At 38.2% G+C, this 72,089-nt stretch overlaps 4 protein-coding genes, 1 long non-coding RNA gene and 1 pseudogene across 5 annotated transcripts; 1 reads left to right on the top strand and 5 right to left on the bottom strand.

The window, feature by feature from the left end:
- Nucleotides 1–22,782: 22,782 nt before the first annotated feature.
- Nucleotides 22,783–25,196, bottom strand: LOC147486204 (MLP-like protein 31). Its single transcript, XM_086570076.1, has 2 exons — nt 24,798–25,196; nt 22,783–23,254 (listed from the first exon to the last, which is right to left on the bottom strand). Exons 1-2 carry the CDS (start codon nt 24,988–24,990, stop codon nt 22,980–22,982), a joined length of 468 nt encoding a protein of 155 aa, XP_086426202.1. The 5' UTR covers nt 24,991–25,196; the 3' UTR covers nt 22,783–22,979.
- Nucleotides 25,197–27,688: 2,492 nt separating this feature from the next.
- Nucleotides 27,689–28,127, top strand: LOC147486203 (prefoldin subunit 5 pseudogene; annotated as a pseudogene).
- Nucleotides 28,128–28,622: 495 nt separating this feature from the next.
- LOC147486202 (protein FAR1-RELATED SEQUENCE 5-like) lies at nt 28,623–29,692 on the bottom strand. Its single transcript, XM_086573677.1, has 2 exons — nt 28,783–29,692; nt 28,623–28,699 (listed from the first exon to the last, which is right to left on the bottom strand). The coding sequence occupies exons 1-2, from the start codon at nt 29,690–29,692 to the stop codon at nt 28,623–28,625; spliced, it is 987 nt and encodes a 328-aa protein (XP_086429803.1).
- A 94-nt stretch (nt 29,693–29,786) lies between these two features.
- Nucleotides 29,787–30,933, bottom strand: LOC147486201 (protein FAR1-RELATED SEQUENCE 5-like). Its single transcript, XM_086573676.1, has 2 exons — nt 30,532–30,933; nt 29,787–30,443 (listed from the first exon to the last, which is right to left on the bottom strand). Exons 1-2 carry the CDS (start codon nt 30,931–30,933, stop codon nt 29,787–29,789), a joined length of 1,059 nt encoding a protein of 352 aa, XP_086429802.1.
- Nucleotides 30,934–36,167: 5,234 nt separating this feature from the next.
- Nucleotides 36,168–36,861, bottom strand: LOC147486200 (uncharacterized). Its single transcript, XR_015200793.1, has 3 exons — nt 36,760–36,861; nt 36,570–36,652; nt 36,168–36,340 (listed from the first exon to the last, which is right to left on the bottom strand). It is a non-coding gene; the product is annotated as an uncharacterized LOC147486200 (long non-coding RNA).
- Nucleotides 36,862–37,077: 216 nt separating this feature from the next.
- Nucleotides 37,078–38,154, bottom strand: LOC147486199 (uncharacterized). Its single transcript, XM_086573675.1, has 4 exons — nt 37,822–38,154; nt 37,603–37,735; nt 37,407–37,517; nt 37,078–37,307 (listed from the first exon to the last, which is right to left on the bottom strand). The coding sequence occupies exons 1-4, from the start codon at nt 38,152–38,154 to the stop codon at nt 37,078–37,080; spliced, it is 807 nt and encodes a 268-aa protein (XP_086429801.1).
- Between the last annotated feature and the right edge of the window lie 33,935 nt (nt 38,155–72,089).

The raw sequence follows: 72,089 nt of genomic DNA, 5'->3' as shown, positions 1-72,089 counted from the left end.
GCGTGATGTGGCTTACTAAAACAGGTATAAGAAGATACTTCGCATTTCTCATGCTTTGGGCTCTCTTAAGACTAGCGACTAAAACTTCGGGGAATGTCATATGGTAAGTCCACCATTCGCGAGGAAAATGTCACCTGCGATGCTGTTTTGAAATGAAGCGCCATTCCCCAAAATATTCATCGGGATGAATAACATGAGTAGTGCCTACGTTTAGGGAAAGGCTACCAAGGGCAATGCTTTATAAGCCCTGGTCCGTTACTTTCGAAATACGCCTCCCCATAATACTCATGGAAATATGTATAATCATAAAAGGTATGCATTATCGGTCATATATGCCCATGTGTGAGCGAGGATCGGTATTGGTAATCCACGAAACTAAAGCGACCACATTTTATTGAATTGATGTAATAGTGTCATCGAATCTGACGGAGAATTCTTGTTCTCCATCGATTACAATAGAATTTAGCATTAGTGCGTAGAAATAAGCGATAAGGTGTGGTGAATATGAATCGTCATCACTTACCCGTTAGATGGCGCCATCTATACGCGGGATCACATTAGCCGGAACCCAATGTCCATAGGTCACCGGTGCCCACATATCTTGAAAGACTGTTAGGTATGACTATAGGAGATGTCATCTCCACTACTCTTTCAACCAGTTCAAAAATCTTGGAATGATCCTCTAAAAATTTGAATTTTCAGCGTTCCGCGAGTAGGCGAGTCTTCGCCAGAAGATCCCTTCGTGGGTTTTGCAATAACAATGTTTGAAGCGAGTGGGTGCTCCAACAGGGGCATGGAATTACGCACTTTCACGGAGTAAACTTTACGGAAGTGTCACAGGCTCATGTGCTCGGCCCGAAGCGCCAAGCGGCGCTCGTAGAATCTTGAAAGAAGTTTGGAAGGAAAAGAAGGAAAAACTTGGGTGAAAGGTGAGGGATGATGGTGGGGTGTAGTGTGGTTTGTTGAGTGTAGAATGAAGGGGTTTAAATAGGTTACATTAGCTTCTAAAATGAATCGGCAGTTGCCAAATTGTTTAAAGGCAATTTCGGGAAATAGAAAGATTCCAAACCAGCGGAAACAACCCATCTTCTTGATTTTCTAAAATCCTGGTATCTTTTATCTTTGGATTTAGAATAGTAACTTAAACTCTCCTAGATTTCATCTTACCACCAATCATAGATATGCGATGTCGGTAAATTCTCAACCTTTCCTCCAAGACAACTTTACATGATGATGATCATATAGCAATTATGCCGGTATAAATATTACCACCCCCAAACAAATTAGAAGGTGGGATTAATGATAAAAACAAGCGATGCTTTCGAAAATTAACCAATTATATTAAAATAAAATTTAAATCCAAACAACATAAAACAAACACATTAATATTTTAGATTTAACTACTTAATTAAAATCCAACTAATAAAACAAACAAAACCATGGAAATAACTTAGCCGAACCTGGTGATGGTGAACATCTAGTTATGTGATGAAGATGGACCACGAGATGGAGATTGGCGAACCATCGTCGCCCGGTGGCGGCGGCTCATGCTGTCGGTTCGGTTTGAAACAAAGCCCTCCACGAATTGTATCGTTGTAGCATCTCTATTAGAACAATGATGTGCTTCCATCTCGATCGATTCGCATCTTGGGCTTGTTGATGCTGGTGGATAGTCTCCATGTTAGACAAGATATCGTCTGAACCCGCCCGCATTTCAAATCTCACGAAGGTTCGTTTGCTCTTCGAACTACAATCGTCTATCTTGGATATCTTCACAAATACCATAAAAAGCTTAGCGCTTGAGGCGGTTTGCAACACTTGCATTCGTTATAAATTAGAACTACATTTATCTAATGCATAGGTCATCGGACATGTCATATCCTCCACTTTCATCCTCCGGCTTCGACCATTTTTTCTTGGACAGCGACCCGAGTCTCTTGGATGCAATCGTATAGATACTTGCATTAGAATGCAATTTGATCTTAATAGGAGGCGGATCTTTGCGGCGACTTTCCAAGGAGAGCATGATCTTAGTGATAAATCACGGGAAGAAGCGTAAGCTCTTCCCCACTCCTCAAATCACATTAAACATAAAATCGAGGATGCAAAAAATTATACTTATTTGTTTGCAAAAACCGGAAGCGTCACCGGAACATTGCGGTGATATCAAACTTTGTCTTTCCGGGGCGTTCCTACCAATCAGCGAGCTCTGACCCGATTGATTGGTTCACCGAGGGATGGCCGGGATATATGATGAGATGTCGGTTATATTCACCCCGCGAAGACGGTATCCTTCATCAAAGCGGGAACTCCGATTATAAAGATTCACGAATTATGGATTACCGGTTGCTTTCAAAGCGTAATTCCCTATACTTGATTCGATAACAAGCGTCACCGTTACTTCCCTCCGTTCCTGCTTACCTTTATGAAAATCCTATCCCCTCAATTCACCGCTTCTTATAAAACTATTCTACCAAATCATAGTGATAGAACTCCTCGGTCGAAATTACCCGCGATCCGTTCCAATACCTCCTAATCATCTCAGCGTCAAATGGAAATGAAGAACATCGGAAGCAAATCGTGCTCCGTGAAAATTTTAAATCGTAAGCCCATTGAAGTTCGAGACAACTAATGGTTTTGTAGAGTGTGGGGGGAAGCCGGTTGAAAAAAACTACTAAAACAGCGGTGGTGGTGGTGCTTACTTGAATTGGTGGCTGTTTTGGCGGAGTTAGGTTGGTGGTGGTAATGGTTTTGGAAGATTTTAAATTTGGTTTGAATTTCTTGGCGTGGGTGTAGTTAGGTTTCATTTTCTCTCTCTCTCTTTTTTTTTTTTTTTTTTTTTATTTTGGTGTTTAAAGGTTTGTTTTAAACCTTGGTAACGGGTTGAAAGGAAAAGAATTGTGCATTTTGGGAAGGAAGGAGGCGCCGCCGGGCGTGCGTCGGTTTGAGCGAAGCCTAATTTGAATCTGAAAATTTTCGAGGTTTTTCGCCAATTTCAAATTGAATTCTTTGCCGTTCTTGGCCCGATTTTGGCCGAATGAGTTATGGAAATGATCGGTAAGAAATTTTTCAATCAATGATCCATAAAACCTCAATTTCAGCCATGGGTGGCGTATAAGAAGTCGCGAGTGTGGCGTAAAGTTATCTGACGAAGAAGGAAATCTAAGTTTTAGATTCACGTCAACCCATTGAACTACAAGTAATGGGCCTAAGCAACACAAATGGAAGGATTCGAACGAAATCGGATGGAAAGACCGATTGCCCACACATATGTTCTCAAATGCCACCAATGTCAAACATTTGGACACAACCATCCGAGTCCAAAGACGCAGAGTTGATATATATAGCCATCCCATGTCCCTTTCATATGTGGGGCTAGACATCATGGGACCATTTATCCCATTGAAAAGAAATAGGACTCAAATACGCCCTAAGAATACATATTACTTCACCCAAACGGGTAAAGAAGCAATCCCACTAGTCCAAGTCAAGAGGTTCATGTCATCAACTTCATATGGACCAATATCATCACAAGATTTGGTCTCCCCACACCCTTGTGTCATGGACAACGATACTCAATTTGTCGGCTCACAAGTCAAGGCATTTCTACAAAATGGTGAATCATTCAATCATTTTCACACCTAGATATGCATAATACAATGGTCAAGCAGAGGCTACCAACAAAGCAATCAAGGAAAATCTCCAAAAGAAGTTGGAGAGCAAGAAAAGCCAATGGTCGGCAAACCGAGAACATTCTACGGGTTTATCAAGAACAGCTAGAGCCATTACAAATGAATCTCCTTTCACACTTTGCTTCAAAACAGAGGCAGTCATAGCATCATAACTAACAATCACAACCACATGTTCTGACATTGTCGAAACAAGTGATAGAGACACCATATTGGCAAAAGAAGTCGATCTCCTAGAAGAGCCGGGCGGAAGTAGCCGCAATATCCCTAGCTCGGTACCACCAAACAATCCAACGATCTTACACCAAGAAGGTCATTCAAGATCTTTCCAAGATGGGGCCTAGTCCTCAAAAAGACTCTAGCTCCAACCAAGCTCGACCCAACATGGGAAGGCCGCATCGCTGACAAAGTCGCTGGAAATGGTGCTTTTACTGGATCAAAACACAACTCGGTGATACACTTCCCCACCTTAGAATACAGCTCTTTATTTTATAAATTTTTTTTTTTTTCTCCGGATGTATCGACCAATATGAATAAAATTTCATCAACGCTTTGAGCACAAATATCATCTTTTGCATTACATGAGTGCTGGCATCTCACACCCCCAACCCGACCTAGGACATCACGATGTCGTCGGTACATCTAAGACGGAGTCAAGAACGACTTAACTACAGTTACCATGCAGTGGTAAATTATCAAATCAATCCAACCCAAGGTCCCCCAAAAGGACCCTAAATCAACTTAACACCAACGTATGGCCAGGGTTAAGCATGATTAAACTGAAAATTCTATGTAATTATCAAATCAATCCAAACATATGGGACCCCCAAAAGGACCCATAGTCAACTTAAGGCCTTTGAAAAGGGTTAAGCTTGGCTCAACTGTAACTACCAATCAAAGGCTAGTTATCAAACAATCAGAGTTCCCCCAAAAGGAACGACCCAATCAAACGCACAAAAGGCGACCTAGGTAACTGCTACGATCAACTCACCAGGTTGTACAGGGGCATTAGACGATCTACCATAGTACAACAAGTTATCAAGACTACCACTATGTAATACAGGTTGTCATACAACGAATCAAACAACAATGAAAGCAATCACATCCATGAAAAATTCAAAGACAACATCAAAGCAAAACAAGTAAGTAATTTAAATACTTTACTACTTACAAAATTTGGTTAGATACTATAAGCCCCGGGTTATCCCGAAAAACGACCTCAAGCACCCCATCATTCAAAAAAATCAAAGTTATCAATATCGCTTATCGAGATCAACTAAAGCAAGTGAAAAACATAGTTCATCATCATTCAAACAAATCAATAGCAAAGAGAGAAAAAGGTATAGTCGAGGACACGGAAAGATTCTCCACATTCAAAGGCTCCGGGCCACCATCTTCACCAACAGGGCTACCACCGGTGAATCACCACTCACATTCACAACTCCGTGGAGACCTCTTCATTGGGTTAAGGCCCCGGAGTAGCAAAGAAGATTGGATGGTAGATCGTCGCCTACCAGCATATGCAATGATTACTTTCCACAACTAATAGTGCAACCCCACTTTCAACCCACCTCCTTCCCGGGGTTTTATACTTCACGCTCTAACCCCGTGAGGTCGCCCACCGTAACGCATTAAGTATCACCGCTCTCTACAAAGTCGACGGATCGTTATATTCCTTTTGAGCCCTTTCAGCAACAACCCAACTGCGATTCCCTCAGACTCACCAATCCAATTCTGCAGACCTCCACCCGTGAATCATCAAGAGATTTGCAACAAGGCCACCTTACCAAAGAAGATCTCTGACATGCGACCTCAGCCCAGACATTTCAGCTCACTCCACCTCTTGAATAGCGAGCAGTTTGTCATAAGCCTCCTTAGCAGCATCCAACTCCTTCTTGTGTAGGTTAGAGATAAAAGCCATCTCTTTCAGCTTCATATACATAGCCAGGACCTGACAACAAACAAAGTAAATCACAAAGCAGTAAAAGTGGAAGACAATACAGTACCCAGGTCGGAGAGGCACTTACAAAGCATAGGAAGCGATCCATGTCTTTAATGTTCATCCCTGTGTCCTTCCTATCTCTAACTCGATGCCTATCTCCATCCATGATAATGCTCTCTCGGCAACCCTCCAAAGCAACTAAATAGCTCTTGAAATTACAGTCCCCATTCTTCACAAACTTACTCAACCCACTCGCTGGGTCCTCATATGTGACAAGCCTATCCGAACGTCATCAGCACTCTTGTCACGCGGAGCCTAACTCCCCGATCCCTTCAACTTTTTTAGGCAATAGGCTCATTCTCACTAGCCTTCTTCTTGCCCAAGGTATCGGTAACCCCCATATCAATAGCAAGTTCCTTCGGATCCATCCTCTTCAATGGAGCTCGACCAGAAGAACGACCTCCACCAATATTACAGGTCGCTCCTTGATTCATTCGGGACTTCTTCCCCTTTATTCTCAACCACCTCAGAGCCCCTCTTCCTTGAGGCCTCCTGAATCGAGTGGGAGCATCACCGCCACTAACAAAGACTCCCACCACCATAACCGAATGTTCACTATCACCTACTTGGAGCTGCTTTGGATCGCGAGAAGTTCAAAGATCACCCACTTCGTGAGCGTTTGGATGCGTAATCGACTATCGCCAGCCTCCTCCAAATAGCCCTCACCGAAGCAAAACGGCTATCAGTATCCCCTCCAGCCATTTTACCTCCAGAAACAGGTGCCTTCCTTTGGTTCTCCTTCTCTATCTCACCGTCCGAGCTAGAATCAGAGATGTCAAAAACGAGCTTACGAGCCCTCTTCTTTTGTTCCACCTTTTTCTGGTTTATCTTCTCCCCTCCACGGTTCTTAAAGTAGTGAGAAACCTCCCCCAAGATAGCTCATTTTTCCTCCCAACTCAAACAAGCAAACTTCTTTACAACATCAAGTTCAGGACGACCTTGAATGGAAATTTCTGCATGAAAGAACACAAAAACATCAGAACGTACAAACATATCAAGTACAATACTTGCATACGACTTACAAAATAACTACCTACCAACCCACTTTACAGAGCGGGTACTCAACTCACACCCAGGAGGAGTGTAATTACCCACAACCAACAAAGGCCTATGCCCCCAATCCTCATTACTCACCCCCACAATTAAAGACGACTTCCCCTTTACAACCTACAAACTAAAATTTAGTGCAACCAATCTCTTCACAGAGAAATGCTCCAACACATCTCCTAAGCGGATATTATAACCCCCGCCATTCAACAAATTCAACACATGGAAAACCACTCCAACTATTCCCTACTTAACTAACATGGGGATTTGTCATAATAGTTCAAAACCTTAACAAAGAAGACGGAAAACGGCAACCACATCCCGGCCTTCAACTCCCCATAACAAACCACCACCCTCCATCCGAGGGACGAGTCATCGTTATGCAACCTCCGCTTCTCCACCAAAGTCGATATGGCCGTGTCGGCATTCACCCAACCGAACTCCTCCTTCGGATCAAGATAAAGTTTACCTAGGCCCCACCTCCTCCTCACCCCCTCATCTCCACGAAAAGACGATGAAAGCCCCATCTCTACTACTTAACCCTAACTTCAACGCGTCATCTCCACTCAAAGTTCTCTCTCCAATGATCAATTTCAACCTCTCCACTCAAACTATCACCGGTAGCGGATATTACTTAATTCAAAAAAATAAACAAAAGATCAAATTTTGCAAGATCAAAAGACACACTTGATACCAAAAAATGGGAAAAGTTTTTTTTTTTCTTTTTCTCTTTCTTTTTCTTTGCTCTGCTCTTTCCTAGATTGATGAAATGAGAAAAGTGGAACACCTTTAACACATCAAAACCCCTCACCGCTAAAAACCTTGAGAGAACACAAAACGCTTTTAGGTGTTCTAACATAACACAATCATTACCACTGCCCACAAATCGCCGCGTGATTTTGGGCCCACAATCCAAAAAAAACAGTTCCCGCGACTTTTTTCAAAAGCCAATTAAAGCCTACCCGGTTGTCCAACACGTGTTTTAAAAGGAAACTTTATTTTACCCTTCCTTTTTACATCACAATACCCAAACGAAATCAAATAAAGGGGATGTGTAAGTACCCTCCGTTACGCACTAGAGTACACATGTCCATATACCGTGTCGTTCTCAATCACTGCATACCACTCTATCAAAGCGTACCAATGACCACCCTAAGTTGTCCCAAGAATCGCGCTTCTGACCATATATGTAAGCAAATCAACTAGCGCAATCTTGGAGCTCACTCAACGTACCAATCAAAGAAATATTAACTTTATAACATCAGAGTAATGGTGAACCATCAAGATAGCACACAAGGCGGATCTACATTTCATAACGGCCTGGAGCAAATAAGGAAAGTCAGCTCAAACATCTATAAGTAGAGAGAGATGAACTACGTAATGCTTGATTCAAGTTCACCCCAAGAAACTTGATACGTAGGCAACTCTTATCCCAAGAAGAGTGCGGCCATTCTCAATCACACAAATCATCAGGTCGTTGTCCAGTAAACACCAAACATCTATAGTTATGAAATATTGTCCGATACATTTCTACATTTCTTTGCACAATAAAATGGTAGGACAACCTTATAACATGTAAAGAGATAAAGAATGTGCACACTTTAACATCAGTCAACAATTTCGGCATACCTTGGCTTCAATCACCAATCACCTTGTGTGCTTCAACGTGCTACAACATACTTGAACCTAAAGTGAACTTGAATGAACAAAAAGTGATGATAAGAGAAAATAAGAATGAAGGAGAAGAAACAAATTGTTTCTTGAATTAGAACAACATGCTTTCCATTTCAAAAATTCTGGAACAAGATAGAAATTCAACGAAAAATTACTTAACAATATTAGAAATGTTGTTAACACACTCTGAAAATTCAGTTTGGTTAGAGGAACTACAAAGTAATGTTAGAGGGTAGAAATATCGATTTACAATGTGTATACTAACACCGTTATGGGTGCTGCTCGTTCCTTTTATGAGTTTGATTATCGTCGTTTTAAACATGAAATCCCTGCCCCTTTAGGTAAAAAAGAAAAATTGGAGGAAGAAGAAAAAGTAAATGTTTAGAGTTATTGCATGGAATGTGAAGCCATACAATAAAGCCTCGAAAATGGAATGCAAAAAGACGCAGGGCCATGCCCAAAATAATCCTAGCGCATTTAGTATGGATTAGACATTGATCGATAGATAGGGTCATTATTGAGGGGAACTACTGAGAGCTTTAAAGAGAGGGAGCCAAAGTTTTATTTTTATTTTTAAATATTATTTACCCATAAGATTACATATACAAACTGAGAAAGAAGAAGACATAGGAGTTAATACCTGTTGAGAATGTTAAGTCCACTACTGAGAATTGATTTTAATTTATAGACAATGACAATGAGCAAAGGAAGTGATTAACTATGAGCTTCTTCATCTGAAAGAAAGGAAGGAGATGAGTGAAATAGAGGGTATAACACATTAATTTAGAAACTCTAAGGTTGGCCAACGACTTTGAATCTGACAAAAACACATGCTTTGATACATTGTTACAACCCAAAATAATCAAAAATCAAAATAATCCCAAATTACACAATTACAAACTTACGTCATCGCCAAATATAAGTGTTCCTACGAGTCTACATTGCACTTACACAGTACGCTGAAATTACAGAAATTGTAAACCATGCATTATTCCTATCTCTGGAAAAACAAATGATTCATACCTGCCTTGCTTGATTTTCCAGCTTTGCATTTTTTTTTTTGAGCAAGTTGTGCAAGTGTTATTATAGCAACCTGCAAAACCGTAATCGTAATGGAAATTTAAATTCAGGAATTAAATAGCTAGAAGAAAGAAGCTTACATAAACAGAATTCACTGGTTTGAATCAAAGTGATGAATGAGTTAAAGATGCTACACTGCTGACTAAGGAAAGAAAAAGGAAAACCAAAGCAATAGAATGCAAATGAGAGGGAGAACGAATAGTTTAGTCTTAAATTGGTGGGAAGTTCGCGGGCCTTATACTGTTTGAGTTTTTTTCAGCGATATGAGTGTCGACCCTTGATTTATGCACCGTTAGACGAAATCCCAGCCATAGGCTATCAAGACCCATAATCACTACATTTGGTCTTTTTCTTTTCTATTTTGTTTTATTTTTATCAGAAATCCAAAAATTATCAAAATTTGGCTCCTATATATTTTGCAATACTATTGTTCTACCACCTATGATTTGTTTTTGCAACAATAAGAATTCGGCCCCAAATCTTCAATTGAAATTAGCCCTGCTGGGGAGGGAACAAAATCTCGATTACGGATTAACGTCGGAAGATAAACCACGCAAATATATTAAATTTGTGGCATTTTTTTTTTCTTGTCTGTATAGGACGTACACATGACCTAGGAGGTTAGTGGTGACAAAGGGACCGGATGCGGTATAGCGTGGGAAGACAAAGTTGCACAGATCGATCCGGTATCCCAACCGCCTAGAACCGCCGCTAAACGTGGAGAGTGGGAGAGCGGAACCAGAACCGCAAGATAACCGCTGCGGTACGTGGAAGGAGAGGGGATATATAAGAGAGAGAGAGAGAGAGAAAAAGAAGAGAGGAGAAAAAAAAGAAGGAGAGACGAGTAAGATTAGAAGTAGTGATCACAGTCTATACATTTTGGCGCCGTCTGTGGGGAATAGCGAGATAAAATGGCCACCGTAACAAAAAAGGGAGTAGGAAGACCTAGAAAAGAAGTTGTTCGAGAGGTAGTAGAGGAAGACGTGAGTGAAGAAAGAGAGGTGGGTAGAGAGGAAGACATATCTGATGTGGCGGCAGACGCCACCAGACTTATGCAAGAAGAAATAGTCAGGTTAAGAAACGAGAACGATGAGTTGAGAAAGGAAAGAGACACCGCACAAGATGACATGGAACATGGGGATCGCCGGGGCAGTGAGATGGAAGGGGAGAATGAGGTATATCAGTCTAGGGGAGTAGATACGGTAGAGGGCATCACGCTAGAAGTGGTACAGGCCATGATCGAGAAAGATAGAGAAACTAACCGTGCGGTAGAAAAAATGAACCAAAGTGCCGCTCAAAAGGAGGTTACTAACCTCAACAAGAATCCACTGGCGGATTCGATCTGGAATTCAGAGGTACCTAAGAGATTCAGTCAACCAAGATTCGAAAGGTATGATGGGAAAGGCGACCCAACTGATCATTTGCATCATTTTAGACAACAGATGCCATTGTGGCGGTGAAAAATAAGTATGACGGATCATACCGCATGATGTTCCCCGCAAGCCTTGGCAAAGGCGCTTAAGGGTGATTGGTATTACCGCCTATCTTCGCGGAGCATCAATAGGTTTGAAGAACTAGAGCGAGCCTTCGTGGACCATTTCATCCACCAGAAACGGAGGGTAGTGGATATCGCGGCATTGTTTAACATCAAACAGAGGTCAGCGGAGTCGTTAAGGGAGTTTCTGTGCAGATTCAAAGAAGAGACCCTGAGGGTGGAAAATCTGGAGGAGCATACCGCGGTCATTGCATTTCAGCACGGCTTGAAGCAAGGGACTAGGGTGCACGAATCAGTGTCCAAAATCGAAATCACCACTCTGCACGCTCTGTACCCAAAGGTAGAAAAGTATATTCGGTATGAAGATATAATGCAAAGAAATGCGAGGGAACAAAAAAGATCGGGGAAGGCAGTGCAGGCGGTGGATAAGGACGACAGAAGGGATAGGGGTAAGAGAGAAGAGAGAGAAGGGGGATCCAACAGAGGGGAAAGACGTGGACCCGACAGATCGGGAGATCGGAACAGGAGAGATATTCGTGAAAGAAAGCCGTACCATGAGATAGAACAAACACCTCTTAATAGGCCGTTAGAGGAAATCTTGCCACTTATCAAGGGGCTGCAGCATTATGAAGGACCGCGGAATACACCTGGAGAGATTGAGGGAACACCTTTCTGTGCCTATCATCAGATTAGAAACCACGCCACTAACGAATGTTATGCTTTGAAGTGGCTGGTGGAAAGAATGATTGAGAAGGGGATGCTTAGAGAGTATGTCGCGGAGGTTCGTCATGCGGAGAGAGGCTCCCGCTAGGATCTTGGGAACAATAAATGTAATTTACAGTGGAGAGACACTCGGGAGGAACACCCACCGTGACAAGATGAGAAGGACAGCGAGCTTACAACAGGTTAATGAGGTGACAAGCATGACGCGGTTAGTTTCAGGAACCGCGATTGCCGAAGGGAACATAACTTTCACTCCGAAAGACTTGGAATCAGTGATTTCGCCGCATGAAGATGCGTTGGTGATTACCATAGCAATGGGTAATTATCTAGTGAAGCGAAAGTGTTGATAGACTCGCGGAAGTTCAATAGACATGTTGTTTATAGGGGCCATGGAAGAGATGAGTATAGATAGGGATCACTGAGGGTTTCTCGGAACAAATTTGTATGGCTTCAATGGAAGCATGACAAAGCCTATGGGGAAATAACGCTGCCCGAGAATGTTGGGTCCGACGACGGTATTCACCAGTTTATGGTGGTAGATACGGGTCCCAATAATGCCATTCTAGGGAGAAGATGGATTCATGAAATGAAGGCTATTCCGTCGACCTATTATCGTGATCCGCTTCCCCGCCGGGGGTGTAATGAAATAAAGGGGATCGTCGCGCTCGAATATACACCAAGTGACGGTAAAAGTATGGTCCGAGGAATAGGGGGTGAAAAGCCGAAATGATAAGGGGAGAAGCGTAGCAATTACGAAGCGATACTCAATTGAAGGATCGCGAAGTCTCATCGAGGCCAAAACTCGGATGAAATTGAGATTGTGAATCTGGGGGTGGGAGAGGAAGAAAAGTTTACTTCAATTGGGTCGGACTTGCCAAAAGAGTGGAAATTCAAACTGACACAATTGTTAGCAGAGAATGTTGACATATTTGCTTGGGCGATTGAAGATATCACAGGAATAGATCCAGAGTTCGCTTGCCATCACTTACACATGAAGGAGGGTGCGAAGCCTATAAGACAGAAGATGAGAAGCATAAGACCCAAATACACGGAAGGGATTCGCGAAGAAGTTATACGGCTTAGGGATGCGGGTATAATCAGGGACGTAGGATGTACGGAATGGCTGTCCAACGTGGTCACGGTTCCAAAAAAGAACGGCAAGGTTCGAATGTGTGTTGACTTTACAGATGTAAATAAAGAGTGTCCTAAATACTGTTATCCTATGCCGCGGGTGGATGAGTTAGTAGATAGAACAGCTGGTTTCAAGGTATTCTCTTTCATGGATGCTTCCATGGGATATAACCAGGTCACGATGTTTGGCCCAGATCAAGAAAAGACTACATTCGTGGTGGAAGGAGGTACTTATTGTTATACAAGAATGCCTTTTGGGTTGAAGAATGCGGGGGCTATATTTCAGCGGTTGGGGGAAAAAATGTTCGAGGACAAGATTAGAAAGGGCATGGAAATATATATTGATGATATGGTGGAGAAAAGCATGTCGGAAGAGGAACATTTGAAGGGTCTCCGAAACCTTTTCACATACTAGCGGCTGAAGCATAGTCCGAAAACCTAGAGAAATGCATATTCGGGTATCTTCGGGAAGTTCTTGGGTTATATAGTCATGTATCGTGGAATAGAGGCCAATCCCGAAAGCGATCGATCCCTAGTGGAGATGCCGCCCCTCGAATGTAAAAGAAGTGCAACGGTTGGCGGGAAAGAGTTGCGGCATTGAACAGATTTATATCTAAATCATCGGACAAATGCGGACCGTTGTATCGCTTTTGGTTGAAAAAAACGCCGATTTTCCGATGGACCAATCGAGTGTGAGGGAAGCCTTCGTGAGTTGAAGGTTTATTTAGGAAAGCCCCTTTGCTATCACGGCCCGAGAGGAAGGAGAGAGATTGTATCTCTATTTGGGGGTTTTAAGTGAGCGATAAGTTCAGTTCTTGTGCGTATTGTAGAAGATAGAGAAGCCGGGTTTATTTTCGAGTAAAACCATGCTAGCCACGAGACGCCGATACTGATGAGAATTGAGAAGTATGCTTTAAGCGTTGATGTTCTCTGCATTAAAGTTGAAACCCTATTTCGATGCACACTCGGTGGTAGTGATAACAAATCTGCCTCTCAAGCAAGCATTGAAGGCGAGAAAAGTCGAGGAGAATGCTAAAATGGGCGGTGATGCTTAGTTGTTCACGAAAATCAAATATCGTTTAGAACAAATGAAAAGCGCAAAACCATGGCGGAGTTCCTAGCAGAATTTCCAGCCGAGGATCCCACTTGGGGAGAGGGAAATGGTTATGGATCGAGGAAGAATCTGGGTCGATCCCTTGGACCCTTGGGATACGCGCGAATGGTTGGAGAGTATTCGCGATCGGATCGCCTACGCATTAATCGAAATGGGATTGGCGTGGTTTTGGTGACTCGACAACACAAGGCCGGAGTTATCGATGAAACTAGGATTTGGCGGCTTCTAATAATGAGTCGAATATGAAGCGATGATAGCAGTTTGAATATGGCACGATCCGGGAGTAAGCGAAGTTATCGGTGTTCTCGGACTCTAACTTTATTTGTCGGATGAATGGGGGTTTGTGGCGCCATGTCCAAGGATGGCACGATATTTAGAGGTTCTACGACAAAAAAGCTAGTAAGTTCAAAAGGATTCAATTTGCTCATTTGGGCAGCGGTGAAACGGACATGCCGACGCGTTAGCATTTGTTGTTGCCGGGGCTTCCGTGAACGTAGGTCGCTCTATTGAAGTAAAGAGTTTTGAGCGGGCCTAGTACATCGAAACCGAGAGTGTGTGTCTCACCGCTTGAAAAGGAGATAGGATGGATGACGCCCATTAAAACTTTTCTTATGGGAGCGAGATAGAAAATACCAAGGAGAGACGCCCGGATGGAGCGGGTTAGCCAAAGATATGTTTTGTTAAATGGGGATTTGTACAAAAAGAGTTTCAAATGGACCACTCATCGAGATGCATAGGCCACAGCAAGAAAAGAAGTGTTGGCGAAGTACATGAAGGTGATTGTGGAAGTCACTCCGCCGAGGTCGAACCCACGACCCATAGATTGATATCGCAGGATATTTTTGGCCTCATATGAAGAAGGATGCCACGAGTATGCAACAACTTGTGAGAAATGCCAAAGGTTTGCACAAACTAATCCATTCCTTCGCAGAGCCACCGCATAATGTGTTTAGTCCGTGGCGTTCACCATGTGGGCACTCGATATAGTGGGGCCTTTGCCCACGGCCGCAAAGAGAAGATTTATGTTGGCGCCACCGATTATTTCACCAAGCTGGTCGAGGGAGTGGCACTAAAGAAGTCAAAGAAGAGAATGTGAAGAAGTTCCTCCGGGAGAACATAATATGCAGATTCGGGTTTACCCCATACAATCATTGCAGATAATGGAACACAATTTTCGGTGGAAAGGTACGTCCAATTTCTTCAAGCCTACAAAGTGAAACAGAAGTTCTCGACGCCATATAATCCGGAGGGGAATGGCCAAGCCGAGGCATCAAACAAAATCATCATGGACAATTTAAAGAGAAAATTAGAAGACCGAAAAGGAGCGTGGGCTGATGAATTGAATCATGTTTTATGGGCTTATCGTACTACACCGCGGACTTCGACGAATGAATCACCATTCGCAATGGCATATGGAGTAGAGGTTGTCATACCGGTGGAAATGATAGAGAAAACGACAAGAACCAGGGCCGTGGAAATGGGTCTTAATGAAAATATATTAGCCACTGAGTTGGATATAATGGAGGAAAAAAGAGATCGGCTCGATAATGACCGAGGAGTATCATAGAAGGTTCTGGCTGACGGATGGTAAACGAAAGTAAAGCCGCGGGGATTCAAGGTTGGGGACTTGGTGCTGCGGGCGGTTACTCCGCCACTAAAAAGGGAGAATGACGGCAAACTAGGACCCAACCGGAAGGACCGTATGTCGTGACAGCAAAGGGAAATTCGGGCACTTACAAAATAGAGACCCCGGGAGGGGTAACGGTGGAGAAACAATGGAATATAAGAATGCTGAAAAAATTCCATGAGAGGAGCAAGCAAGCTTTCGATGAAACAAGCATATTTTGTGTAATGTATATATGTTATGTGCGAATTCTAAGTCAATGAAACAAAGATTGCATTCCGTGCTCAATAGCATACATAGGGATTAATCAAAGACAGTGGGGGGGCGAGACGATTCGGACTATACGTCCAAACAAAATAGGGACAAAATGAGCTGCCCCTATCAGGCTTCACAGCCGTTCAAAGACAGCGGGGGGGACGAGCCCTTCGCTGGACTATATGTCCTAATCCAACTGGCAAAATGAGTCGCCTATCGGAGCTTCACTGGCCGCTTCAAAGACAAATGGGGACGAGCCGCCCTTCGCAGACTAACGTCCGAATCCAACCGGGGGCAAAATGAGCTGCCCCTATAAGGCTTCACAGCCGTTGGAAGAGAGCGGGGACGAGCCCTTCGCGGACTGTAAGTCCGAATCAAATTGGGGCAGTCCGAATCAAAAGCGGGGGGGGGGACGAACCCCGACTAGGATTTCCGAATCAAACGGGGGGCAACCGACTAGCTTCACTGGAACTGTACAAAGCGAAAGGGGACGAGGCCGCCCTTCCAGCGGACTATACGTCCGAATCAAAATAGGGCCAAAATGAGCTACCCCTATCAGGCTTCACAGTCGTTCAAAGACAGCGGGGGGGACGAGCCCTTCGCGGACTAACGTCCGAATCCAACTGGGGGCAAAATGAGCTGCCCCTATAAGGCTTCACAGCCGTTGGAAGAGAGCGGGGGGGACGAGCCCTTCGTGGACTGTAAATCCGAATCAAACTGGGGGCAACCCTGACTAGCTTCACAGCTGTACAAAGCGAGCGCAGGGGGGACGAGCCCTTCGCGGACTGTAAGTCGTAATCAAACTGGGGGCAACCTGGACTAGCTTCACAGCTATACAAAGCGAGCGCGGGGGGAAAGATCCCTTCGCGGACTCCTTGTCTGAATCGAACTGGGGGCAACCCTAACTTGGGTAAAAACTATACAAATAGATAAGGCAGGAGGAAGAGAGCCCTTCACCAACAGTGCGTCCAAATAACAAGGGACAATCATAGCTAATGTCCAGCTAACGGAGTTTGGAGATGCAAATGAAAAGGGATTAAGTCAAAGTAACATATTGATCAATGGCTCCATGCATAACGAAGTTAAAATACGTTGTAATATAAACGCGACGAATAGTGAATTACATTGCAAAAGGAGCACAAAGGTACTAGCTACAAAAGCCATTATTTTTCACAAACACAAAGATAATCGTTTAACTGTTACAAAACCAAGGCCATCTACAAAGAAAGTAAGCCGACATGTGTTACTACTGAGGATCAGTATTTGGTTCTTCAAGAGAAGTATTTTCATCTTCACTGACTGGGATACTGGCATCTTCGTTCACCTGTACTGGAGAAAGGACCGCGCTGGGGATGGGAGTCGTTACACCAGTGGTAGGCGTCTCAACGGCGTCAGACTGCACACTTGGTTCTACAGGGGTCGACGTCCCTACAACAAGAGGAGGCGGTGGAAGCGTCGGCCGGCAGCTTAAAAGCCGATCAAGTTGTTGTTGCAGTTCGGCGTCGCGATCTTTTTGTAGCAAGCCCCCCGAAATCGATCCACGGCCTCTTGGACGACCTTATCCACAAAGCAGGCTTGAGTGGCAAGCCTCCCGTCTCTCGAGGTCATCCATTTTTAATTGACACCCGCTTCGTAATCGCGGTGTCCGTCCCTCGCTACACCGAGCTCCTTATGAAGCTTGACCGCCTTGATCCGTTCTCGTCCTCTCCTTCTCCAGCTTTTACGCACCTTGCTTTCCAGCCATCGGGGCCGTGTATCTCCCCCGCCCGTCCAAGTTCTCCACGGTCTTTGGTCGGGCACGCGCGACACATAGCCGATGTCTAGACTCAGCTGCAGACACATATGGGGTATAAGAGTAGCACAAAGAATGGAGAGATATCATAGACAATTGGTAAGCCATTACCCACTAGCCCAAGACATACCTTTTCCCATCCAGTGTAAATGGAGGCCCCGCAAAAGCAACAAGCATGCCGGATCTCCATAAGCTTGATCTTGAGGCAGGTGAGAGCTGAAAATTAAGGAGGCGGCAACGGCTGGGTTTTCCAAAGCCGAGTCTCATGTAGTCACATCGCGGTCCCTAGCCTTGAACTTGGGATGCCACACCTCGATAGGCCCAGAGGTTAAAGGACCAGCCGAAGAAGAATCCTGTCTAGGGCGGCGTGAAGATATCACGGACCGCGGAGGTTTATTGCGGCCAGTAGTTGGGGAAGGAACAGCGGCAGAAGTTTTGGCCCTTTTGGTGGGAGGGCTCTTATTTGACACGTCAACAGGAGCATCCTCATCAGAGTCGCTGTCCCAAAGCTTGTACTTGTTCACATCCATGGCGGTGGCAGAAGGGGGAGCGGTATTAGCAGCAAAATCGTCCTCCCACTCAGCCACCCGAGAGTAGGAAGGGGGAAGGGTTTCCGCGGTAGTAGTCTTGTTTTTAGTAGCAGCGCACGCGTTGAGCAACAGCCGCGTGAATGGGAGATTTTTTGGTATAGTTGAAAGACTTGTAAGACGAGCGTTTTCTTTTTGAGGTGGGGATGGTTTGGGCTTTCTTTTCTTTGGGGCGGACGATAGGGGGCCTTGGTATTTGCCAATGTTTTTAGAGAAGGGTCAAGTAACAAAGGAGTGGCTTTTTCCTGATCAATGCCAAGGACTTCACAATCGTGAACTCCCCGAAGTTCGCGGAGGGATTGGAAAATTTCGAGTAAACACCGTTGTATATTTGGGATCGCTAATCTGGTCTCCAACCTACATCACCAAAACAAAGACAAATTAATGACAGTGAGAGATAAATACCGCGACTCTAACGGCTTACTTACCACTTGTTAGGAAATGGAGATGCCTCGGAGAAACTTCCGGAGGGGGTCCGGATAAAAAATTATCGGACACATACAACGGTAATCGATGCCACACCTTGTCGGGTGGTAATATGAAGAAGGAAAGACTTTTTGAGGACGAGTGCGTATGATTGATATCCCACACCCCCCAGTTTAGTGCTTTTCTTTATATAGAAGTGGGCAAGGATATCACGGAGTTGTATTTTGGGGGAGTGAGTCTCATTGTAGTGGTTGGCGGCATACATAACACGCCAGAAGTTACCTATGCCCTGACACGGAGGAATGTTGAAATGGTTACAGACCTCGACGTCAAGGGGAGTTAAAGGGAAACGTAAGCCGGCTGCTATCTGTCCTACAGTAGCTATTAGATAACCAGGGCGCGGCGATACTAAGTGAGGAAAGTGGGTGACGCCAGACACATGTTCGAGAATAATGTCACCAGGAATGCCGTAAGCGGCCTTAACGGCATCTAGATTGGGTCTGCGGTAATAGGACGGCTGTGATGGCAGAGAAGGTGTCCTACCCGAAGTAGATGGAACAGCGGTGGGATCGGTAGAGTTTGAAGCCGGGGATTCAGATCTGTCCGCGGATTGATGGCTAGATCTAGGGGTAGAGGATCCAGATTTACCTGATGTGGTGGCGGAGGATTGGGTGGAGGAGATGACCTCACATTTCGATGAAGTCATAATGGAAACAGTGCAAGGAGGGAAATTCAGAAAAAGATAGATGCGCAATCTAGGAGAGGAAGATAATGAGGAAGCAACCCCCAAAATAAACAATAAATGCACAAATAACGAGAGGAAAGGAAAGGAAAACAATTTAAGACAAACCTGTAGCAAGAGGGCCAAAGCAATGGAGGGCGTAACCAAAACGTGCCGGAGGTTGCGCGAAGAAAGTGACGACAGGAAAAGGGGAAGAGGTTGAAGAAGGTGAAGTTGAAAAGAAAAATGGTGAGGGTTTACTGTTTTGAGGGTTGTGAGAGAGGAGAGAGATTTAAGCGGGATTTGAGGGGGCAGGGACAAAAGGGTAACCGAATCGGTGAGAGAACCAAAGGAATAGGGGACGCCGTGTAATCTCGATTTTTGAAGGGCAAAGATATCAGGCGCCGTCGCCGTATTTCGCCGTATTTCCGGTGGCAAGATCTGAGGGAAGCACGTGGAACACGTCTTTGGGAGAAAGAGATAAAGGGACAGAGGGGAGGGTCGGACAAAAGTATTCAGCCAGAGGGTGTACGGAAAGAGAAAGAGTAGTTCTCGCACCATTGCCCGATCAGCGGACCAACAATAGGGCGAGAGGGGGCATCTGTATAGGACGAACACATGACCTAGGAGGTTAGTGGTGACAAAGGGACCGGATGCGGTATAGCGTGGGAAGACAGGTTGCACAGGATCAGATCCGCGGTATCCCAACCGCTCTAGAACTGCTGCGAAACGTGGAGAGTGGGAGAGCGGAACCAGAACCGTAAGATAACCGCTGCGGTACGTGGAAGGAGAGGGGATATATAAGAGAGAGAGAGAGAAAAAGAAGAGAGGAGAAAAAAAAGAACGAGAGACGAGTAAGATTAGAAGTAGTAATCACAGTCTATACATTGTCCAATGTGGCACTATTGGCTGTGTTTGTTTACTGACAAACCAAGCTGGCAAATTATATAGCTGGTAAATTATATTTTCCCACTTAAACCCCAAATCTTTTTCCCAGACCAAAACATTTGCCACCATCAATCTATCACACTCGTCTCCTTCTCTCACTCGCATCTCTGTGTCTCGACTAGTAATCTCTCACTTCGCTCAATTTCTCACTCAAATAACTCAAATAACAATCTCTTTAATCAATTCAATTCGTTTTGAATCGACCAACAATTTAAAATTTTACATGTTTTGTTGTAAATTTAACATACTCGCATCGCTCTCTCATTTTCTCACTGTTTTTTTTTCTCTCTTTCTCAAATTTGGATTCGTTCTCACTGTAATGTCTCTCTAGCTCTCGCCAGCTCATTGCCATCAGGTATGATTTTGGGTTTGATTTCTTTTTTGGGTGTTTGATTTCGTTTTTGGTTTTGATTTCGTTCTCACTGTAATTGGTATTATTTGGTTTGGTTTGGTTTTGATTTTGTTTTTGATTTTACTGAAAATAGTGTATGTTGAACAAGGCTTGTAGATTTTGTTGAACTATTTCGTTGATGGATATTGTATGGTGACAATAATAACAATGCATCACCAATGGTAAGTAAGTTGTATGCATCATTACATATTCACGGTCCTGCTTCATTCTTTGCCTTCAGATTGTTCTTTAGAGTTGTAAGCACTTGGCCTATATATATTCACTCCAAATCCCCTTTAAGAGCTGAAAACCATTTCAAATATTTGAATTCTACAGTATTATGACCTGCAATATTAGTAAAAGTGCAATGCTAGTGTCATCTCTTAGTATGCAACCCTGCAATAATTATGCATTTGGAATCAGGCTTAGCAACTTTAGGCTCACCAATGAAGCCATCTATGTGTGCACTATATGAACAGTGCAACTATAAGCGTTGTGAATTCATTATAATCACCCAACATTAAACGCTTGAACTATGGATGATGCTGACAGTCCAACATTTTGTATCTTTAATGAAAAACTGTAGTCATTGGCATTTTGCAGCTTAAGCAGGGTTGGGAAGCAAGTAAAGGAATGGAAACAACAGAGATTGCTAAGATGGAAACTTGCCCATCCCTGGAACTCTAGATGAATATTGCAACTGGATGAGGAGCACACACAATTATTTAAGTACGAATACCAAAAGCTGGATCTAATGTTGGAGAAAAAGCAATCTGAATATCAAGAACCATAATATGGACACATCAAGTTGTAGAAGCTGACTGCAGTTTCTAAGAGTTTATTAACTTCGCCTAAATACATCAGGTTTGCACCTTGGATTTGTGGCAGACTCGTTGAAAAAGAAAATTGTTTACGCACGTTAGATGTTTCCAACTTACCATTTTCTTTTGGATTAAACACCAATTTTTATTGCACTACTTTTTCTAGTAGCTTCGAGTCTGTTCCGCACCTAAACACTTCTTATAAGACATGCTGAAAACTATCCTTGCTAGAATTCTTGCTAGCACCAATGCATCCTTTTTTGTTTATATTATGCTAATATCTCAAATTAAACTGTAGAATTTGTGGTGCTGCTGCTGCTGCTGCGTGTGTGTGTGTGTGTTGGACTGGTGGTGTGTGTATTGAGTGGGCCTATTGTTGCTGCTCGGTGTTGTTGGGTGATGTTGATGCTGCTGTGTTGATGTTGCTGTTGTGCTGATGCTGCCTGCTGTGTTGCTTGATATGTGTGTGATAGTGTGACTGTGATTGTGATTGTGATTGTTTGTACCTACTTAACACTTGTAATATTTGTTGACTTGCATGCTGCATTTTTTATTTTTTATTTTTGATTTGTAATTTTTTAATCACGTTAACTTTTCTATGTTCTTAGTAGTATTTGTAACGACATTTGGACCAAGTTTGAGAATAAATACTATGAGTACTATTAATGTTGAGTTGAATTGTCTTTAATTTTATTTATTTTGTATTTTGTATTTTATTTTTTGCTTTTTTTATATTTTATTCAGTTTGAAAACAAAAAAATATATATTTCCTAAAAGTTGAAATATTATTTGCCATGGGAAAAAACCTATGTAAACAAACACTGGTAAAATTGGTAAATCTAATATTTTCCTACTATAAATTTTTGCAAACAAACACGGGCAAATTAAAAAATTTCTACTACAAATTAGCCTGACAAAACTCTAGTAGGAAAACACTGGCAAATCTAATATTTTCCCACTACAGATTTGCCAATAAACAAACACAGCCTATATTATTATTTAGATTATTTTTCCTCAACTAAATGAAATATTATGCTCGCATTGAACATGGCTAAGATGTCCAACTTAAAAAACAAAACTGAAAACAAGGATTTCTAATCATTAAACCGACCAATTAGAACATATCTAAATTTGAACGATTACTTAAAAACACTATATATATATATATATATATATATGAATTATGAATTATGAATTGAAACATTAATTCAAAAAACTAAAGCACTAAATACTTATATTACTGACTGTCGGGAGCAACAACATCAGAGGAAGCATTATTTAATTTTCCCAAAGTCACAAAGTTACAGACCATAATGACTCATAAGTCAAAACAAACAAAATAGTACAATCACATAAGAAATGTAGTGAATACATCATGTGATATATTACTATTGCATACATAATTTTTTACTATTGCATACATAATTTTTTCATCAGACTTCATCATCTTTGACTTCATTTAAGCCTTGGCAATAAGATGAGCCTCCAACTTGTCAATAATTTTAGAAAACAGGTCCATATAATGATGTGGATCGGAAACTCCCTCTTTACCCTTTTCATATTCAATAGTCCATTTCACTAAGCTCCCTTCACCCTTTGGAATAACTTGTATCTTTTCCACAAACCGTGCATAATGATCTGTGTGATCCCCTTCAAAAATGTCAAGAACTATCAACATCTTTTCATCATCGATTACTTCAGTTTTTTCCTTGGCTTCCAAAATCTCAGTAGTCCCTGTAGCAACATCGATAGTAAACCGATCATAAGAAATTTAGTTAGGAAAAAGGAGTATTATGGTCACTACATTTTTTAGTAAATCCTGGTCATGAACCATGATATCTATCTATCATCTATCAATATCTACATTATATGATAGTCAGGTCTTTGGAATACCCTTCTCAGTAGACAATTTAAGATATCTTTATTTACTTAATTTAGAAATACCTCTCTCACTAAATTTAGAATAAGCTTATAAGCCTCACTTTTATTAATATAATTTAAACAAGGTCCTTTTTTTTATTAATAATTTAGAAACACCTCTCTAATGTCACTTAAATTAAATAAATACCCCCATTTCCCACATTGAAATAAAAACAAGTCCTATTTTATTATTGATAATTTAAAAGAACTTCCCTAATATCACTTAAATAACATAATTATCTCCCATTTTGTTTTAAAAAAATAAATAGATGAGTCTCTCCTATATAATTACAATTACCATTTACAATTAGAATCCAAAGAAACCATGCTAACTATCGATCTCGAGGGACATGTTTCAAGACTTCAAAAAACCGATGCATAGCATGATTTGCATATTTGTTTATATTTTAATATTAAAACTCTCACAATGGGTATTTTTCGAGATCTCTTAAAATTTTACGTCATCAATTCTTATTAAAACGGGAATTTTTCTCCTATTGAAAAGATAAATTCTAACACTTTTAATTAAAACGTGAATTCTTCTCTTATTATAATGGGAATTCCTCCCCTATTGAAAAAAAAAAATATCTAGCACTTCTAATTAAAACGGGAATTCCTTTCTTATTAAAAGAGATAATCATACTTCTAAATTAAAACGGGATCCCTCCACCAATTATTTAATTAAAACAATTTGTTAAGAAATGAAAATGAGTTTTTAAGACTTAATTAAAACAATTTATTAAGAAATTACAACAGGTTAGTGACGAAAACAGAAATCACAATTTGTTAGAAAATTTATATATATATATATATATTATGATTATTAAACAAGTTTTTAAAAGAGTGGTACATATGCACAGGCCTATTTTATAATATATATTATATATGATTGGGCTGAAATTTTTCAGTACGAGTAGACAATGTCCAACTTGAGGGCAGTGAAGTTTTCCATTTTGTATTTTTGTCAATACAAAATAGCAATGTCCTTATTCAGGAAGGATACTCTCAAAGACTCACACTCAACCAAATTACTGCATGTTCGGGGTGCATGAAGTCCCGAACTAATTGGTTGCGACATTGATCCATCACCTCAGATTTATGAGTTCTCCAAAAAACCGACCCGAGATGTTCTGGCCAATAAGAACGCGTGACATCTGACGTTAGTGACTAGTGAGGCTAATTTATGTGTAGCAACTTGAAGCTAACCATGCACTGTTCACGTCGAAAATTCGTGGAAGGTGGGCTAATAAAGTAACCTGACCTCGCGGGTCTAGATACATGGTCTTGATCATCGAATTAAATCAAGTAAAACTAACATTTCTATTTAGTTAATAACATTAATTGGACTTATATTTACCTGGGATAACATACTTCCATAGCCTAACAGTACCTACACTCTCACCATCTCCTTCAACAATATCAGCACCCGGGACTAACTCAGGGCAGACAGTGGGAAGGTGATGAAATGTGTACTTAATCATTTCGTAGAACTTATGTGGACTGCACCTGACTTCCTTTACGATCTCAAGCTTACTGGTTTCAGTAGCCATTTCTCTAAAGAGAGTAAACTTTATATATGATCAGAACAACTAAACCTGCAATAATAATCTCTTCGTGGTGGTTTGCGTATACTTTTAATTGAAGTTCATGCCTACTATATATAGAGCTCATGGCGCAACTGTACTCTACTGTCAAGATTCAAGTGTAATCTCTCTGTCTCTGAATAAAACAAGAACAAATTTTTTGGATGCCCCAAACATTGTTATTATTATGATTATTATACATTTATTATTGGACAAGTGGATAACATTATTGGAGAGAAGTAAGATATCAATACATTATCAATATCTATCTAACTATTTTAAAGCGCCCCACTTACTGTTTGTTTTTTTCAGTTTTTTTGTCATACGTATGTAACATTATTGGAGAGAAGTAAGATCTCAATACATCATCAATATCTATCTAACTACTTTAACAAAAATTCTTTACCAACACACAAAATGAACCGAAACTTGTAAACACAATGACGTGGCACTCATCAGGCAGGGGGTGCGTGTGTATTTCTCAAAGAAGTACTGCAAATCAAGGTCTCTCTTGCTTTTGCCGTCGTTGTGTTCACAAAATTTAGGTTCAAAGGTGTGTTCTTTTTCTTTGTAAAACACCTGTCTTAAAAGCCCCACTTCTTGTTTTTTTTTTTTTTTTTTTCAGTTTTTTTGTCATAGGTATGTTTTTCGTTTTTCCGATTTTATTCTCCCCAAACACTATTATTACAACCCAATATATTTCTGAAAATAAATCCGAAATTTCTGATGAAATTGTCAAAATTTCGGATGATATAGGTTGTGGTATGAGTTGTATTGTTGTAATAATAGTGTGAAAATTTGTCCGGAATTTCCAATAAAATTGTCGAAATTTCAGATGGCATGGGTTGTAATAATAGTGTTTGGCGAGAGTAAAATCAGAAAAACGAAAAAACTACGTATGAACAAAAATTGAAAAAAAACCGTACGTGGAGGCGCACTCTTTAAAGTAGTTAGATAGATACATTGATGATGTATTGATATCTTACTTCTCTCAAATAATGTTATCCACTTGTCCAAAAATAAATGTTATCCACTTGTCCAAATAATCTTACTTCTCTCAAATAATGTTATCCACTTCTCTCAAATAATCATAATAATAACAATGTTATCTAACTCTCAACAAAAAAAAAAATGATTTATGGGGCCTCCAAATAATTTGTTCTTGTTTTATATATATATATATATATATATATATATATATATATATATATATACAGAAATGCTCTAGTCAGGACTTCCCGTATTGAACAAAATCCGGACTAATAATATTCACGTGACTAATGACCAATCCTTTCTTTATTCTCTCTCATCTCTTTCTCAATTTATTTTCTCACTTGGACTCCACACTCTCTCTCTCCATTTTTACTTTACGTCTTCTCTCCTCTCACTCTCTCTCCACATTACTGATTTTATTCTCCCCACCGACCCCACACACTCTCTCTCCATATTTAGTTCTCACTTTATCTCTCTCTCCTTTATTTGATTTTTACTATTAATGAATACTTAATCCATGCCCTCTCTCTAATCTCTCTCTTCACTTTTAACTTTTTGCTGCCACTTCCGAGTGCACACACAGTCTCTCACCACATGCTATCAAAATTCTTGTCTGATTCAGAAATTGATCAGAAACATTCTTAACACAAAATCATGTTTAGACTTCTGGCTGTCAACTTCCACTTTATCAAACTTCTGTTTTTTGCAAAACAATTTCAACGTGAAAGCAAATTTCTTTAACTTTTTTTACATCTTCTCCCACTCCATCAAATGTTTTCAGTAGAATTACATCTTTAGGATCCTCTAGACAATGATATTTAAGCTCCTGGATTAATTCCTAGATTTCTGTTAAAGCTTAAACACCTTTCTCGGGCATTCATAATCCCGGACATTCACTTGGTGGTTGCCGACTGTCTCAAGGAAATGAGATGCTTGGAGCACTTGACGATTCTTACACTCAGCATTGTTGACTTTGAAGACCATCTTGATACCATAATGTCTTTGCAGGAGCGAAACTTAAAAGATTTACAATTAACTTATACAGTTCTACCGGTGATTTCATTTGAGAAAGTCCAATATTTTTTCTAGACCAACTAATGTGTAAGTAAATCGTACACTATTGGTTTTGCATTCCTCATTTACCTATAGTCCCCGCTATTAGAACATTGTGATGAGTCCGGTTGAGCATTCATCAATTTTTATCTTTGCTTTAAAGTCTATAAATTGGCTCAACAAGCACTAAACGGTTTTCTTTGTAACACTTCCCACACTTTTCGTGGTGTTTCTCCCCGATTCGGCTCATAAGTATAATAAGTTTTATAATGTGGTTGGATGATTGTTGTCGCTCAGACAAGTACTCGGAGAGATGGTAAACACCATTTAGTTCAATTAAAGGAAAAAACCTGACTGATCAATATAGCCACATGGAATAATACTAATCACATGGAATAAAACCTGACTGATCACTCGGAGATTGTGGTTTTTTAGGAAGGCCAGTCATCAGACTCTGTCACCAACAATGGAAATCCTCCTAGAAAGGTAAAATCATACTGGTCCCAATTTGACTATTCTACTCTGTTTTGTTCTGTACAAGTGCATCTTTTGATTTTTTTTTCCAAGAAAAATGGTAGTGATCACCTCATTTCCAAGAGAGAGAGAGAGAGAGAGCAGAATGGAGAAAATGAGTGTGGAGCAATTGAAAGCTGTGAAAGAACAAATAGATCAAGAAGTTGTTTTTCTTCAAGACAGCTTAAACAACGTATGGTCTGCTAGTACTCATCTCAAAATCGCATCTAATGCTCTTCACGATCTCTCTCTTCGTCCTCAAGGAAAGGAAAGCAAATGTTAGTTCCACTCACAGCATCTCTTTATGTACCTGGAACTCTTGATAGTGCTGATAAAGTTGTCGTTGATATCGGCACTGGTTACTTCGTCGAGAAAACCATGGCTGAAGGCAAAGAATATTGTGAACGCAAAATGAACTTAATGAAGTCTAATTATGACCAACTTATTGAGGTTGCATCCAAGAAAAAGAACATAGCTGATGAAGCAGGAGCCTTCTTGCAGGCAAAGTTGAGGCAGGCAGCTGCAACAACATAGTGAGAAGTGGGTGAGAAAGGATTTTCTAACTTTCAAGTAAATGTTTGCTAGCTGGGTGAGTAGGATCAAGCTAGAATGCTAAAAAGCAACTGTTTAGAGTGACTTAGATACCATGTGGTGCCGAGTTTCAAGTACCGACCAAACGTATTTGTGCCAAGAACTCTGATTTTAGCTTTACACGTGGTGTGGAACTTTTTGTGACACCAATTTGTGGTGTCAGAAACTTATGTCAGAAACAGTGGAACCAGAGAAACAGTAAACTTCACTTGGTTAGAAACTTAGAATCAAATTCTTTAGCAAACTTGTACCGAGAACTAGCTGAAAGTTATTATAAGTTATAAGTTTAAGAATTCATTAGCTTAAAACAATAAAATAGAAACACCTCAATTCATATACTAAAGAACAATGCTAATTCTAGCTACGACCCCATTTAATTTATTGAAGAAAAAAAACTACTAACTCCATTTCACAAATGGATAGCGCCACCAGTTCACTATATGGTCCACTCAAGGCAAGTGTTCAACTTCTGTAGAGGCTGACGAGTTACCACCACCATCAGCCGAACTTTGAGTGCCAGTTGAACCTATAAAATCCAATATTAAGCTCAGTACAAATAAAAATAAAAGAGTACATATTAAATAAAAATAGTAAGCAATCGAAAATTACCAATCAATTTCGGACAAATTCTTTTGACATGTGATTGCCCAGTAAGTCCACATCCATTACAACGCCTTAGTTGACTTGCTTGAACATGTGCCTTCTCTTTTCCTCCTTGTAATCTATGTTTTCCACTGCCTTTTGCTTTAACAGGATTAGGCTCATTCAAAGTCACATGTCGATGCGTTTTTTCTATTGGAGAAATTCCAACTCCTTTAATAGCCAGCACTTCCTTAATCTTTTCATGTACAACTTTCAAATGTTCTTCATATACTTCACTTGCCTCTTCACAAGCTACAGCGTCATTAAGTACCCTTGAAGTAAGATGAGATAATTTTGTGTGCCTCAACAACATAAAGTTGCTACTATTTTCTTTCACCTCTTTCCCACCATCTGATATTATTTCTTCCAATTTTGTGTCTTTCCTCCATCTACTCAGTATATAAGCATCCGACAAGTAAACAATTTGACTAACTTTCAAGTAAGTCAAAATGTGTCTACAAGGAATTCCTTCAAATTCAAATTTCTTGCAACTACATGTAGCAAAATTTAGAACCATATCATATACAATATTTCGCGGTCTAGAATCTCTTACACTTGGCCTTTTCACCATGTAGACAACCTGATTTTCATCTTCTACTGAAATTTCAATAAAGTACTCCAAACTCTCCCACAACTCATTCTGAAATCTATGAAAAATAGACAATGTATAAATATCTGCCATCTGCTTCTCCATAGAAATTGGGGTTTTCATCACGGGACGCTCATTGCTATCAACATGATCAGCTTGCAATTTTTTATGACTCTGGTATTCAAGTGCCCTATTAAATCGCGTAACAAATTCATTTAAAGAATTTTCTTTAGAGACATACCTCTTGAAAAATGCATGTGAACCTTCCGCCCTTTGACTACTTGACATGCCGGCAACAAAAATGTGTTTCACAAATGACGGAACCCATACCGCATACCATACAATGCAGCTAACCAAGTGTTATCTTTTAGTTCGCTTTTCCTTATTGTTTCTTGCCACATTGCCTCAAACTCTTCCCAGACTCTGTATTCCAAATGCAATTTTGAAATGCAGTATAGTGATCTCTACAGAGGACTGCATCCAATTTTTTAGAAAACTTGTTCAGAATATGCCAAATGCAGTATCGGTGATATGTATTTCGAAGAGCTTGAGCAATAGCTTTTGACATAGCGGGGTCTTGATCGGTGATAATCATTTTGGGAGGGCCAACTGACATTACTTCCATCCATTTTTGGAGTAGCCAAATGAATGATTCTGTCGTCTCGTCACACAGGAATGCACAACCAAATATTACAGTCTGTCGATGTTTATTCACCCCTACAAATGGTGCAAATATCATACCATATTTATTGGTTTTGTAGGTTGTATCAAACACTACTACATCACCGTAAAGCTTGTACGCCCTTATTGCCTTTGCATCAGCCCAAAAACAATGAGTTAACCTATTTTTGTCACCAATCTCAGTTTTGAAAGAAAATGAAGAATTTTTTTCTTGCTCTGACAAAAAATATTCCATCAATATCTCTGCATCATGCCCATCTACTAAGCTCTTTGAATCTCTAACAAAATTCCCAAGGTCTTTTTCTGTACAACCAATATTTTCTATTCCACCCGCTTCCATTGAAAGAATACTAATTTGCTGGTTTATAGGTATATTAGCAGATGATAAAAGATTAGACAATGACTTTTTGTATCGAGATCATACGGTGAGATCTCAACAGATGTACTTTATGAGGGGTAGAAAGTGAATGGTTGTGGACCTCAATAAATTGGATGACGCTGTAACCCGACTTCAATTTATTCTTCAAAACTGACAATTTTGCCTTGCAACCCTCACGAACAATCCCCCGTCGCCTTTTCTTTTCTCTCTTATTTTTCTGTTTAGGTTTTCCTTCTTTGAAACAACAGTACTCCTTCCTAGTTATTTCATTGCCTTCTTTATCCTTCTTAGTAGAATTACTTCGTATACTAAATCTAGCCACTTTTGCATAAGTGTTGTAAAATTCATAAGCTTCATCCAAAGAGTGAAATTCTTGTCCTATTTTCGGTTTGCAATCTTCTTTTACTTCAGGCATATAAACCATATCAGACTGTTCTTCCTCATTTGAGTCAAAATGTTCAAACTCCATATCCATTCAATAGATGATACACATAACAATTTCAAAATATGAGCAAAATTATAATTAGTTGGCATTTAATAATAATTCTCGAGAAATTAAATGTATATAAATTAAATATACCACCCCCAATATGTTGAAAACGGAATATAATTAGTTAGCATTTAATAATAAAAATTTGAGAAAAAAAAATAGAGAAAAAATAGAGCTTACTAGTGTACTGATGCTGAAAAGCAAAAGTAGTATAGCGTTGACTATTTTGTTCTACGTTGGAACACTCTTAAAAAGTGAAAAATAAAAAAGTGTGGTGGTGATATTGATGTGAGAGTGTGAAGGTGGGGTCGGAAGTTGGGAAGTGTGAAAAAAGAAATTAAAGATAGAGTGGAGAGAGGCGTGAGAGAAAAAATTGAGGAGAATGAAAAAGTCACGTGAAATTGTTTGATAAAATGGAGAGAGAGGAGAGAGGAGAGAGAAAAGGTGGGGTTGGAGAAAAAAGTAGAGAGAAAGGAGAGAAAAAAAATCACGTGAAATTGTTTGAAAAAGAGGAGAGAGGGGAGAGAGAAAGAGTGTGTGGGGTCAAAGAAAATTAATAAAAGAGTGAGAGAGGAGAGAGAAAAAGTGGGGTTGGAGAAAAAAGTGGAGAGAAAGGAGAAAGAAAAAAAATCACGTGACTTTGTTTAGTTCGGAAGTTTTTTTATCCGGGAAGTCCATATATATATATATATATATAATTTTTTTTTGGGTTCAAGATGGGTATTACTATACTTCTTTTCTTCTTCTTCTTCTTCTTTTTTTATTTTATTTTTTATTTTTTATTTTTTAATTTTCTTTTATCCCGACAAATTTAACATATTTAGTATAATTAGTGGGTTAGTGGCATAGTTAGTAATTCGGAATACAGCAAAAAATCGATATGGAAAATTTTCGAATAAAATTCGAGCTTCGATAATAATTCATTTTTTCAATTCGGATTAAAAAAAACGGAAACAGCAAAAGTTCAGGTTCATAAGTACTTCGAATATAATATGAAGCTAAAAATAAAAAAATGTGATAAAATTTGACAACATACTCTGCAAACTTATAGTGACAATACGAATAAGTCACGAATAATTTGCGAATTAATGATTTCTTACCGAATTAATGAATTATTCCGTATCATTAAAAAATACGACATTTTTAAGCATTTTCCGAATTAAACGAATAATTCGCCGAATTACTAACTATGGTTAGTGAGACCTCTTTACATCTAGAGCAACAAATCGGGTCGGAAATTTAAATTTTTAATGATTGATTCAAATTTGAATTTTGGAATCAAATTTTTTTATTAACCCGATTGATTTCAGTTTCTGATAGGTAACATAAAATAAGTGTAAAAAACAACATACGCATCGCGCGTGCCAAAATAGGATTTACTATACGCTTACCGAGTATGCCTAGAATGCTAGTCAAAATATAAAATATGATATATATAAATCACAATGCAAATATTATAACGTTACTAATATATTATGGCATATTCCAATCTTATCTAGAAATGACCGATACTAAATAAATTGAAGAGTGAAAAACTAAGAGAGTGCGACATGGAGTCGAGGAATGCAAAGAAATGTGGAAACATTGAGATGGGGCAAAAGATATACATTTTCTTTAGTTGGTAACCAACGACATTGGAGAGAAATAAATAGTTGAATGGCTTCATCATTAGCCCCATTGAGCATTGTTCCTAAGATGAGCAAGCAAGACAAATATCGTGACCAACTGATCGATCTCTTCCTTTCAAAACCGCTGATTTTGTAAAATTTAAATTTAAATCAATTTAGGGCCGTTTGTTTTTTTTTTTGCTAAATCAGATTGGATATATAATCAACGACAAGTTTGTGTATTTGTTTCTTTGGCTATATATAGCGCGTGCCCTGTTTCAAATTAGGTCCAAAAGAATCCCAACCAACCAAATGATAAAAACCCAGTCCACAAAACAGCCATTATTGACCAAATCAACAATGATTCAATACTTTTTCAAATTAATATTTTAAACTATACATATCTTATAAGACTTTGGATCTGTCATGTCATAACTTGTGAGAAACATTTGTAGCCGCCGTATGGAGCCATGCGGCCCCCACAACAATTGCGCCCTACTACGCCTGTTTGAGAGCGCGCCCGTGCCCTCTTCTAGATTTCGCAGAATTATAGTGTTTTCACAGCACCCTTTGCAGCTTGCTTCCACTACTCAGAACTTTTAGATAGTTCCAAAAATAATTCAAAGACAGAAAGGAAGTTTCCAAAAGGGATTCCAAGACTTGCACGCCCTAAAGAAAGCCAATATAAAGAAAGGAAGTAGAGAGAGAGTTTGCCCTCTCCCCCATTACATAAAATACTAGCTAGAGAGCTTGCTGGAGAAGAAGAAGCAGAAGGAGGAAACTTGGAGAAGAAGAAGTCAAGCTGCAGATCACGGTCCTCGACATGAGTTCGTATAAACTTTGTTTTACCTTTATTATTATGTGTAATTAAATCTTATCTAGGGCTAGATGAAGCCTTAGACTACTGTTTCGTGTTCTTAGATTAGTTTCAAGGATTTCTAATACGCTTATATTCAAACAAATCTTCTAAGTTCACGTATAATAGTAAAACTTTATCTTTCATATTGTATGTTATGCATCCGTTATAGTTTGATAGTTGTAGCATATATTAGATAAAGCTTGTTTTAATTGTTAATGTCAAAGTTACATTGGATATTACTCGTGCCCAAAAAAGACAAGTAATCTTTTGAGTTTGATCATTAGTGTTGAATTTCTAGAAAATACATGTTAACTAAGATTCATCACGATCACATCATCTAAAAAGCTAGGGTTATCTTTCCCTCATGCTACTTGTATAAATTATGAAACTTTGGAATTGAATCTGAATACAAACAATGGTCTAAGGTGGATTCACGGTCCTAGAATTCTCTCAACGTAATAAAACCCAAGTCTTTATAGTTAAGTGTTTTCATAGTATAGTTAAGGCAAATAGTTTTAATAGTAGTTAAACAACTTTCCAATCAACAACCATCATATTCGGATTACGTTAAATAGATTTTAGATTTCAATTATTCCTAGATAGCAATCCCTGTGGATTCGACCTTGTTCTCGCACACCTATTACAATAGACCTTGTGCGCTTGCAAGTATTTTCAGTATAATAGGAGTTAATTAACCTATTTATTTAGGTTGGTTAAATCTCTATCAATTAGTAACTGGTTGACTAAGAAATCTACTCTTCTATCTCACTCAAGGCATTTGCAAGTTGACCCATTTGAATTTCTAACTTGGCAATAGATTGCGAGTTTGAATGCAAATTAAGGTTGGCATGCTGTGGTGAGATCTCGACCGTCGTTTCTTTGTCTTTCCTTAGACAAATCTAGGGGCAGCCCTGAGTTTCTCGAGGCCCCAGCCGAGCTCATAAGGTGGAGGCCTCTTACTATGCATACAGACCCTAACCAAAAAAAAATCACACACAAATACAGAACTAAACATGTAGTTTATTGAACCAACTTAACCCAAAACACAATTACAAAAACTAAATATTACTGAAAGATTAGTCTTCTAACATTTTTAGCTGCAAAGTTACTAATTAACTCTTCGTAATCAAGTTTAATCAATAACACTTGTCTCCAGTGTCCCCTTGCAGATCTCTTCTTGCATTGCCTTATCAATGGTTTCATTCTTATAAAATCTTTCCTTCAGTTCATACGAACTACTCATGTGACGAAGGTGCTTAGTACTTGATTGATGCTCTGCAAGCCTTTTACGTAGGTTATGCCAGTCGATCACTAAATCCTTCACTGTCCAATTGAGTAGCATGTCCATGTTGCTTAAACAACTTGCAACAAAAACAATAAACCCTATCCAATTCAACTGAATATACAAGCCAATTTCTATCTCTTTTATTTCCATTTGGCATTATTCTAGTGTAATGTTTGGAAGAGAACTGTCTGCCTTCATGGTTTATAGGAGAATCAACATTATCAATTCTTATCGGACCTTTCTCTACAAGTAAATCTCTATAATTTTGACCAATCCTGTACCAATTACCTGGATCGAAGTAGTTTATAGGTACATGTTCCTCATTAACCAACAATTCAGCATCCTCATCGTCACTGACGAAAACTTCAACATCTTCAGTATCCTTGTCGTTCTCATTTTCCACAATGACATAATCTTCATTTGAACTCTCTATCTGGTTCTTACCAAGAAACTTCAAGATATCTCCTTTCTTAGATTGAGCAGCCTTTTCTAATCTTTCCTTCTTTTTGCAGCATTAGAAGAATATTTTTTAATAGGAGGCATGATAACAAATTAACACTAACCAAATGGGGAAAAAATTGCAGCCGGAAATAATAAACAATTGGAGAAGAAGAAGTTTGTCCGTTGTTTTTTTCTATTTTTTCTTTAGGGTGTGTTTGTTAACTGGCAAACTTCTAGTGGGAAAATTTTAGTTTGCCAGTGTTTGTTTGCAAAAATTTATAGTGGGAAAATATAAGATTTGCCAGTTTTGCCAGTGTTTGTTTACATGGTTTTTCTCCAATGGCAAATGATATTTCAACTTTTTGAAGATAGTTTTTTTTTTTTTTTTTTTTTTTTTTTTTTTTTTTTCAATGAAGTATAACAAAAAATAAAATTAAATACATCATCAGATTGGACTGCGTTGCACTTCAGAGGCACCACAGGCTAGACCAAATATGAAGGAGGTATTATTGATGCTGATCAAGATTTCTAACGATGATAATAAAAAGGAATTCGTACTCTCATCTCCAACCAAAAGCACTAAAGACACTTGAATAGAGCCCTTGAAATTGTGCATACATCATCAGATTTAGTTAGCTTACACAAATACATGTATACAGTTTTTCTTTCTTTTATATATTACAATTCTTCTCTGCACACAAAACATTCTTTGAGTTGAACAATTCAAAGTTTTGCCTTACACAAAGCTCACATAGAAAATAAAGCAATGTTAAAGAGACGGATACTTTCCAGAAACTTTAGTTACAAAAACAGGTGCTACAATCCTACCATTGTCTCATATTATCACGCAATTATAATCACCATATCTGTTATTTAAACCATAACTCAAACCACAGCACTTTCATACAACTGAAAAATAACAACATAAACAAGTTAAATGTACAAGCCTGCGTACAAGGAATAGTGTCTCCTCCCCATTTGCCAATGGAGATCTCTATCACCGTTTTGTTGTACCACCAAATTCTTCCTATCAAGTCAATGGTCTTCCTCGATGTTATCTTGATGTCAATCTCAAATCCTCTTAACTCGTCTCTGAGACCTGGTTGATGCAAAACTTTAAGTGGCAATTGGGATGCATTGGTATTGAAGAAGTGGAGCAGATTCCTCATAAGATCCACAAATTCCTCATAAGACCTTCACTTGATTAAAATGTGTGTTTGTATTGATTGGGTGAATTAGTCTATTCACATTTGGATTTCCTTATTTCTAGGATGCTACATGAGACACAGTTGAACATAATGAAGATGAAGGAAAAGATATACACGATCCAAGCTAAACATATCGGTTTTCCTTTACTCTTGATTGTGGGATTTAATAAGAAGAGAAAGCACGAAGGGATGTGGAGAACCAATATGATTCTAACCTTGAATGTGGAGAACAATATTTCTTTTAGAACCCTAGCGACCATCTTATGCTACCAATTTTCCACCTGGGATGAAAAATTATCTTTGCCCAACATAGAAATATGCAAAAAATAAACCAAATCAACATAACCTTGAATGTGGAAAACACTTGAATCAGCATAACGGTGGTTTAGTCGGCAATATTCTAACCTTGAATGTGGAGAACACTTGAATTTTCTTCATTTTGGCCATGAACACTAAATCAGCACCACAGCAGAACACTAAATCAGCACCACAGCAACAGCAGCAACATCGCAGCACAGCAGCATCACACCACCACAGCTCCACCACACACACCTCCTACACCAGCCCACTACACGCACACAGAGACTCAACAAGCACACACAATAAAAGATCTAAAAGTAACAACAATGCCACTTAACAATAATATATCGGTCCACCACTTAACAACAATGCAACAAAAGCATATAGTTCAAACATAGAAATAAACCAAAAAACAATGTGGCATTAACGCCCTGCTTGTTCTAGCCTCCTAAACAACCATGAAGCCTTGATATCCTCTTTAAGGCCCAAGAAGACCTTAATAAGCCTATCATTCTCGACCAGCAAGTCAAGCGACCTTAAGAAAAGCTCAGGATTCATATCAGGAAGAGACTGCAAAGAATCCTTCAACAAATCTATTTGGTCCACTTCTTCTTCTTGTGGTTCTGGTTTGAGGGCCTCGACAATTTTTGCCACTGCTTCAGTTAACACCTTAAACGAAGGGGGTTCAGGTATATCCTTAAAGAATCAAGACTTCCTAGTCTTCTTAGAAGTAGGTGTAGTGCTTCTAAGACCACTCTCAGTTTGAGAAGTATCCCCACCAGTATCTGAGGGAGCACCAAAAGCTGAGGACTCACCAACATCAGAATCGTCACCCCCATCTCCTTGGGTTTGCCTAGAATCATCTAAACAAGAAGTTGAAACAAAAAGTTAATTTCAAAACTAGTTAGACACACAAAATTCAACTCTATTTACATTTAATCAACTTACCTCCATCCACCATGTCATCATCGACCCCACTATTGCCCCCTTCTCCACTTGCATAATCATTCCCAAAAATGAGACAACATTCGTCATAGTAAGGAAATGATTTCTGCCTGAGAGTTTTTGCCAACGGATGAGCCTAAATCCCACAATATACCAATTAATATGGCATCCAAAACCAAATCCTATAAAAAAAATGAGATTATTTTATTACCTTTAGATAACTCTCCCATGCTCATCTGCATCAATTCTCTTGGTCTCTTTGTTGAAAGACAAACCAAACCCACTAGCATCAACTGCATGTTTCGCAACTTGGCAAGCAAGTCTCATTGTTTTCAACCTCGACCTGACATTGTCTGAAACACAATTCATTCCAAGTCGCGTATTGATCTCATCAGCAGTACGCTTCAAGCTCTTTTTCATCCACCCATTATCTGCCCTCTTGCCCCCAGTAGCTAACTCCTCTAACAACACCTCTACCAAGATGGCTTCCATGTTGGGATAGCATCTAATTTGGGGCGATCTTGTTTTCACAACTTCTTTCTGTTTTCCAGCCATACCTAGTTTGAAGCAATGACCAACTAAGAACATAACATAGTAACATATCAAGGTAACAAATAAGAAAGATTGCATGTGAATAAAACATTATAAGTAGTTGAAACATAATAGTGTCTATTACAAAAACACTCTAATAAAATCATAAGTCTACTACAAAAACATCACTCATATAATCATAATATCTATTACATCACTCGTTATCTTCCCACATTGCAATTGACAACTCATCCCTAAAATTAGTCCGCCCAATGCTTGGTTGCATATTAATATTCATATTTGGAGCATTCAGAGAGTTGTCAACCTCTTCCTCATCATCAGTGAGCTCCTCGTCACTCAATGTATTATCAGGATCTTCTTCTCGCAAGAAGTTGTGCAATGCACAATAGGCAAGGATAACCTTTGTGTGTGTTTTGACATCGTGGAAAATTGCATGTCTTAGATAAGCAAATCGCTTCTTCAAGAGACCAATTGTCCTTTCAACAACAGTACGCAAAGATGAATGACGAAAGTTATATTGTTCTTTATGATTTTGAGGTTGAACTTCACCTATCTCTCTAAGATGGTACTGTACACCACGGTAAGGCGTGAGGAACCCTGGCACTAAAGCAAATCCAGCATCCGTAAGATAGTACTTGCCATTTGGAACAGTAAGTTTATGCCCTGGATGAGCCACATCACTCCTCAACAACCGTCCATCGTGTGCCAATCCCTCCCACCCTGCTAGCACGTATGTGAACCTTATGTCAAATGTGCAAGCTACTAACACATTTTGGGTCACGACACCTTTCCTATTACGATACCTAGCCTGTTGTGCTAGTGGTAAATTGATTGGAAAGTGTGTACCATTAACCGCACCCACAACATCCTAACATAAAAAATTTCATAAATATTTATTAAACTATTAAACATTGAAATCAGAATGATCCTATCCATTTTCTAAAAAGTTGACTGACCTTGAAATAACAATGCCAATGATGTGTGTTGGTACACTCGCGAGGAGAGTTATCAGCGGTAGCATTTGTTATTAACTCTCTGAATAAACAAAGGATTGCATCCAGCACAAGATGGAAATAACGGTGAACTGTTTCTCCTGAACGGAAGAATTGAAATGTTTCATTTCGATTACGCATGTCATGCCCAACAGTGTTGAGAAATAGGGCAACTTGCTCTTCCAATGTAACATGTCTGCTTTCACGTAGACCATGACCATGCAAACGAGTGCACAAGCGACGAAACATTGATCGTCTCATCCTTAATTGCTCGTGGCAGAATCTGTCAGTGCTTGTATACATCCTACCCAATATAGTTCTCCGCACTTGATCCCAATTCCTACGAGGACCTATAATAAGAGCGGGGGGAGCCCTACGCCTAGGCCTATACCTCCCCATATACATTCTCCTATACCACAATGTCATCATCATATATGCACTTATAACTATAAGTAGAAATGCCACTAACCTACGCTGACGTTCGGTAATCATCACTACACCAAAATGGCCATTTTGTAACAGGGCAAATTTTCCATGTGTAACACTTATATCCGTTACTATCTTTCTAACAGATAAAAGCGTTAGACATTATGGTATCCGTTACTGTACATCTATTTTCCCTTTTTTTATTTATTTTCTAAGGATTTATTTATTTTCTAATTTTTGGTAACAATTGTATCCGTTAGAAATGCCCGTAAGTGGAACTAAAATACACTTAAAAGAAATTAAATAAAGTCTAAAATCCGAAAGGGTACATTTCTCTTCTCTCTCAAGCTTGTCTCCCTTCACTCTCCTCCTCTCAAGCAAAGCAATGAAGTATAGGGTTCCAAATCTAATTGTTAAAAGAGGAAGGCGACCGGTTACATTTGAAAATTTTCTCTTTCTTCTATGGTTTAGGGACAACAAATCAGACAAACCAGATCGAGGAGGATAGCTTGGAGGAAGACGAATCCCTTTTTAGTATGATTTCTCTCTCCTGTATTTGTTTGTGCACAAAATTCTAATTATTTTTCTTTTTGGGTTTTTCAATTTGAAGCAGGTAAGTTAAACACAGAAGTGTTTCTAGTGTGCATCTCTCTTCCTGCGAATCTCAAAAGAAAAAGAAAAAATATGGAAGCTTTTGTTGATTTCTTCATTAATGAGAAGGTTGTTCGTGTAGAAAACATCTTCCTTGATTTCCTAAAGAAGTAAGTAACTTACCAAAACCCCCTTCACTCTCTCTTCTCTGAATTCTTAATACTAATTTTTTGTCTTATCTTCTTCAGCTTCAAGTTAGATCATAACTCAGGAGAACCATTCTACGAATCAGAAATAGAAGCTATGAAATCAGAGGAATCCACTGAAACGAATTTATTAGTTCTTAGTGGGTGATTTTTTTGATGGATTTTTTGTGGGTAGTAGAGATGGGTTTTGTGTACTTTGCGCGTTACACGATCATGTTGAGTTGTCATTGTCTTGTTCTGGGAGAGTTGTTTCGCCTTACGGATGATAATTTGAGCTGTATCCTTTTCTTGATTTTTTTATTTTATTGTTTTTTTCATTTAATTGATTAATTGGTTTGTATAGTGTGATTTTCTTGACCTATGTAATTACTAGATTTGTCATTGAGTTTTAGGAGTATGAGCAGGAAGATGCGCATGAGCTTTTGCAATGCTTGTTGGATAAATTGGATAGCTGTAGTATTGTGGATGTAAGCGCAAAAGATGAGGAGAGTGCGTCTTATGTACATGATTCTAGTCTTGTCAATAAAATATTTGGTGGTTGCGTCCAAAGCAAGGTATATTATTTTTGTTAAAGTTTCTTGAAATGAAGAAATTTACTTTGAACGTTGACAAGAACTTTGGATTTGATCACTTTTAAATAGTTAACCATAAGTTATATCTATTTGGTCTCTCATTCAGATCTATCTGGCACATTGAATGGATGAAGGAGTAATTTACATGATCAATACAAAGTAAATGAAAAATGTATAAGAGTAGTGATCAACAAATGGAAGCTTCAATAGTTCACTGGTTTGAGGAAGTCATTTTACTTGGTGAGCATTACTAATATTGGTGGACTTGTGCCTCTCTTTGGTTCTAACTTTTATGTTTTGAGATGCCAGGTGATGACCCATTTATCTTTGTTATTAAGATCTGGTTTTTTACTTTATAATTGAAATCCAATAATTGTGGTTCTATATCCAGTTTTTGGTGAATGGCATATATTAAGTTATTACTTGCTTGACAAACGCTATATGGAGTTGTTTAAAGTTGCTTAATTAGCACTTCTTTATTTACAAGGTTTAGCTCTACCTTCCTACTCTGACATGAAAAGAAAAACATATTTTTCTAGTTAGAAAGCTCATATCCCCCTCCCCCCCCTTCAGGACTAAGTGTGGATGGAATGTCTCAAACTCCAGTAAGCAAGACAATTGTGTCTTCACCTTTGGATAGATTTCATTTCATGGGAGCACATTCAGTGGGGTCTGCAGATCTTCCCCTGTCATCTTTTGTTAGAGATCGAAATTGAACGCTTATGCTCACCTTTGAAGCAAAGATGTGTAGTGAATTAGAGAGAAAAGCCAATGTCTCTATGAGTTCCTGGAGATCTATCGGCCATGGTCTCCGATCAAAGTCAAATATACTGTAGCCTTCTTCATTGGTAGAAAGCCATGCAATTAACATGAATGGGGCCCAACATGAGAATAGTCTCTTTTCAAGCTCCTTGTCTGAATTATTTAATAAGAAATGTGAGTTCCCTTCTCTTATAATTATGTATTTATGTTCTTATTCATGCATTGTTTATGTTTGGATGCTGATCTTCAATTGTTTCATTGTTCTATTTTTGTTAATTGGTAAAAATAAATCAGCATTAAAACTGTTTATTTACCTATTTTCCATTTTCCCCCGCTTTTCAATTTTATATGGACCGTTCCTCCTCACCCCACTCCAACTCTATGCAATAAATGAATACTGTTAGGGACCCACTAAAATTGCTCCCCCCCCCTCTTTTTTATAGCTTTAAGCAATAATTATCACTTTTCTATAAATCTTTACTAATTTTCGATGAAGTGTGTGGGTTCCTATGTCATAGTTGATATTTTCTTAGTTGTGTATCAGTTAGGGTCTCGGTGAGGAGAGTCCTCTCTGTTTGTATTATCATTCTGAAATTTATAATGACCATCTGTTTTACCGGCCAGGAAAAAAGTCAACCCGCTAAAAAAGAAAAACAGAAGAAGCAGCAATTACAATTGCATCTATTTTGGAATTAGCTGCTACTGTATACTCCTGCCTCATGCTCTCCTTGTTGGTTTTTCCTTATTGTATCTAATTTTCCTTATTTTTCCTTGTTGGTTTACAATTGCAACTATTCTAGAACACTTATTGTGAGAAATATCAATAGCAATGTTGAAGATTTAGAACTAAAGCTTCTTTTCGAGGTAAACATTGGTTGAACTTATTTCATCGTTTAATAATATTCATGCTAGTTTCTAGATCATTTATAGGTTTTGGTGTTGAGTCATATTATCATAATCGACTCGTGTTCTTTGGCCTCAAAGAATATGGAGATATACGTGCTCTTTATACATCATGCAAGCATTGTGGATTTGTTATGATTGCATATTATGATATAAAGGCAACAAGAATGCAATGAGAGCACTCCAAAATAAGCCATTGAGGCGTAAAAAGCTTGACATCCACTATTCAATCCCAAAGGTATGATACTAAGATTGTAATTTAGTATTTTCCTATGGCTTTTTGGTGCAGGCATTATTATTGTGTTGTTGTTTTATCGGAGTTGTGTTGTTTTGGCATAGGAATGATGAGAACTCGGTTCGTGTTACCCATCTCTAATAGGACACGCGTGAGCCTGACCTACAAGATCTCTTCAACACTTTTGGTCCTATGAGCCGTGTTTACATTGCTTACGACTAGAAAACTAGCATGAGCAGAGGCTTTGGTTTTGTCAGCTTTGTACACAAAGGTGACGCCGATAAGGGTATTGCAAAGCTCAGTGGTTATGGTTATGACAATCTCATCCTTAGAGTAGAGTGGGTTGTGCCAAGAACAAACTAGATTGTTAGTTGCTCCTTTTCTCAGTCAGTATGAGATTTGCTGGTAACTGTCTTTTTTTATATGTATGGCACTATCAAGTTTTTATGTCTTAGATTGATGACTATTTTTATAATAATGTTTAATTGATTGGTGACTTTGTTTTTTGTTATTCATTTGTTGATTAAGTTTGTGGAATGTGATATTTATATCATATTTGCTAGAACTAGATGTGCATGGTGGACATTATTTGACCCAGGAAATTTTTTGTTTTTTTTTTAGTTGCTATAGTTTACTAACGGATATTTCCGTTACAAACAATAGTTAGTAAATAGCACATCCATTACTAACGGATATATCCATTAGAAATGACAAATTTAATTTGGCCATCAATAATTAGCTATTTGTTACAAAGAATTTTAGTAACGGATATAAACGTTACTAAAATTATTATCAGTAACGGTTATATCCGTTACTAATTTTGGCCTAAGTGAGAGTGACGCCCCAGAGCTAACAGATATAACCGTTAGTAAAAATATAAGTAACGAATATAACCATTAGTAAATGCCTTTTCTGGTGTAGTGCATTCTACAATATCTCAAAAAGAAAAAAAAACATTAATGAAGTATACAAATTCATGTACTCAATTAACGAAACAAACAAATTGATACAAACATACATGCATGAACAACAATCCATACATGTAATGCCCGTATTTAAAATACGTATTTTTCTATTTATTAATTAATTAAATTATTTATTTAAAAATTGGTTGGATTTGATTTGAGATATGTGGGCCTGGTTTCTGGGCCCGAGTCTGTGTTGGGCTTGGGTTTCAAACCCAAGTATATAATCATATTGTTCTAGAGAATAGGGTTCTTGGAGAATAAAAAATAATAAAAATGGAGGCAGAGCTAGAAACTCGTTTGCTGGAGGGTGGAGCGCGACGATTCGGACTAGGAGAATTCGTAGAGTTGTTAAGCTAAGTGAGTAGAGTTCACTCTCACCACTACTAGAACTATGATTTTCGTCTGTTTAGAATTCATGAATTTATTGTCCATATAAACTGTTATTGTGAGTATTTTAGTTTTTTTTTTTTTTTTTTTTTTTTTTTTTTTTTTTTTTTTTTTTTCTTTTTCTCGCCTATCACATATACAATTTATACTGAGATAACAGTTTTACGGGAGTATAACAGTTTTGCGAGAGTACAATGTTTCCTGTGATTTTTCCCTGTTCTTTCTCGTCCATAAGTGTTATGTTTTTTAGTAGTAAAGTCGATTATAATTTGGACTGTTGAAGCTCGACAGAGCATTAATGGCGACGGCGCGAGCCCAAAAATTGTCCTGCCTGTTTTTGTTTGGACTCTTTGCTATGCTTTGAACTTGTAGTGTTGTGGTATGATTGAAGATTGTTGGTCTGAGGTTTGGGTGATGGTAAGGTGCTGCCAAAGCTTGGAGGCGTTAATGGCGCCGGTGGTTGGGCTATTTTTGGTTGATTTTGGTTGGTTGAGTGATAATGGGTTGAAGGGGGGGGGGGTGTGATTGAGTGGGTGAGGGCGGTTGAAAGCTTGAAGAACCATTAATGGAGGTCGAAATTTATCTAGATCTAGTTTGGAGGTAGGAGATGGAGTCAATAAATCGAGTTGGGGCGTTAATTAAAGTTAGTGGGTTTTTCGCAGGGATTAAAATCGCCTGGCTGAAATGGGAAGACGATCAAAGATGGTGGTGGCTGGAACTTAGTGGTGCGCTGGTGGAGAAGGTGACCGAGGTCACGATCCAGTGCACCCAATTCTTTTTCCAGTTTCTAACTTAGGTTGGCTTGGGTCGAAAACCATAGGTCTGTTTTTGGTTGGGCCGGATATTAACTTAGAATGCTTGGGCGAAGTAAATGGGTTTTGTTTTGGGGCCGGTTTCTATATTAGTTAGTTGGGCCTTAGTTGGTTTTCCTTTGGGCCAGTTCTATTTTTGATTGTTGGGCCGGCTCACATTAGCTTTCTTTGGACCGGTTTTTTTGTTTTTGTTTTGGCCTTGGTCCATATGTTTTAAAGTGGGTCAAGTTGATTCACTAGGCCAGTGTAGACTTTTAGGGCCGGGTTCTAAGGTTTGGGCGTGGCCAGTTGGGTCCGAACCATTACCTTGGTCATGAGCCCATGAGTCATGCACCTTGACCTTAGCCATGAACCATGGCTATGACCATGAACCTGTTGGACATGGAAACGAGAGTTTGACTTTGACAATGACAGTTTGACTTCGACCATGATGTGTTGACTTTGACAATGACGTGTTGACTTTGACTTTGACCATTGACCGTTGACTTTGACTATTGACCATTGACCGTTGACTGTGTAATGTTGACTTTTTCTAGTTTTTCTCATATTTAAGAATATGGACAAATATAGTAATAAAATATTGTCGAAAATTGTATAACCTTGTTGGTCATTATCTAATTAAGATTTGACGTAAGTAGTGTGTAAATCATATAAATATTGTCACGTAACTAGAAGGGAATTCTGATAATAAGAATTTGATATATATGTTTTTATGAGTATTAAATTATATACGGACTTAGATTCATGGACTTTGATTGTGGACTGTGGACTGTTTAATTGTGCTACATTTTATGTTGTAAATTGTATGGACAAATCAAATGCTAAAATGCTGTGGAAGCTTGTATAAATTTGGTTGTCATTATCTAATTAAGATTTGACGTTGATATTGTGACATTATATAATATGTTGGGATATATATATTAAATGCAATAGTTTTGGAGAAATAAATGTATAAACGCTCCATTATTTTATCTGTGAGATGCTAGTAGAGTATTTGTGGATATTTCCCATGGGAGTGTGGCGTAGTGCAATAATATATTGGCACGTGAAAGAATGAAAGTGGTTATGAGATATAATTGAGATATTTCTAAATATTGTGGCTTAGTGCAATAAGGTATTTGACCTGCACGTGATATAGTGGAATTTTTATGAGTCATAAATGTATGATATTTGAATAAATTACGTAACGAAAATCCTGGAACCTAGCCACCACAACTCATGTGATTTGCCCTGTGTGGGCATGAGCAATTTGATTGGCCCTTCTGGCGTTTCAGTGAATCTGAATGGCCTTCGGCATAAGTAATGTGATTGGCCCTTCTGGCGTTTCAGTAAAGCTGAATGACTCTTCTGGCATAGCCGAATAGTGGCTTGATTATTCCGTTCGAAAAATAGAACGAGACGCGCGATATTTTATGCCGAATAGTGGGAGTACTTACATAATGTCTTTCGTGTGAGGGTTACCTGGTGTGCGGCATCCCGCTCAGGGTAGTTACGCACGGAGTGGTTCATTATGTAAGGGGAGGCATGTGGATGTACATGTTCGGCGTTGGGAAGTGATTGTGATAGCCAGGGAAACTAGGTACGACGTGATTTTAGGGGACATGCAAAGAAAGCCTTAAATAATATAATTATGGTAATGTGTTGGTTAATAATGTATCTTTAGATAGATGATTGTATATGGTTTTGCGAATGTGGGTCAAACTAATTACTTGGGCGAGAGACCCACTCTCTGTAATTGAGCATGAAATGCGATGCGGATATAATATGCTTGGTTGGTTATTTGTTTAGTTAGAATCTAAAGGCCTCGGGAGGAACTACCGCCTTATTTATTATGCGTATAGTTTGTTGTGTGGTTGGTGGGAAGTTAAGGCGCCTCAGTGGAGGAACTACTTGCCTTACTTATTGTAGTTAAGAATGTTGTATTAGTGGTTGGAAGTTAAAGTTAAACTCGGTGGAGGAACTAACTCGCCTTATGGATTGTGTATGTATATGTATATATATATGTTGTGTTTTAGAGCTACTCACACCAAAGATTTTATAATGTCAACCGATTTGCATGTTTGCTTATCGGGTGTGTTCATTAAATGAACATAGTTGATAAGTCTTGACAGTTTTAGTGTTGAAGAAGATTGGTTCTTTGCTTGTGGTTTGCGTTAGCGTCGCATTTCAAGATAGGCTTTGTTTTCCTTTGAGGTGATATAGATTTTCAGTTGAGATAAGGTTATTTGCATTTTCATTTGTAAATTTTTGTAATGAAGAGGACTTTTGTTTAAGTTTAAATTTGTATTGGTTTTTAATTATCCGCATATTTAAACTGTTTATGGGTTTTTGGGAGTTGAGAGTGCGTCACACCTCGAAGATTGAAGAGTCGGGAACAAATATTGTTTTTCCGAATTCTGTCGAAATTCGGGGTGTGACAATACATCTAATGTATTCAACCAACAAAGCAATAACAATGAACCATTCTAAAAATAATTACAACAAAGATTTGGGTATTCATTGTGCATTTGTGCCATGTCAGATAGGGATACTTCAAGTCTTGTTACCCTTACTTTGTTTCTAGACTCTATTATTTCGATCAACCACCAAAGATCAACCGGTTTGGACGAAGGGGAAATAAAGGGAGATTATCTTCTTGGTGATTCTACTATGTCTTCTATTCTCGCCTCCTCAAGTCATGGATAATTTTCATCCTAATTCTATTCCATATTTTTCTTGTAGTTATATTTGGAGTTGGGGAGTCTATTTGTGCTGCACAATACAAGTTAAGATTTTAACATTGTTACATATCACTATTATGAGGAAACATATTGTCAATTTGTATTCAGCGCGGTACTTGGATAAGGAGTCGGTTAGTCATACTATCATCCATCTTCCTTTCTCATGGCATATTTGGTCTTATTTCTTTTCGTCAGTCTCAAGTGGTTTGGGTTTGTCATGTGAAGGGTCTACTAACTTCTTTGTTCTTGAGAGCTCTCCACAGATGGGAGTAGACTATGGAGCATATTCCTTTCCCATTATATGGGTAATGACCGATTGTCCTTTAGCGTAGGAATTGGTATATTGAGGATAACCTTCATCTTTGAAGGAGATGATTATACAATTAAAGGCCTCATTTTCGTTCGGTCAAAAGTGTGGAAGGAGCTAAAATATCATTGGAAACTATTTTCAAATTAAGAGTGTCTGTTACAGTAGTACTAAAATGATTATCGAATGACTGAGGGTATTTAATAGCGGGTGCCACCAAACAATGAAACCAAACTAAATTAAAACCCAAAAAACGAAATTAAAACCAAAACTTACCTGATGGCGCGCGGCAAGAGCTGGAGGTGGAGCGAGCAAGTTGTTGAGAGGCGGCAGTGAGAAAGAGAGAAGAGAGATCGAGAGGGAGAGTTGTTTCTATTTTCCTACCAAAGTGGGAAAAATACCGAGTGACTAATTCAACTTTGGGGGGAGGTGTTTTCTATTTTCCCACTTCTAGTGGGATAATTTGATTTGCCGGCTAATTCCAAATAATGTTTGCCAGGGCCCTTAAATACACCCAAACACTGGCAAATGGTACTTATAGTGGGAAAATACAATTAGCCACCCTCATTTGCTAGTTAACAAACACACTCTTAGTTCTTTTCTTTTCTTTTTTTTGGAGTTGCCTTTTCTAATATTAGTCGAAGGAAAAAAATAATAATAAATAATAATAATAATAATAAAAGGGCAATAGTCGTCAGCAAATTCGGGGCCCTAGTTTTGGGGTAAATTTTTTGGGCCCCACTAGTCGCCTCGCCTCTCTCGGCTACCCCAGAGCCGGCCCTGGACAAATCCCAGCCGTACGTCAAGTATCATATAGTAAGATACCTATTTCATTTGTTATAAGGGCATTCCCAATGTAGGTGGATATGGTGGGAATGTGACTTTATTCACCTCTTTATGGTTCAAAACCTTTGCCCAATGCAAATGTGAATATCAAGGTGACTATTTTCCCAAATCAAAACGAGGGTGAAACCTTCAACCGAGATAGTGGCTGAGTTGTGAACTTCGGACATGATGTTGAATTCCGTCTCGTGTGTCTTTTTTTAAAAAAAACCGGTTTTTTTTCTGGACGGAATGTTGGATTCCGTCCCACGTGTTTTCGACTTTTTTTCGGTTTTTTTTTTAAACTTCAGACGGGATGTTTCATTCCGTCCGACGCGTTTTTTTTATTTTTACATTCAGACGGAATCCAACATCCCGTTTGAGATTATTTTTCACCTTTGCATTGGGCAGCCTCACCTTGTTTTTCACCAAAACGGTGGAAAAGAGGGGAAATACTGCCTACGTGGAAGTGAATAATAGTGGCTTGCATTGGGAATTCTCTAATAGATTTATGTCCACCCCAACTCCACTAATACTACTTTTGACATGGAATGGGACGAATGATTGCCATTGTTTCTGATTTGTAGTTCGTGGTTACGCCAAAATGTACGTACTATTTTGCTAACCCAATAGACTCCTCCAAAATCCAGATGATCTTTTTATTTTGCTAGAAGCCATGCACACAAGAAGCAAACTTTTAGCTGATTATAGCCAATCTGATTCAGCCAAAAAAATAAACGGCCCTAAATTGATTTAATTTTGAACTTTACAAAATAGGGGTTTTGAAAGGAAGAGATCAGTTGGTCACGATATTTGTCTTGCTTGCTCATCTTAGGAACGATGCTGAATGGGGATAATGATCAAGCCGTTCAATGCAAGTATTCATTTCTCTTCAATGCAATTAGTTGTTACCAACCAAAGAAAATGTATATCTTTACCCACCATCTCAATGGTTGTGTTTGGTTCAAGGAAAAGTGAGGACAAGAAAGTGTTTTCATGGAAATTGAAAACTTTCAACTGTTTGGTTCAATTCGGAAAATGAAAAATTGGAAATCGGATTCTTTAAATGGGTTGAAAAGGAGGAAAACAATCTCCACTTTTAGAAAAAAAAAAAAAAAGTTGTTTTCTAACTTTGGCTGTTGGGTGTTATCCCTCACATAAGAAGAAACTAGGTTGTATTGGGAGAGTGGATGACATTGTGAAGTATGGTCGGCTTGGTCCTACCAACTTTCCCACTCATGGATGGCCTGTTAGAACCGTCTCACTTCCAAAGCTCCTACTTCGATACTGTTTCAAATTCGGTCTGGTTTGACTAACTTTAAGATGTGTGGACGACCCAGTTGAACCGACCGAGATCCATTTTATCGAAATATTCTAAAATTTTAGAATACTATAAAAGCAAAAGTTAGGTTTTGAATAGCATAAGTCTTGAATAGAAACTCAATTATGAGAACAACCAAAATTGAGAGAAAACCCTTGCAAAGAGAAAAAAACTTGTAAGAAAAGAAGAGTGATCTAGTAAGTTTGGAGAGATTTGAGAGGAGTGATTGTAATCTTTCTTCCCACACTTATAAAATGATTTGCTCTTGTGGAAGTAGGCATTATTGGCCGAACCACGTTACATCTTGTGTTGTAGTATGTTTTACTTTCTTTGCTTTATTATTGATTGTTTGTGATAGTAAATTCCATAGCTTAGGTTGTGGTTGTTGGTTGTAGTTAAAGTTTAGATTTTTTATTGGAGTAGTAGATTGTCCAAGTGCAAGCTATCTTAGTGGGAATCGATTGGTATCGGTTTCCCCAACAAGTGGAATCAGAGTTGTGGTTAGATCAATCACAAAGGTTGTTATCCAAATCTTGCTTGGAAGGTGTTTGATAAAATTTCTGAGAGGAGGTTTGAGTTGAAATAGTTTGCTTGAGATGGATCATTCTATAAACATTCGCATGACTAGTCTAAATAGAGGTAACTACACTATTTGAAAAGTCAAGATGGAAGACTTGCTTTATTACAAGGACTTGGCATAACCCATTGAGAATGGAGGAGTAAAACCAAATGCAATAGTCGCGGCTGAGTGGAGCAAGCTTGACAGAAAAGTTATTGGATACATTCAATAGTGGATTGACGACAATATCTTCTACTATGTATTCCAAGAGACTACCCTTTTTGGCTTGTAGAAGAAACTCGAAGACCTCTATGAGAGGAAGTTTGTAGGAAACAAAGTGCTACTCATTAAGAAGTTTGCTAACTCGAAGTACAAAGAAGGTTCTTCAATTTTTGAGTATCTTAATGATGTACCATCAATCAGCTGCATTTGATAAAGATTCATATGGGTGACGAAGTTGAGGCTTTGTTACTATTAAACTCTTTACCAGACAGTTGGGAGACTTTAGCAATTTCTCTTGGCAGGGCCGCCAAGGATGGAATCGTTTCAATGGAAATGGTTACCGGTACATTATTGAATGAGGAGACAAGAAGGGGTTCATGAAGCAACTCCTCTCACTCAGAAATCCTTGTCATCGAGAAGTGGGGGAGAGGTAAGAGTAAAAAACCATTTCATTCTCAAGGTGATGACAGAAACAAATCTAGGGGTGAATCTAGAACTCTTAAGGCAGAGAGACAATATTACTATTGTGCCACCAAGGGTCACTTTAGGTATTAGTATAGAACACTGAAGAGGGATGGGAAGAATAATTGTGTACATGAAGACATGGTAAAGAGGAACATAAGCACAAGCCGAGATACTACCGCAATAATAGACGATGGTCTAGTGGGGATTGTGTCAGATTGTGGTGAGTGTTGTATTAGTACCTCATGCCAAGATATAGAGTGGGTGATAGATACTGGAGCGTCCTATCACGTCACACCGAACAGGAGTTTATTCACTACCTACAACTGTGGTAAATTTGGTGAGGTGAAGATGGGTAACAGTGGAGTCTCAAAGATTATAGGCATTGGTGATGTTCATGTAGAAACCAATGTCGGCTACACCTTAACACTCAAGGATGTAAGGCATGTCCTTGATATTCGGCTAAACCTAATTTCCGCTGGGAAGTTAGATGATGATGGTTTCCAGAGCTCGTTTGGCAATGAGGTATGGAAACTAAGCAAATGTTTCTTTGTGGTAGCTGAAGGTTTAATACTGTAGTGAGTACACTTCAAAAGAGTTTAGATTAATAGTTTAGGTTCATCCTAAATTGTTTAGAGCTTGAGTGAGGGAGATATGAAGAAGAAAGGTAGTCTCTTGTAGGATTAAAATGGTTCTAAGCTATGAAAACTTGAAAGCTTCTATTGTTGTATTGAAATGACTTCAAAACATGAAAGGAAGATTGATTAAAACATTGAAATGAAAGCACTAAACAAGATTAAAGATTAAAACAAAGAACAAGAAAATAACAAGTTGATTAAAATAAAGAACAAGGAAATAACAAGTTGACTAAAATGAAATAAACAACAAGAAAATAAAAACATAAATTGAAAAAATAAGACAAGAAATTAAACAAACCAAATGGTTTAGATCCTAAGACAATGGATGAGTTCTCTCTCCTTTGTTTTTTGATTATATACCCCTACTTTTGCCATTTACAGATTTGCCCTTCTCCATTACAAACTAGACACCTCACTCTTTCACTTTTGTTTTTTCTTTTACTTTTTGGTTTCTTCATGACCAAGGTAGGGTTAGGGAGAAAGTCTTCATAATTTGAGATAAGGGCCTCCATCTTTGGTATTTTGATTTGAGGACTTTGACTGTTAACTTTGACCGTTGATTTTGACTAGTGGACTTTGACTTTTTCAGCACTTTTCCACAGTAGCTACTGGTCTTCATAGTAAGCATGATTAATGCTCTTTTTGGTGCTAAGACGCAGCTTTTATGGTAAGTGAGCTGAAATACTTCTTAACCTGGAAAAGACACTAAAAGCTATGAGTTATCTTTTCATTAAGTGTAAGAGGGACTGTAATGCAGCAATATATGGGTAATAAAACGTACATTTGGGAGCTGATCACCACCCCCAAATAGCATCTTGCTTGTCCTCAAGCAAAGATGAGAGAAAAAACTAAGATAATAAATGAATGATTTATTATCAGTTATACTAATCTCGTTTCGCAGAGTGCAATTGCATTGACCATATGCAACAAGGCCTTAAACCACTAGGAATTCCCTAGTGGACGAGCTTTAAGCCTCGTGAAAGTTTCCCAGTGAAGGTACTCACAAACGTCTTCTATTTAGTACAAAGGGTCTTGTTTCCTTATTTATTCTCAGAAGTTCATACATCTCATTAGCGGTGAATAAGGACAAACTCCTTTGAACTTAGAATAACATATATATAGTAATTTAATCATCTAAAGATAAATGCACAAAACATAAGCAATGAAATGCACAAACATAGTCGTTTCCGATGCTTCTGGAGAGCTTCCTTAAGGTGGGTTCTTACAGGGGTGTGTTGCAATCACAACTCTCTAATAGATTCACTCAAGGTTCGTTCTCTCAAGTGCAGTGGGCACTTATATTCCTCGCATACACAAATGACGTTCAAAGAAATCGGATTCGATTGATCACGCTTGCCACTTACTATCACACCATCATATTCCTAATCGAACTAGAGGGATTTTATTAGGAGTTACGAGGCTAGGGTGATGGTTTAGAAAGAAAAAGAAAGGGAAAAACAAAATATGCATGATAAGTTGAGAAACTGGGTCTTCAAGATACTTGTAACCAGAGAAGAACCTCGTTTTATTATTTTACTTCCGAATTGTGATACATTCTTTTATCCCTTTGCCTTTGTGACTCCATATGATTTTGAATTTTTAGGAGTTCTAACTTTTCTTTTGATTTTTTTTGTTTTTGATATCGTCTCCTTTTGATTTTGAACTTTTGGGAGATTCGAATTTTGACTCTTTTGGATTTTTGGAGTTTTGGTTTTTGATGGGTCTTTCTTTTATTTTCTTCTCTTTCTTTTCTTTTTCTTTTTGAAGAAAATAAATGTTCTGTTTTTGTACAAGGTATTTTTTTCTCTTTTTCTGATAACCATCCAATTCTCAACTCATCAGCTGGGTAAGCTTTTTATTGTGTGTTATGACAGGTTAGGAATTATTGGTTAAGAATAAAAAGGTTTTTAGAAAGAGTGAAGGCTCAAAAGGGGTAACTAGAGGAAAACTATATTTTTGGGTTTTTAACATTTATTTGGTTATATCGATCCAAAAAGGGCCTAAATTCCCTCATAGGATATGTCGTGGTGATCAAGCAAGTGGACATGCATGTGGTCTTTCTATCCGGACATCCTTTGTGTCATCACTCAATAATCATTTAGATGAGGTTTTTGCCTAAATTCTCACAGGATATGGAACTTAATTGTTCTAACTTTGGCTTTGGAAACTCACTGCTATATACACACAAATGTTGATGCATGCCATTCATGAAAAGTTGCAGAAACTATTGTACGCATATTAGTCTAAGTACGAAGAACAAGTCCTTACTTTGTTGCTAAAATGAGACTTCTAAACTTTTTATTCATCATAGAAAAAGGAAACAATACTTTTTAATACTAAACGGAAAAATATTTTTGGTCTTTTTCAAAAAAAAATTTTAGAAAGGAAGAAATATACTATTATATATACTATATAGAAAATGCTTAGTTTTTGCAAAATGTTACTATACCAACTTTACGATAGAACTATGCTGTAAGGGGGATTTCCCGTCATTGAATAGATGACACGTGTATGGGAAATAACCTAAGACTATAGATATCCAGAATGAGACAAGGACCATTGGATTAGTTCTGTGAATAAGTGATCTCGTGCTTAGCACGAGTGTTTAGTGGACATATGCAGGCATGTGGCTGACCACCTCTAAGTATAACAATTCTCCAAGTCATTAGGAACTAACATAGACAGTTCCTGAACAGAAGGAAACTGAAGATGGCGATCTCTGATGATAAGGAAGGAATCGTGATGACATATCTTAGGAGTTATATTTTAGATATAATCTTTTCATACACGATGGGACATTATGATCAACAGGGAAACTTACCTCTCTTAAGATATGATCTAGATTCAGACTTCCATAAGAAAAGAAATCCTAATAGGAAGGCAGAGTCCAAAAATGGAAGGGAACTCACAAGCAGTGCTGACAGTCCTAACCCTAGGACTCTCGTAGCCCTTCCTATATAAACCATAGGGATTCGCTCTTGGGAACTACACAAAATAAGGTTTGATTCTCCTAAATAAACAAGGAGATACGTAGGCAACCATCAGATGGTTCAACCCTGAACTCACAATCATCTCATCCCTTCTCCATTCAATCAAAGCTCCTAGATCACAAGGCACAGAGGAAGATCAGGGGATACTCGAAAACTCCCCTACATCTTGTGGCGCCATCTGTGGGGACGAAAATAGATAAATATTCATTTCAAATGACTGGTTTAGCCTAAAAACTCTTACTGTTATGATGACAGGAGCAAAGAAAATAAAGGGTGGCGCTACCACATGCAGTGTTGTCGTGAGAGAAAAAGAGCACGAGATACATGAAGGGGGATAATCTGTACAAGAAGTCTTTTCTGGGACCTTATCTCATATGTCTCTCCCTGGACCTCGCTGAACAGGTTATGCGAGAGGTTCATGAAGGAATTTATGGCAACCACGCTGGGGGCAAAACACTAGCTCTCAAGATCCTAAGGCAAGGATACTTTTGGCCTTATATGCAAAAGGATGCATAGGTGTTTGTCCACAAATGGGAAAAGTGGCAACGATATGCTCTGCTTATCCATGCTCCAGCAACGAAACTGTACCCATTGGCCAGCCTATGGCCATTTGCACAGTGGGGAACTAACATTGTAAGACCTCTACCACCGGCTCCCGGCAATGTCAGATTCTTACTGGTTGCAACGGATTAATTCACCAAGTGGATAGAAGTAGTTCCCCTGGTCTTCATTCGAGAACAGGATGTCAAAAAGTTCATTTGGAACAATATTGTCTGCAGGTTTGGCATACCCAAAGTTATCATCTCAGATAATGGGCAATAGTTCGCTAGGGGATTAGTCGTGGAACTCTGTGAAGAGTTTCACATTACCTATATGTTCTCAACTCCAAGGTATCCACAAGGCAATGGCCAGGCTGAAGCCTCTAACAGGGTCATCTTGGATAACATGAAGCATAAATTGGATGACGCGAAAGGTTTATGGGTCGAGGAACTACCTAAGGTCCTATGGGCATACTGAACTACACCCAGACGGTCAACTGGTGAGTCCCCATTTTCACTGACCTACGGAATCAAGCCGGAAGCCATCATACCTCCCCGAATCGGTAGCTCCCCACGTAATCTGACATTGTGCACACCCTAGACAATGAGGAATTGTTATGCAGAGAAATGGATATCTTAGATGAAAAGAGAGAAGGTGTCGCACTGTGCTTATCTGCCAATCAACATATTTTGAAAAGATTATATGACAAGAGAGTTCGGATTTGATCTTTCAAATATGGAGATCTAGTTCTGCACAAGATCCCAGAGCCCAATGGCAGGCTTAGGCCCAATTGGGAAGGACCATACATCATCGACAAGGTTGGTCGAATTAGTTTTTACTACCTACGCACTATTGAAGGGGACATTTTTGTCAAGCCATGGAACGCACAACACCTTCGCAAGTACTATCAGTAAATTATTATTCTATGTTTCTTTATGCATTGTTTACTCCTCTCCATGTCATCAATAAATTTCTCCACATTGCCATCGAATTTATTCCTTGCATCAGTTCTTAATTTATGATCCACAATAGACTAAGCCTTTAGGGAATTATCTTCTCACTATCTGTTCAAGAATATTGTATGACAATTTGCTTTAGAACCAATGATACTGAGTATAGGAAAGTTGAACTATATGCCAGATCCTTTCTCATTTCCACGCAGCTGGAACTGTATGCTAATTCTTTCAAACTGCGATTATTCTAGATGTGTTAAGCCTTTAGGAAATTGAACCACACTAACTGTTCAGTAAACTGTATGCCAGTTTGACTTGGAGGAAAAGATAGCGTTCTTGAGAGCCTAAATTGTATGCCAGTTCCTGCCGCTCTCGAAACATCAACATAGGAGTTGCTGGGAAGATCTGGGTTGGATCCAGATCCTAGCACGTAAATTATGGGCCTGGAATTGTATCGGCATGATGGCACTGAGGAAGACTCCCTCACTGTTGTTCTTGCGATACCCTATTTATTTTTTTAAATAAATAGGACCTATCGTTATTAAACACAGTGTCGTGCTCATGGCGACAAGTTACTTTCGCAAAGACATATGACTCTATTGCGATCAAACTCCTAATTACAGTTAACTTGAATGGCTTCCATGATATCCTGATCAGATTCTGGTCATGCCTCATTTTTATCTGTTTAGTCTACCAGGGTCACCTATTGTTGTTCCAAATAAACTTTGGGGGCATCAGGGGTAGAGTGTGCATAGTAACATATGTCATATAACATAAAATGCTTCTAATGTATACATAAACTAGAAGAGCTACAGAGCTCAGTAAGTAAATAATATGTATACATAAACTAGAAGGGCTACATAGCTCAGTAAGTAAATAGTATGCATGCATAAAATAGAAGAGCTGCAGAGCTAAGAAAGTAAATTGTATGTGAGCTACATAGCTCAATATTACTGGTAACCTGTAAAAACTCAACTAGATTACTCTAACTTTATTCTTACGGTATCAATTATTTATTTTCTACTCTCACATGTATATTCATACAATATATAGAGTACGAAATTGTTCCACTCCTAAACTACCAAGACATAAATAGAATCCAATTAATCAAATACAAGGAACAATGGTGAGAGCAATATTTATAGATATGAATTTATACTATGAAATTAATATATGAATTTAACTTATAATAATTTAACTATTGTTTACTCCTGCTTAACTAATTAAACTTAAACAGAAGTAAACGCTAAAGTAATTGCATTCTAACTATCAAAGTTATCTACTCTCTTAAATCATACAATAAATGGAGTAGAGAATTCGTTCCACTCCTAGTCCTTTAAACGTAAGTTTCCACTAGTTTAATCGCTACTAACAAAACAGTTGAGAGTAATTAATTAAATTACACTAATATGGCAATTGAATTTAAATAAGATGTTTAACTTATACTATGAGACTAGAATATTGAAATGTGAATATGAATAAAATATGGAGAAGAATATGGAGAAGAGATTAGGGGGATTTGATTTCACTTAGACAAATTCTTAATATGCTAGTGTAGATTATTGCATTCCTAACCAATAAAGATTAAGTAATTGATCGCTAGTTATTCATGGCAATCTCTGCCAACTAATAATTAGCATGTGAGGAAGTTCAACCCATTCTCATGGCGAATCAACTAACCTACTAGAGTGAAACTCTTAAAAAACAATAATCCTAACTAACACATCAAGTCTTCATCAAACCCCTCTAATGGAGGTTTAGCTAGAAGTCATTAAACTATCATTAATCTAATAATAAATAGAAAAAGACATCATGAAGAACTACTTTATTAAAGATACTTGAATTGAATAAACTAAAGCTTTTATTAAAATGTTCTAATGGAAGCTACAAACTAAACTAATTAACTAAAACTAAACTAAACTAAAAAGGGAGAGAGAGAGAGAACCCTAATTTAAAACTAAACTAAAGATAGGAGTAGCCAAATTTTGTTTTAGCCTTAACCTTCTTTATATAGAAGAGGGTTAGGTTACAATTTCGTGCATGGGCTTTGGAGCTATGTTTTGGGACATTAAATCAAGCCCAAAACCTAATTACTTAAGTCCAAAAAGGGTTTCTCTGTGTGAATTTACTATAACAACCTGTTCATCTACTTCTACTACTCTGATTAGATTAACGCTTTGACCATTAGAAAGCTATTTCCAAGCCGGTCGTTTTGACATATAATAGGCCCAATTCCAAGATCTGAGTTCAAAGATACGGCCTACGGAAGTTATGTTGACTTTTTTGTTTTTTTTCTACCCACGTTAACTTTGACTTTTCAGCTTTGACTAGGCTTTAAAAAGGCTTTTTCTCCTTGAAACATGCGATTTAACCATAGAACTTCTTAGCAACCAACCTTTGCTCCTTTCTCTTGCAAAAGTGACATATTTCTTCATATATTTGACTCCAAGACCTGAAATACACAAAAGCACGTAAACAGTACTAACTCTTATTTATTATACACATAATTGGTCTAAATGTAATATTATTAAGGGGTTAAAACTACAGTTTTGGGCTCTTATCAAACCACCCCCAAACAGCATTTTGCTTGTCTTCAAGCAAATATGAGAAATTAATATAAGTGACCAAAAATGGAGTTCTAACTATTCTCTTTTCGCCAAGTGTGATTGCATTTACCATATACAATAAGGCCTTAAACTACTAGGAATTCCCTAGTGGACGAGTTATGGCCTCGTGAGAGTTTTCCAGATAAGGTACTCACAAACTTCGTCTATTCTACAACAACTACAAAATAAACATTACAGTTTCCTAATTTATTCTCAGATATCTATACATCTCACTAGCACTAAATATAGAATACTTAATTCGAAATCTAAGCTAATACATGCATAAAAATCAATCATCTACGAATAAACATATATACAATGAACTATGCTATGAAATGCAATAACATGACCGTTTCTAAAAATTTAGAATAGTGTCCTTAAGTAGGTCCTCACATATATGTCAAGACAAAAACCACTCTGATTTTTCCACTCAAGTTTCGCTCATTCCAGTGCGCAGTGGGCACACTTTACCTTACAAACGCAATGACATACAAGGAAGCTGAAGTCGATCAAACATATCTGCCACTTACTATCACACTAACCTATTCCTAATTGAGCTGGAGGTCGTTATTAGGCGTTGTGGGGATTAGGAGATGGTTTAAGTGTAGGAACCGTTATTTTCAGAACGAATATTTCTACAAAACGCGAGAACCCACACACAGCGGAATCAATGGGGTTCACGGTTTTGGATAGAGAACATACCTTTTCGATCCGGTTTAGATAACTCTGAGAATCCAACCTTTATGAATCCGAATCAACAATCAAACCTTTGATCTTCTATTATATTCCTTTAGAATAGATTAGACGTTGTGTGGGCAACGATCTACCAATTCCCTTCTTTCTCACAAAGCTAGATCCAATTTTGGATCTATCTTTCCTTGCCTCTTTTTCTAATAATGTGAATAGTAAATTTCAGCCAGAGAGAGAGTATTCTATTTATAGGCTACAATAGGGACCATGAGGAGAAATTGGGGTTGGGCCTCCTGACGGGCTTGGGCTTCCCATGTTCGCCCAGAACACACGGCCCAAGTCCGTTAACAAATGGGTTATTCCACTAAAGGCCATTGTTGCACTACCGCCCTAATCCCAAATTATGTGTCAGCATTTATGGGCTCCATATTATATGCTCGTTGATCTCCCCGTATTTAAGATATCAAATGTCCGTTGATTAAGTCAAGTTACTGACAACTACATTAATCAACTTCTTATGTCCTTGAGTAGTACCACTAAACCTCATTGTCATGTCGGAATAAATCCACCTGCAGGGTTTACATGACAATATTTTTGAGCTCCTCAAGGGGACATCATCAACTCGACTTCTTGCGGGACATGGATTCCTTCTATAATCAACAGCATACCTTACATACAATGTCATTACCCAATCCATCGAGTTTGTTGATTCACAAATGAATCTCACTCATTGATGATTTAAAGCAATGTACAATGCATGTAAGTGCCTGTTATTATATCCGGATGAGGAGAACAAGCATCTATAATAACAGAGGCGTTTGTTCTCTTATATAGTCAGTATAAAGAGAAACAACCTCACTTGGTGTTGTTCAATACACACAAAGTATACTAGTGTAATCCTATAGTCAAGATATACTAATACCAGATTATACTACAACTGTACTAATGGTTTGTCCAAATCCATCTAGGTTACTTATACTTTATAAGGTACTGATGATATGATCTTCTGTGTGTTCACACCATATCATCTACAACATAAAGTATTTGACACATGCATATAACTAATAACATATATAATATGCATAACATTTGCCCATATGATTCTCATTCAAAATATAAAGAATTAGAGTTAATACAAAAGTAATGCTTTTAGTATATAACCCTATCATTAAGAAGGAAGGAAATGGATATTAAAAAAGAACCAGTCTGAGATAATAGAGTCTTCATATTATGTAACTAGAGAAAACCTTGTTCTTTACTTTGCTTCTATACTTTGTTTCCATCTTTAGCCTTTTTTTTTTCTTTTTCTTTTGGCTTTTGGCTTTTGGCTTTTGACTCCTTTGATTCTATTTTTGGAGTTCTAACTTTTATTTTCTTTTATTTTTCATTTCTTTTCTTTGGATGGAAACTTTCTTTTCTTATTTGAAGCAATTAATAACTTCTTAGTTTCATAGGTCTTTCTCTTTCCTATTCTTCATTTCATCTATATTCTCAGACTCATTCAAAGATAGGTAGGCTGATTTTTATTTTTATTTTGCTTTGTAAAAGATTAAAGGATTTGTGGTTTATGAATGGCTAAAGAAAGGCTCAGAGGGGCAACTAGTGGAAAATTATTTCTTATAGGTTTGAATTTCTGGCTATATCGATCTGAAGGGGACCTAAATTCTCGCTTAGGATATGGTATAATGATCAAGCAGGTGGACGTGTGATTTCTCTATTCGGAATTTACTTTTCCCTTGTGTCATTTCTCAAATATTTCACTCGTATAAGGCTTTAGGCTATATTCTCACAGGATTTATAGGATAAGTACTCTAGCCTAGATTTCATAAACTTACTGCCAAACAATCATAGATACTCATGCAATATATTTATAAAAAGATGCAATGATTATTACCTACATATTAACCTAAATGTCTAAAAAACTATTCTCATATAAGAGCTAATGTGAAATATCTAGACTAATATCATCATAGAGAAAGAAACAATACCAATATTCCTAAGTGTATAGCATAAACTAATTATTTATATTTTTGAATTTTTGAATTTTTGTACTATAAAACAAGTGCATATTATACATGTATTATCCTAATAGGTGCCTTAATTTACGCGTCTTTCTATGCCACCCCCAAACAAGAACATGTTTTGTTCTCAAAGTATTAAAATAAGAAGGTTAGGAAATACCATTGAAACACGTGAAAATTGAAGAACACCTGCAAAACAAATTTAAAACATACTATTATAGGTAAAGAAAAACATACGCAACTCTATACGAGTTCAACTCGTTATGGGGATAACAAGAAGTAAATTGCTTGGGACATAAGCAGACACGAACAGAAATTAAAACTTACATCATATCCCGTATTTACTCGTCTTCCTCCTCCTCAATAAAGAATTGAGGTTCCTTTGCGACTTGCCATGCCATTACAACTTGCCAGGCCTCACGCCATTTATCATCTACAATTGCTAACCGGTCAAGCGCCACTTGGTCGGATGGGGTGTAAAGGGCAACCCAATTAGGTTGTAGCCTCCACCCTGGCCAAGTCATTGCACGGAATGAGCATATAATGCAGTTGGTGGGTCGCACAGTGTAAACCCCAACCCAATCCGTGAAACAGGCACAAAAATCCGGAAAGAAACATAGCATTATTCGACAAACTAATATAGGCATAAGAAGATATGATACTTATGCCTCATACTGTGAGCTCGAGCTAAAGTAGAAACTAAGGTCCGGGGAAGGTCATAGAGCATGCGTCCCTTGACTAAAGCAAGGAAAAAGGCTGCAAATGGCATCATTCACAAAAGAAAAACGTCATTCCTCTAATATGTTTAGCATGATAAAAAATATCACCGTGCCTACGTTAAGATACAAGCTATCAAGGGCTACGCTATATTGCTCTTGGTCCTCGATAAGAAAAATTTCTACCCCATAAGCCTCATGCAAAAACTCATAGGTGTAGATATACATATTATCTATCCAATAGCTCCATGGGTCTTGAACTTCAGCAGGCATAGACAGTCCAAAGGCAAACGCCAATAAGAACTTGGTTATATCCATGGTTTCATCCTTAATGGTGATGGAGAACACCTCTTCTCCATCCGGTCTTTCAAAGAACGTACAATGATCATATAAATAAGTTGTAAGTGCAAGAGAATATAGTTCATTAGGGTTTACCATTAGAGGCTGCCATCCTGCCTGTATAATCACGTTGTGGAACCAAGATTCATACGTGTCACTTGCGAATAAATCTTTGAATGACATCTCCGGTATGACCTGATGTGGCTTCATATTACACAACACACTCTAGAACTGCTTGGAAACAACCTAGGAAGAACCTACAAAAAATCAGAACTGAAAGTGGCTTCTAAGGTGAAGGGCGCGGGCGCGCTCAACTTTGTCTGTGGAAGGGCGTGTGCGCGCTCTTGCCTTGCTCGATGTCCAGTGATTTTAGCAAGTGCGCGCTCTGACTATAGGCAAAACAGAGGGCGTGCGCGCTCCGAGTATGATGAGTGCTATGAAGTGCAAAATTCAAAGGCAAAGTGAGAGATGCAAAGTGAGAGGTGTGATGTGAAGTGAGAGTGCACCAAGGATTTATAGAGAACTAGTTTCTAAGTTCCACAAGCTTCCCAACTAGTTAAGGCAACATGACGGAAAAAGATATTTCTAAAACCAAAATAGAACTAAACAAGAGGCATACTCCAAAACCAAACTAATAGCTTTTTGGCTGGAATTAAAATAGCAAGCATCTAGTTATGACTCCTTGAGGTTGCACCAAACAACACTTTCTAATTCTAGTGACACCAAAATAGCAACATTCTCACATAACTCAATCATAATCAAACCGGCAATAAATTCAATAACAAAATACGTGGATATGATTATAGACATTTCTAAATAAATAATTCCACCCCCAAACAAGTTGAAATGGTGAGATTCACGATACAACACATAGCATATGCCGAAAACTAAAAAAACTTCAAATTAAATTAAAATGAAATAACAATTACAGAATTCAAATATTAACTACTGAACTAATGTTTCGGAAACAAAACCTACGAAAAACAAGAAAACTAGTCTTAACACAACAAAAATACAATAAAACTACTAGCCATGCGACGAGGATGGGCCAGAGTCATCCATCCTGCACCGACGACGCTCATGCCTCATAGAGGTATCCGAAGAAGAACCCCCATCAGGTGGCAAGCGTCGTAGAACTTTTACTTGGAACTTCCTCTATCCTTCTAGATATGCGTTCATGGATTTCCTACGCTCCTTATCTCACTGGACTAGGGTCTCCATGTTAGTCTGGAGCTCCTAGTTACTAGCACTGAGGTCCTCAAAATTTTGATGGATGTTAACTTGCCTAGTCTGCAGATCCTCACAAATGGTATTAATAGAATGCAGTCCACGATGAAGCAATGCCATGCGTTCTATATCAGAAGTAACTTTTTCCAAGGCATCGTCCTCAAAACATGTCGTGTCTTCCTCATCCTCCTCACTCGACTCAGTCTCAAACTCCCTATCCTCAGGCATTTTCCACTTCCTCTAAATACAGTCTTTATAAATCTTTGCATTTGCATGCAACTTCAACATAATCTCCTGAGTTTTCGGAACAGCTCTAAAATGCAGCATGATCTTAGTAATCAAAACAGGGAAGGGTGCAGTATATATTCCAACGCTTCTAAGCTCGGTAATCAAAAAGTCGAGGATGCAAAACTCATACCTCTTCTCCTGAAGGACCCAAAGGATGTGAAAACAAGACGAACCGATGTCACTGAATTTTGAGGTGCCAATGATGTTCTTACCAAGCCACTGAGCTACAACCAGTTGGTTGGTTCTCAGAGACGACTGTCGAACACAATGCGATTTCGCATTGTACTGTCCTTCCAATACAGTCTCTTTCATCCATGCCTCGATTCCACCCCACTGCGATTCCTACATTGTGATTACAAGGTTATGTATTGCCTCAATGCCCAGAATCCTAGTCAACATAGCTGTACACACTTCTCTCCTCGTATCATTCACTTTCACAAAAATCTTCCTACCCTCAATCTCCCTCTTCTTATAGAAATTCAACACCAAATCGGTGTGATAAAAATCATTCACCGAATACCACAACCCTTTCCACCCCCTACTAATCATCTCAGTATAATAAAAGGGTGAAAATTGTTTAGAAAAAAAAGCTTGTTCCGGAATAAATTTTCAGTTTTGGGAAGCCATTGGGGTTTAGAATTCAAATTTGGGTGGATTACAAGGTGGGGAGAAGTTCTAATTGAACTCTATTTGAAACAAATTGGAGTGGGTGCGCGGTTTTTTTGGATTTTGTTTTTGTTTTTGTTTTTTTTTATGGTTCGATGCTGTTCTTGGAGGCAGGGAGAAAATGAAGAATGCGAAAAGGTTTAAATGCGTGGGTTTCACCTGTTAGGCCCAAGCCCAGAACAAATTTTGAAATACCTATGCTGCGTAAATTAAAACTAAAATTCCCGATTCGTTAACGGTCCGATTTTTGTGAATGAGCTATGAAAACGATCATCAAAGAGAGTACAATCCAATGATCTATAAAAAACCTCAAATCTAACTGCGGTTGACATGTAAGAAAATGGAAAATGCCTCAAAGTGCGTGCATGTCATAAGTTATGTGTGCATAAGGGATCTAAATTCATAGATAGTATCAATCCGAATTAAAATATGATTAAACGACATAAACAACAAGAATAGGAAGTTGAGTGAACATGAATGGAAAGACCAACACCTCACCCCCAAACAAATTTTGAAAATAGGGTTTATAAAATTTGTTTAAACACGTGGGTCTTTCAGATTCCCGAGACTTCCTATATTACATTTTTTATGGTTTTAACATATTTTTTTAATTTTTATGAATACGTTGTAAAATAAAGGAAAACAATAAATCAATAAAGACATAATTCACACCATAGAGAAACATGACTCAAAAATCGAGAAAACGTGCAAGAGTGGAAAACGTGAATTATGTTAAACGTTGACTTAGGATCCGATACTTACATAAACACACTCCAAAGGGAGGGCCCGGTTACATGAATGGTGCACTAACCAAAATATGGAAATGAAAGGAAGTACACCAACAACAAAGGTCAGTCCTCATAGACAGGGTCCTGTAAAAGGACATCCTCCACATCTGGGGACATTAACTCGTGAAAATGTTTTAATCGTTGGCCATTAACTTTTAAGTTACTATTGTCCTTGGGATTTAACAAGGTGATTGCCCCGTAAGGGGTGACTTCAGTAACCATAAAAGGACCAGACCAACGGATTTTTAATTTTCCAAGGAAAATGTGCAAACGGGAGTTGTAAAACAAGACCTTTTGACCAACCACAAACTCCTTACGCAAAATTTGTTTATCATGAACTCGTTTCATGTTAGCTTTATAATCCTTTGCGATCATAAGAATCACTACGGATTTCTTCAAGCTCATTTAATTGCAATTTGCGTCTAACACCTGCCTCATCATAATTGAAGTTAAGGCTTTTTATAGCCCACATAGCACGGTGCTCTAATTCAACGGGTAAGTGACAAGGTTTTATGATAAAAGGGAAAATGATAGTTTTACCTACGAATAAGCGATGAAAATCAAATGTAAGTAAAACTAAAACTATCTTCTTGCTTATATATCAAAGTTATCTACTCTCGTTATCGTTCAATATAATTGAAGCAGAGAATTCGTTCCACTCCTAGCTCGTTTAGATGTAACGCTTCCTAGTTCGTGTAAGCTAACGAAGTCGTGAGAGTAATAGAATTGAAATTAACAACGATGGCAAATCAACTAATCAAGATGATATAAATCGAACTACGGCAATTAAATACTAAATTGGCAAGATGAGAATGAATTAGGAAAATTTGATTCCACCTTGATTCGACTTAATTAAACTAACAAAGAATTGTCGTAATCCGAATTGAAATATTTTCGCATAACAATTAGGTCTATCTAATCCCTAATCATTCATGATAATCTCTACCAACTAACAATTAGCATGTGAAGCAATCAAACCCATTCTCATGGAGAACTAATTACTTTCTAGAATGGAATAGATTACTATGTTGGTTTCTACGCTAATACAATCAAGTTTCATCAAGGCTTCCTCAAACCCCTCTAATTGAGGTTTTAGCCTTGAATCATTACACTATCATTTTTAACACAAGACCCATAAGAACGAGTCATTATTGAATAAGTATTAAACTCTATTAATATAATTGAACAATAATAATAATGATTCAAAATGAATTAAAACTAAATTTAAACCTAAGATTATGATTAACTAATTATCAATTTAAGACAACTAAATGAAATGAACTAAGTAATGGATTCCAAAAAACTAAATTTACTTTTCTAACTAATTTATTGATAATTCACTAGATAAACAATAAGTTATATGATTTTATGATTCTACAAACTAATTTCTTGTTCTAAAAACTATTTTTATGAAAATTAACTAGCTAAAAACTAACTACTTGGATCCAAACTAAGTAAAGCTTAGTAGCTTAAGAGCTAAGTCTTTGTCTCATTAAATGGAGGAGACCAGATCCACAATTTTGTGCATGGGGCTGAGGAGCCATGTTTTGGGCCGGAAAATCGAGCCCAAAACGTCATTACTTCAGTCCACAAAGGGGTTTTCAGCTGGAAATGACTTCAACAGTATTTTCATCCACTTCTGCTCCTCTGATTAGGTCAAGGCTTAGACCATTAGAAATCTCGTTCTGAGCCAGTTGTTTTGACATAAGATAGGCCCAATTCCGAGGTCTGAGTCCAAAGATACGGCCTTCGGAAGTTCTGCTGACTTTTATGCGCTATTTCTGCCTGCGTTGACTTTGACTTTTCAGCTTTGACCGGGCTTTAAAAAGGCTTTTTCTCCTTGAATCTTGGCCTTTAATCATAGAACTTCTTAGCAACCAACCATCGCTCCATTATCTCACAAAAGGGGCACATTTCTGCACATATTCGACTCCTATGCCTGAAATACATAAGAACACGATAACAGTACTAACTCTTACTTATTAATCACATAATTGGTCTAAAAGTAATATTGTTAAGGGGTTAAAACTCCAGTTTTGGGCTCTTATCAAACCACCCCCAAACAACATTTTGCTTGTCCTCAAGCAAATATGAGAAATTAGAATAAGTGATGAAAAATGGAGTTCTAACTAATCTCGTTTCGCCGAGCGCGATTGCATTGACCATATGCAACAAGGCTTTAAACCACTAGAAATTCCCTAGTGGATAAGTTATAGCCTTGTGAGAGTTTTCCAGTGAAGGTACTCACAAACTTCATTTATACTACAACGACTATGGAATAAAACTATTGTTTCCTTATTTATTCTCAAATATCTATACATCTCACTAGCAATGAATATAGAATAATCAGTCGAACCCTAAGCTAATATATGCATAATAATCAATCATCTACGAATAAACATATATACAATGAGCAATGCTATGTAATGCATCAACAGGTCCGTTTATGAAACTTTGGAATATCGTCTTTAAGTAGGTCCTCACATAAATGTCAAGACAAAAACACTCTGATTTTTCCGCTCAAGTTTCCCTACTCCAGTGTGCAGTGGGCACACGTTACCTTACAATCTCATGACACACAAAGAAGCCGAAGTCGATCAAACACATCTGCCACTTACTATCATACTAACCTATTCCTAATTGAACTAGAGGTATTTATTAGGTGTTGCGGGGATTAGGTGATGGTTTAAGAATGAAGGAAATGGATATTCAAAAAGAACCAGTCAGAGATGATTGAATCTTCATATTATGTAACTAGAGAAAACTTTGTTCTTACTTTGCTTCTATACTTTGTTTCCATCCTTAGCCATTTTTTTCTTCTTCTTTTTGGCTTTTGACTCATTTGATTCTGTTTTTGGAGTTCTAACTCTTTATTTTATTTTATTTTTTTATTTTTATTTTTTTTTTATTTTAATGGAACTTTCTTTTCTTATTTGAAGCAAATAACAAATTCTTGATTTCAAAGGTCTTTCTATTTTCTATTCTTCATCTCTATTCTCAGACTCATTCAAATAATGGGTAGGCTGATTTTTATTTTTATTTTGTTTTGTAAAAGGGTAAAGGATTTGCAGGTTATAAAAGGCTAAAGAAAGGCTCAGAGGGGCGACTAGCGGAGAATAATTTCATAAGGTTTGAATTTCTGGCTATATCGATCTAAAGAGGGCCTAAATTCTCGCTTAGGATATGGTATAATGATCAAGCAAGTGGGTGTGTGATTTCTCTATTTGGAATTTACTTCTCCCTTGTGTCATTTCTCAAATATTTCACTCATATAAGGCTTTAGGCTATATTCTCATAGGATTTGTATAATAAGTACTCTAGCTTAGATTTCAGAAACTTGTTGTCCAACAATCATAGATACTCATGCAATATATTTATAGAAAGATGCAATGATTATTACCTACATATTAATCTGTGTTTCTAAAAACTATTCTAATACAAAGCTAAAGTGAAACTTCTAGATTATTAAGAGCATAGAAAGAAAATAATACCAATATTCCTAAGTGTATAGCATAACTTTTTATTTATATGTTTTTGAATTTTTGAAATTTTTACTAGAAAACAAGTGCATATTGTACATATCTATATCCTAACAGATGTCTTAAATTACGTGTGTTTCTATGCCACCCCCAAACAAAAAATCATGCTTTGTCCTCAAAGTATTGAAATAAAAAGGGTAAAAAAATACCATGGAAACGCGTGAAATTTTGGAACATCTGTAAAACAAAGTTAAAATATACTAATATAGATAAATAAAAACAGATGCAACTCTATATGAGTTCCACCCGTTATGGGGTTATAAGAAGTAAATTGCTTGGGACATAAGCAGACACTAATTGAAAATAAAAACTTACCTTATCTCCCACGTTTAAACGTCATCATCCTCCTCTTCATAGGAGCGAGGTTCTTTTGTATCCTGCCACACTGATAAGATCCCAAAACTGTAGTTTTAACCCTGTAACAGACATAGTTTTAGACCAATTATGTGAGTAATAATTAAGAGTTAACACTGATTACGTGTTTTTATGCATTTCAGGCTTCAAAGTCCATTATGTGCAGAAATGTGCCACTTTAGCGAGATAAAGGAGCAAAGGTCGGTTACTAAGGAGTTCCGTGATTAAAGGCCAAGATTCAAGAAGACAAAGCCTTTCTAAAGCCCGGGCCAAAGCTGAAAAGTCGACGCCGGGCGTAAACAAAGACACAAAGTCGTGAGAACTTTCGAAGGCCATATCTTTGGACTCAGACCTCGGAATGGGGCCTACCTTATGTCAAAACGACCGGCTCGGAATGAGCTTTCCAATGGTCTAAGCCGTGATCCAATCAGAGGAGCAGAAGTGGACGAAAAGTCTGTTGAAGCCAACTGCAGCTGAAGAGGCCTTTTTGGACTGAAAGAATTGGGTTTTGGGCCTGATTCTCTGGCCCAAAACATGGCTCCAAGCCCATGCACGATTTTTGGATTTGAAAGTATAAAAACAAAAGCTTAGCTCTTTGTTAATGGTAGAATATAGTAGATGGTTAATGGTAGATAGTTAGACCTAGAGATAGATTAGATTAGTAGCCTCCATTAATGGATTCTAGATCTAGTTTTCCATATAGATTAATTAAGTTTAGTTCCATTTCAATTATTGTATTAGATTAAACCTTTGAATCTTGTTCTTCATTTTGATTAGATCAATAAAGTAATATTTCTATCAACTTCGATTTTTGTCATTTCCATTTCTAGATCTAATTTCAATTCCTGTCCTTATTGCATTTTAGTCATTAAATTAGATTTCATTATTGTTTAATTAAGTAAATTTCAATTCTTTATATCATGTTTAGTTTAAATACAATCGAAAATGATTGCGTAATGATTCTCGGCTAAACCTCCATTAGAGGGGGTTGAGAAGCCTTGATGAAAGCTTGATTCTGATTATCGTAGATTCGTCGTAAATTCTTTTCCACTCTAGAAACGTTTAGTTCACCATGAGAATGGGTTTAATCGTTCACATGCTAGTTATTAATTGGTAGAAATGCCATGTGTAATTAGGGATTAGGAAGAACCAATTGTGCTGCGAAGCAGTTCAATTCGGATTACGACGATTTGTCGTTAATAGGATTAAATCGAGTTAAGGTGGAATCAATCCCCCTCTAACTCCTTATCATCGCATCAACGTAGCATTCTCTTAGTTATTCCCATAGTCGACTAGTTGCATTTTGTGGGTAGTTGCATCGTAGTCTAGTTGCCTCTTTCGTAAATCTCTCAGTAGACTTTAGAGTTAAAGTACTTATACTTAGAGAACATTAACATGCGGAAGGACTAGGAGTGGAACGAATCATTCTACTCCACTATATCTCATAGGATTGAGAGTAGAAATCTTTGATAAATATAGACACATAAGATTAGTTTTAGTTTACTTACGTTTTGAGTTTCATCGCTTTATTTCGTAGGTAGACTAGTGAATTTTATCGTTTATCACACACTATGATAACTTGCCAAGCCCTTCGCCGTGTATCATCAACCCGTGCTAACCTGTCAAATGTTACTCGATCTGATGGGGTGTAAGAAACAATCAAATGAGGATGCACCTGCCATCCCGGCCAAGTCATAACTCAAAATGAACGGACAACGCAATTGGTGAGTCTCATGATTTCAACCCCAACCCAATCCGTGAACTGGGTACATAACTCAGGTAAACAACCGCGCATGATGCGGTAAACCAAAATAGGCATAAGAAGATACTTATGCCTCATGCTATGGGCTCTCGCTAGACTATCCACTAAAACTCTGGGAATGTCGTATAAGAAACGTCCCTCAGCTAAAGCAAGGAAGACGTCACTGATAAGAGCCCAAAACTATAGTTTTAACCCTATAACAGTTATACTATTAGACCAATTATGTGAGTAATAATTAAGAGTTAACACTGATTACGTGTTTTTATGCATTTCAGGCTTCAAAGTCCATTATGTGCAGAAATGTGTCACTTTAGCGAGATAAAGGAGCAAAGGTCGGTTACTAAGGAGTTCCGTGATTAAAGGCCAAGATTCAAGAAGATAAAACCTTTCTAAAGCCCGGTCAAAAGCTGAAAAGTCGATCTTGGCGAAAAATAGCACACAAGTCGTGAGAACTTCGGCGTCGTATCTTTGGACTCAGACCTCGGAATGGGGCCTACCTTATGTCAAAACGACCGGCTCGGATTTTTTGGACTGAAAGAATTGGGTTTTGGGCC

The sequence above is a fragment of the Coptis chinensis genome, chromosome 7 (genome assembly GCF_015680905.1).
Source record: "Coptis chinensis isolate HL-2020 chromosome 7, ASM1568090v1, whole genome shotgun sequence".
Classification (NCBI taxonomy): domain Eukaryota; kingdom Viridiplantae; phylum Streptophyta; class Magnoliopsida; order Ranunculales; family Ranunculaceae; genus Coptis; species Coptis chinensis.
This window is presented reverse-complemented; position numbering and strand designations above follow the sequence as displayed.

Coding starts and splice junctions, on each gene's coding strand:
- LOC147486199 (XM_086573675.1), bottom strand. CDS start 38,154: ATGGCTGGAAAACAGAAAGAAGTTGTGAAAACAAGATCGCCCCAAATT. Junction 37,518..37,602: donor TGATGACATGGTGGATGGAG/GTAAGTTGATTA, acceptor CTTCTTGTTTAG/ATGATTCTAGGCAAACCCAA. Junction 37,308..37,406: donor TACTTCTCAAACTGAGAGTG/GTCTTAGAAGCA, acceptor TAACTGAAGCAG/TGGCAAAAATTGTCGAGGCC.
- LOC147486202 (XM_086573677.1), bottom strand. CDS start 29,692: ATGTCAAGTAGTCAAAGGGCGGAAGGTTCACATGCATTTTTCAAGAGG. Junction 28,700..28,782: donor AATTTGTCCGAAATTGATTG/GTAATTTTCGAT, acceptor TGGATTTTATAG/GTTCAACTGGCACTCAAAGT.
- LOC147486201 (XM_086573676.1), bottom strand. CDS start 30,933: ATGGAGTTTGAACATTTTGACTCAAATGAGGAAGAACAGTCTGATATG. Junction 30,444..30,531: donor CACTTTCTACCCCTCATAAA/GTACATCTGTTG, acceptor CCTATAAACCAG/CAAATTAGTATTCTTTCAAT.
- LOC147486204 (XM_086570076.1), bottom strand. CDS start 24,990: ATGGCTACTGAAACCAGTAAGCTTGAGATCGTAAAGGAAGTCAGGTGC. Junction 23,255..24,797: donor ATGGAAGTATGTTATCCCAG/GTAAATATAAGT, acceptor ATGTTGCTACAG/GGACTACTGAGATTTTGGAA.